The sequence below is a fragment of the Mixophyes fleayi genome, chromosome 5 (assembly GCF_038048845.1).
Source record: "Mixophyes fleayi isolate aMixFle1 chromosome 5, aMixFle1.hap1, whole genome shotgun sequence".
Classification (NCBI taxonomy): Eukaryota; Metazoa; Chordata; class Amphibia; order Anura; family Limnodynastidae; genus Mixophyes; species Mixophyes fleayi.
In genome coordinates this window covers 2,537,986-2,610,074 of record NC_134406.1, presented here as the reverse complement: position 1 = coordinate 2,610,074, position 72,089 = coordinate 2,537,986, and the positions used below count along the sequence as shown (strand labels likewise).

Below are 72,089 nucleotides of genomic sequence, written 5' to 3'. Positions count from 1 at the left end.
GTGCAGCTCATCGCTCCTCAGCATTACCTCTGCAGCTCATCACTTCTCAGCATTACCTCTGCAGCTCATCACTTCTCAGCATTACCTCTGCAGCTCATCACTTCTCAGCATTACCGGTGCAGCTCATCGCTTCTCAGCATTACCTCTGCGGCTCATCGCTTCTCAGTATTACCTGTGCAGCTCATCACTACTCAGCATTACCTGTGCAGCTCATCGCTTCTCAGCATTACCTCTGCAGCTCATCACTACTCAGCATTACCTGTGCAGCTCATCGCTTCTCAGCATTACCTCTGCAGCTCATCGCTTCTCAGCATAACCTGTGCAGTTCATCACTACTCAGCATTACCTGTGCGGCTCATCGCTTCTCAGCGTTACCTGTGCAGCTCATCACTTCTCAGCATTACCTCTGCAGCTCATCGCTTCTCAGCATAACCTGTGCAGCTCATCGCTTCTCAGCATTACCTCTGCAGCTCATCGCTTCTCAGCATAACCTGTGCAGCTCATCACTTCTCAGCATTACCTGTGCAGCTCATCGCTTCTCAGCATTACCTCTGCAGCTCATCGCTTCTCAGCATAACCTGTGCAGCTCATCACTTCTCAGCATTACCTGTGCAGCTCATCGCTTCTCAGCATTACCTCTGCGGCTCATCTCTTCTCAGCATTACCTGTGCAGCTCATCGCTTCTCAGCATTACCTCTGCGGCTCATCTCTTCTCAGCATTACCTGTGCAGTTCATCACTACTCAGCATTACCTGTGCAGCTCATCGCTTCTCATCATTACCTGTGCAGCTCATCGCTTCTCAGCATTACCTGTGCAGCTCATCGCTTCTCAGCATTACCTCTGCAGCTCATCGCTTCTCAGCATAACCTGTGCAGCTCATCACTTCTCAGCATTACCTGTGCAGCTCATCGCTTCTCAGCATTACCTCTGCGGCTCATCTCTTCTCAGCATTACCTGTGCAGCTCTCCGCTTCTCAGCATTACCGGTGCAGCTCATCGCTTCTCAGCATTACCTCTGCAGTTCATCACTACTCAGCATTACCTGTGCAGCTCATCGCTTCTCATCATTACCTGTGCAGCTCATCGCTTCTCAGCATTACCTGTGCAGCTCATCGCTTCTCAGCATTACCTGTGCGGCTCATCACTTCTCGGCATTACCTGTGCAGCTCATCACTTCTCAGCATTACCTGTGCAGCTCATCGCTTCTCAGCATTACCTGTGCGGCTCATCACTTCTCGGCATTACCTGTGCAGCTCATCACTTCTCAGCATTACCTGTGCAGCTCATCACTACTCAGCATTACCTGTGCAGCTCATCACTTATCAGCGTTACCTGTGCAGCTCATCGCTTCTCAGCAAACACCTGTGCAGCTCATCGCTTCTCAGCATTACCTGTGCAGCTCATCGCTTCTCAGCATTAGCTGTGCAGCTCATCGCTCCTCAGCGTTACCTGTGCAGCTCATCACTACTCAGCATTACCTCTGCAGCTCATCACTTATCAGCGTTACCTGTGCAGCTCATCGCTTCTCAGCATTACCTGTGCAGCTCATCGTTTCTCAGCGTTACCTGTGCAGCTCATCACTTCTCAGCATTACCTGTGCAGCTCATCGCTTCTCAGCATTACCTGTGCGGCTCATCGCTTCTCAGCATTACCTGTGCAGCTCACCGCTTCTCAGCATTACCTGTGCAGCTCACCGCTTCTCAGCATTACCTGTGCAGCTCATCACTACTCAGCATTACCTGTGCAGCTCATCACTTCTCAGCATAACCTGTGCAGCTCATCACTTCTCAGCATTACCTGTGCAGCTCATCGCTCCTCAGCATTACCTGTGCGGCTCATCACTACTCAGCATTACCTGTGCGGCTCATCGCTTCTCAGCATTACCTGTGCGGCTCATCACTTCTCAGCATTACCTGTGCAGCTCATCACTACTCAGCATTACCTGTGCAGCTCATCGCTTCTCAGCATAACCTGTGCAGCTCATCACTTCTCAGCGTTACCTGTGCAGCTCATCACTACTCAGCATTACCTGTGCAGCTCATCACTCCTCAGTATTACCTGTGCAACTCATCACTCCTTAGTATTACCTGTGCAGCTCATCGCTTCTCAGCATTAGCTGTGCAGCTCATCACTTCTCAGCATTACCTGTGCGGCTCATCACTTCTCAATATTACCTGTGCGACTCATCACTCCTCAGCATTACCTGTGCAGCTCATCGCTTCTCAACATTACCTGTGCAGCTCATCGCTTCTCAACATTACCTGTGCGGCTCATCACTTCTCAGCATTACCTGTGCAGCTCATCACTTCTCAGCATTACCTGTGCGGCTCATCGCTACTCAGCATTACCTGTGCAGCTCATCACTACTCAGCATTACCTGTGCAGCTCATCGCTTCTCAGCATTACCTGTGCAGCTCATCACTACTCAGCATTACACCTGCAGCTCATCTCTTCTCAGCATTACTTGTTCAGCTCATCACTTCTCAACATTACCTGTGCGGCTCATCACTTCTCAGCATTACCTGTGCAGCTCATCACTACTCAGCATTACCCCTGCAGCTCATCTCTTCTCAGCATTACCTGTTCAGCTCATCACTTCTCAACATTACCTGTGCAGCTCATCGCTTCTCAACATTACCTGTGCGGCTCATCACTTCTCAGCATTACCTGTGCAGCTCATCACTTCTCAGCATTACCTGTGCGGCTCATCGCTACTCAGCATTACCTGTGCGGCTCATCACTACTCAGCATTACCTGTGCAGCTCATCGCTTCTCAGCATTACCTGTGCAGCTCATCACTTCTCAGTATTACCTGTGCAGCTCATCACTCCTTAGTATTACCTGTGCAGCTCATCACTTCTCAGCATTACCTGTGCAGCTCATCACTACTCAGCATTACCTGTGCAGCTCATCTCTTCTCAGCATTACCTGTGCAGCTCATCACTTCTCAGCATAACCTGTGCGGCTCATCACTACTCAGCATTACCTGTGCAGCTCATCACTTCTCAGCATTACCTGTGCACCTCATCACTTCTCAGCATTACCTGTGCAGCTCATCGCTTCTCAGCATTACCTGTGCAGCTCATCACTCCTTAGTATTACCTGTGCAGCTCATCACTTCTCAGCATTACCTGTGCAGCTCATCACTACTCAGCATTACCTGTGCAGCTCATCTCTTCTCAACATTACCTGTGCAGCTCATCACTTCTCAGCATAACCTGTGCGGCTCATCACTACTCAGCATTACCTGTGCAGCTCATCACTTCTCAGCATTACCTGTGCACCTCATCACTTCTCAGCATTACCTCTGCAGCTCATCACTTCTCAGCATTACCTGTGCAGCTCATCACTTCTCAGCATTACCTGTGCGGCTCATCACTACTCAGCATTACCTCTGCAGCTCATCACTTCTCAGCAATACCTGTGCGGCTCATCGCTTCTCAGCATTACCTGTGCGGCTCATCGCTTCTCAGCATTACCGGTGCAGCTCATCGCTTCTCAGCATTACCTCTGCGGCTCATCGCTTCTCAGCATTACCGGTGCAGCTCATCGCTTCTCAAGCATTACCTCTGCAGTTCATCACTACTCAGCATTACCTGTGCAGCTCATCGCTTCTCAGCATTACCTGTGCAGCTCATCGCTTCTCATCATTACCTGTGCAGCTCATCGCTTCTCAGCATTACCTGTGCAGCTCATCGCTTCTCAGCGTTACCTGTACAGCTCATCACTTCTCACCATTACCTGTGCAGCTCATCGCTTCTCAGCATTACCTGTGCGGCTCATCGCTTCTCAGCATTACCTGTGCAGCTCACCGCTTCTCAGCATTACCTGTGCAGCTCACCGCTTCTCAGCATTACCTGTGCAGCTCATCACTACTCAGCATTACCTGTGCAGCTCATCACTTCTCAGCATAACCTGTGCAGCTCATCACTTCTCAGCATTACCTGTGCAGCTCATCGCTCCTCAGCATTACCTGTGCGGCTCATCACTACTCAGCATTACCTGTGCGGCTCATCGCTTCTCAACATTACCTGTGCGGCTCATCACTACTCAGCATTACCTCTGCAGCTCATCACTTCTCAGCATTACCTGTGCAGCTCATTACTTCTCAGCATTACCTGTGCAGCTCATCACTTCTCAGCATTACCTGTGCAGCTCATCGCTTCTCAGCATTACCTGTGCAGCTCATCACTACTCAGCATTACCTCTGCGGCTCATCACTTCTCAGCATTACCTCTGCAGCTCATCACTTCTCAGCATTACCTGTGCAGCTCATCACTTCTCAGCATTACCTGTGCAGCTCATCACTTCTCAGCATTACCTGTGCAGCTCATCACTTCTCAGCATTACCTGTGCGGCTCATCACTTCTCAGCATTACCTGTGCGGCTCATCACTTCTCAGCATTACCTGTGCGGCTCATCACTTCTCAGCATTACCTGTGCGGCTCATCACTTCTCAGCATTACCTGTGCGGCTCATCACTTCTCAGCATTACCTGTGCAGCTCATCACTCCTTAGTATTACCTGTGCAGCTCATCACTTCTCAGCATTACCTGTGCAGCTCATCTCTTCTCAGCATTACCTGTGCAGCTCATCACTTCTCAGCATTACCTGTGCAGCTCATCACTCCTTAGTATTACCTGTGCAGCTCATCACTTCTCAGCATTACCTGTGCAGCTCATCTCTTCTCAGCATTACCTGTGCGGCTCATCACTTCTCAGCATTACCTGTGCGGCTCATCACTTCTCAGCATTACCTGTGCAGCTCATCACTCCTTAGTATTACCTGTGCAGCTCATCACTTCTCAGCATTACCTGTGCAGCTCATCACTTCTCAGCATTACCTGTGCAGCTCATCTCTTCTCAGCATTACCTGTGCAGCTCATCACTTCTCAGCATTACCTGTGCGGCTCATCACTTCTCAGCATTACCTGTGCGGCTCATCACTTCTCAGCATTACCTGTGCAGCTCATCACTCCTTAGTATTACCTGTGCAGCTCATCACTTCTCAGCATTACCTGTGCAGCTCATCTCTTCTCAGCATTACCTGTGCAGCTCATCACTTCTCAGCATAACCTGTGCAGCTCATCACTTCTCAGCATTACCTGTGCGGCTCATCGCTTCTCAGCATTACCTCTGCGGCTCATCACTACTCAGCATTACCTCTGCAGCTCATCACTTCTCAGCATTACCTGTGCAGCTCATTACTTCTCAGCATTACCTGTGCAGCTCATCACTTCTCAGCATTACCTGTGCAGCTCATCGCTTCTCAGCATTACCTGTGCAGCTCATCACTACTCAGCATTACCTCTGCGGCTCATCACTTCTCAGCATTACCTGTGCAGCTCATCACTTCTCAGCATTACCTGTGCAGCTCATTACTTCTCAGCATTACCTGTGCAGCTCATCACTTCTCAGCATTACCTGTGCAGCTCATCGCTTCTCAGCATTACCTGTGCAGCTCATCACTACTCAGCATTACCTCTGCGGCTCATCACTTCTCAGCATTACCTGTGCAGCTCATCGCTTCTCAGCATTACCTGTGCAGCTCATCACTACTCATCATTACCTCTGCGGCTCATCACTTCTCAGCATTACCTCTGCAGCTCATCACTTCTCAGCATTACCTGTGCAGCTCATCACTTCTCAGCATTACCTGTGCAGCTCATCACTTCTCAGCATTACCTGTGCAGCTCATCACTTCTCAGCATTACCTGTGCGGCTCATCACTTCTCAGTATTACCTGTGCGGCTCATCACTTCTCAGCATTACCTGTGCAGCTCATCACTTCTCAGCATTACCTGTGCGGCTCATCACTTCTCAGTATTACCTGTGCAGCTCATCACTTCTCAGCATTACCTGTGCAGCTCATCACTCCTTAGTATTACCTGTGCAGCTCATCACTTCTCAGCATTACCTGTGCAGCTCATCACTACTCAGCATTACCTGTGCAGCTCATCACTTCTCAGCATTACCTGTGCAGCTCATTGCTTCTCAGCATTACCTGTGCAGCTCATCACTTCTCAGCATTACCTGGTCAGCTTACCTCACAGTCGTCAAGACCTGTGGCCTCACTGCAGAGCATCGCTCATCATCGGTCTTGTTCCAGAGTTATAAACACCTGTGTGGATCTCAGCGCTCCTGCTCAACTTTTCACTGTTTCGCCCATTCTGCCCTACAGCTACTTGGTGGTTCTACGCATTATCTGCTTTGCACCCCCTAGAGGACCGTGACCTTCGGTTTAGAGCAGCTAAGGCCATATTCCCACGCGGGAATCCCTGGTGAACACCTCTCCTCCGATAGACTCCGCACCTCTCCGGGGGTAGCTGTCACTAGAGCAGAGATCAAGACCATTCCCATTATCTGGCTTTCGTGACATAAGCTTTATTAACCTAAGGCAGAGGAGTTAACATGAGGACAGTATTCAATCCACAAAGTTAATAATACAAAGACAGAAAAAACAATAATAGTAACGTATTCAAAGGAAAAAAAATATATAAATAAATACAAAGTTCATGAAGTTCATCAGTGTCCCTCAATTCTGAAATGTGGACAAATCTTCAGTAAAATTGCAAATCCTTTATAATCTTCTCATATACGTGTAGAGGAAAAAGCAGAAAGACAAAAAAACATAGTGCAACCTGCAGATAGAATAAGATGCTATAGAATATCCTTTAGCGCCCGTGCACTAATAATGATAACATAGACACCACGTGATGTGCAGAGTGTAATTAACCCCTCAAGGGTATGCACTCACCAGATGGCATATGAAATCAAGCATCTATATCAAACAAACTGGTCCCGTAGATTCGATCCTCCAAAGCGAGATTCCACTCAAGCAAGGTTAATCCCAAAAAAGAAAGAAGGTGCTCGGGTTTGATCTGGCGGTGTCATTTCGGTTCTATGTTAGGAAGTTTTTGATACCTTTTTAATAAAGTGTTTTATGTTTTTACACTATCGAGCACCTTCTTTCTTTTTTGGGATTAACCTTGCTTGAGTGGAATCTCGTTTTGGAGGATCGAATCTACGGGACCAGTTTGTTTGATATAGATGCTTGATTTCATATGCCATCTGGTGAGTGCATATCCTTGAGGGGTTAATTACACTCTGCACATCACGTGGTGTCTATGTTATCATTATTAGTGCACGGGCGCTAAAGGATATTCTATAGCATCTTATCCTATCTGCAGGTTGCACTATGTTTTTTTGTCTTTCTGCTTTTTCCTCTACATGTATATGAGAAGATTATAAAGGATTTGCAATTTTACTGAAGATTTGTCCACATTTCAGAATTGAGGGACACTGATGAACTTCATGAACTTTGTATTTATTTATATATTTTTTTTCCTTTGAATACATTACTATTATTGTTTTTTCTGTCTTTGTATTATTCACTTTGTGGATTGAATACTGTCCTTGTGTTCAGTACATTTTTGATAGTGTAGTGTGGCTTGATTGGCGCCTGTCAGCAAATTACTTTTTGTTGCTTTATCTCTTTGTCTTATAGGTTTTGGTGTTACCTATTTTTATTTGCTACATGCTGCCTTTCTTTGATTGTTTTTGCTCCTGTTTGACTGAGTGTCTTTTTGCTTATATTAGAGGCGTTAACATGTCCCTTTTTTTAAAAAAAAGATCCTTAAAGTATACTTTAAAAGGCTATGAAATAAAAATTAATGGCATTTTGATTGCCTGTATGAGTTTTTAATGTTTAATTAACATTTTCTCTTCAAAAACGAAAAGCAATTAATTATAAATTTGCACACCAAGGGGTAAATGTATCAAGTTGAGAGTTTTCCAGTAGGTTTGAAATACCAATCAGATTCTAGCTATTATTTATTTAGTACATTCTACAAAATGACAGATAGAATCTGATTGGTTGCTATAGACAACATCTCCACTTTTCAAACCCGCCAGAAAACTCTCAGCTTGATACATTTACCCCCCTGGTGTTTCCCTTTTAGAATTTTACACACCACCATTAAATCCCTCATACAAATTACCCCAATTAGGTCCACTTAACCCTCTTGACTGTTTTCCTGTAATTTATGAAACAATAGTAGCTCTCAGCATTCTCAAAAGGTGATGTCACTCAAGGCAGGTTGGGGAATGTTTCACTGCACTCTGGAACTCATTCTGTATGTGTTTGTACAATTCATAAGAATGTAAGTCTTATGCTTTATGCCTGTCATATAGAAGAGACCTACCAGGACCTAATTACCTATTTAGTCTGGTCAAAAGAGAAGAGACCCTGCATGCTACAACACTGCTCTGTGTCATTGTAGTGAAAAATTAAAAAGCATTGTTCTTGAGATATTTGAAGACTGTGACGTGAAGATGAAGTTTCTTACAGTCAGTGGGTGTCTACTGACAGAGCAGAGATGGTGAGATGCACTGCAACATTTGATGAATATTCAGAAACTTTGATCAATAAAATAGAAAAATTTGTCCCTCATTCATTTATAACTAAGGCAAAATCAAAGTTTCTATAAGAAATGGAGGCCAACCTTGAACTTGACACAACTATTGTTTTCCTGGACTTTAGTGAAAACTATTCTTATATGATTCAGGATGAAGTTCAAGGGTATTATTGGGCGAACAATGGTTGTAACTCCACCCAGCTGTAATCTATGCTCATGTATCCCAGTCTGATGACTTGTTCATCACAAGTTTATGTGTCTTGTCTGATATTTTGGAGCATGATGTAGCATTTGTGTACGAAACACAGAAATTAATTATTCATTAAATCAAGATAAATATTCCTGCTGTCAAAAAGGTCCGTTACTTCAGTGATGGGTGAGCTGGGCAGTATAAGAATTGCAAAAACGTTCTCAACTTATGCTGCCATGATCAAGACTTTGCTTTGAAAGCATCATGGGCATTTTCATGGTCCCCTTCTTATGAGTGCAATGAATGAGGTCTTCTTTCCACACATTCCCTAGAAAGATGTGGGCCGATTCCACCCCCCTCCATACCCTCTGATAAAAGCACTTGTGGGGGTTTAGGAGGCTTATAAGGCAGAATGGTGGTGATAATATAAGAAAACACTTTGAGTGTATAACTTTAACTTTGAGTTGTGCAACCTTAACAGACAAATCAGTTGATGGGCTGAGAAACAGCTGTGGCCTTGCTAGTATCAGTGTGAAAATGGAATTTGGTAGTTTCCCCCACAACATCGCAAGCTAGGAGCTGAAGAATAGACAATGAAGCGGAACTAGTGATTATTCATGTGGGAAAGGAAACTGTTGATATCCAAATAAGAACTGGGGGCGTTGTTGAATATGTTATGCTGTAGCTAGCAGCAACGTATCTGCTATCCTTAAAAAGGCTTGGGAGGAATAATTAATGTAGTGTCGCAATAAGCTCTATAAAAAAGGTTATGCAAAATAAATGAGCTCAGCTCAGAATCTTAAAGGATATACTTGTGTGTGTCTTGATTACTGGCCTCCCAGTTAACTGGTTTATAATAAATCACAGACAAGCTGAAGGATGGTGATAATTGAAAGAAGAAGTACCTTAACACACTCTAGCCCTTCCCTGACCGGTGTGTGTGTTTGCGATTAATATTAACAATACAACTTTAAATCCACGGTAATATAAATTATATAAATGCTAATGCGAATAATTAGGTAACAGCAATTCTGCACAATACACTCCAGATTGTGTTTTAAAATTTCTAAACACCTCCCACTATTCCGTAAAATGAATTTATCTTTAAGTAAGAAATTGTTCGTAATCTGAGTTAAGAACTTCTTAAGTTCCGTAGTTGTTCTTATCTCCATGTTGCGTATTTTTATCTGTTGCAGAAGTCACTTAAGAGGGATTCATCTTCGTTCGTATCTTGACTTCCGTTCCTTGTTGAATCGCTATTTACTAATCTCCCCGTTTGTTCTTAAAATACTCTTCGCAACTTCCGCACAAGATAAGAACGGTAATGAATCAGTCCCATGGAGAATACCTTCCAGAGTTGGTCAGTCATTTTCTGAAATGATTTGAAGATTTTAGCCTTACTTGGTGAATATCAACAACTTTAGTAAGATATCGGAGTAACGACTACTTGAGACATATAGGGCAGGTGATAGGGAACATTTAGGGTGTAGGGCTGATGATCAGAACACATAATTGCCAGATGGAGAGCTCAGAACGGCATTGTGTGGTACCCCCATGTGGATGAGGTGTTCAGTGTATAATGGGGCGAGATGGTTCCTTGTGTAGTGTGGCTACGGCAGAGAGGCCCGACCCCCAAGATAGAGATTATAATAGATAAGTTACACAAAGGTTAGAGGCTGAATCCTTTCTGGTTTTATTAACTCTGTTCATAGCTGTAAATACGGAATAAATTCAAAATAAAACACTTACATATAAAGATAGAAATAACTCTAAAGAGTGAAAACAATCATCTATATGGCAGAAGAATAAAGACAGACTGCTGAACACAGTATTTAAACTTGGTTTGCCAGTAACTCACTGAGAATGTATTACCCAGGCAGTAATGCTGAGCGTCCAAACAGAAACAAATACAGCGCTCTAAAAGCTCTTCATATTATTCATATTATTCATATGATTTTAAAAGAAGTATATTATCAAAAAAATATATATCCTACAAGTACATAAAATTCAGTGCATAAAATACACCAAAATCAAATACACATAAAATGTATAATAATATGCAAAAGACTCAAATATAGCATAGGAGACCCACATCTGATAATTATGGGGCCTGGGACCAGCACCAATAGGACGGAATCTCCATAAAAAATCGTATCAGTAATGCAGACTCTCAATAATGACTTTCAGTGATCTCTCAGTCCACAAGTCTCTCAATCCAGCCCGTGAAAAGGATCCTCTTACCCAGTACTTGGGAAATATATTCGGATGAGACAAAGTCACCAAATCAACAAGTATGAAGCACATAAAAAAGATACTTAGGCTCCGTACTTATGAAATATTTAAGTCCCGCAGTACAAATAAAACGATCTTACCCAACTTCTGGGAGTTGCGATAGAATAGGACTAATCACATGATTCAGCAGACTGGAGAAGTAGGGAGACTAATTGGGTGGCCGCCCACAACGTACTAAATCTTATTTCGATCTCCAGAGACCACTTTTAAGTAGGTCGCATTTTCCAAGATCTTGAATAAAAGTATAATATTGATGGGAGCGTTGGTATGTCAGACAATCTTTAATAACTAATGTAATAATAACACATGACATATATGCATAAAATAAATAAACACATATATAGTAAAAAATACATTAGAGATAAATAAAAAAATAAAAAATCAAGACCGCAATAGTGCAGAACCAGAGTATGGCTACCTGCTATTATTAGTATTCTGATGTAGAACTTATTATTCAGGTATCAATTGTTTCAAAGGAAAGGTAAATTCCTACCTAGGAATAATATATATGGCAAATTTCAATTTACACAATAATGATATGAAAGTCCTGGGTGGACAATATATACAGGAACAATGTCTGTTTAGTTATCCTATACATAGAATGGAGTCCACTTTCAATAATAGTCCTGAATTTGCTTTAATTTGTGGATGTATTAGGGAAAAAAGACTGATATCAGTCCTGTTAGGTCCTGGTGTCCTGTCCACCGTTAAGCAAAAGCCTGTAGAGACGTCTATACCACAAAGTATATCTGATAGTGGGATATCCAAAGCAACATAGACCTGCCACAGCTGACGCGTTTCGTTCAAAGATGAACTTTTTCAAAGTAATGCTGAGCCTCACAAGGGATTTAGTTAGAGTTCCTGTTGCAATGTTACACACAAATTTATTGCTGAATATATATATATATATAACCCGGATTATCTTAACTGTTTAATGTGCACGTTGAGGCCCTTGATGTCTGAGAAGTATAGGATAGGAATTGTTAATCTCTTCCACTTACTTTACACAGATATAGATGTTACAGTGCTGTAAGTAAAGATGCCTATGGTGCACACATGAGACCTGCTTTATAGAGTGTCCTTACTTGTTCTCTGGTCTGTCTGTAACATGTAGATTAGGGGATGGTCACAGTTGAGGTGAAGTGCAAATATGTGAATAAAAAAGATAAACAGGTGTTTTACTTCTCACCCCTGCAGACTGTGCTGGGAGCAGTAGATCTTCCCCTCTTAGTCATTAATCACACTGGCCTGGTAGTAACTCTACTAAAGTGACTTGTTGCTCTCTTGTCTGTCTCTAGCACTTGTTAGACTGTCTCCTGTCAGCATACAGCGGTTCCCTTGCAGTCTTTCTTTCTCCTGTACTTTTCTCACACACTCCCTCAATGATCTCTCCTCTCTCTTCTCCAACTGTTTTTCTCACAGTGAATTCTGGGGAATCTTGTGCATTTTGGGAAATTTTGTTACTATAAAGTATCATCCAAAATGGCCGGCAGTTCTACAAATGAGCTACCTAAAGATGGCCGTCCACCAAGAAATGGACATTCTGAATGATAGGTGTGAGGATCTGCATCAGCCAGGTATCACAATTGTGGGGGCGGGGTTCTAGGCAAGAACCAGAGAATGCAGAGAAGATATGGTACTCGCCCAGACCCTAAACCCAGAGATAAGTATTGGAATTCTTAGTGACTGCAGGTACTCATGCAGTTTGCCCACACATTTAGGTCTGTGGTCATCCAAAAATGTCTCTTCAAGGTGGATAAACAATTGTTAACTTGCTGTCCAGCCATTGAAACAAGCGTTGGTGAGTGTTCCAGTGCTGGTGGAGCCAAACTGCAAAGAAATACTATATTGTATGAAACTAATGCATCACTGTATGATGCAGGAGCACCTTGCTGTTTATTCGAGCAGGAAACTATTGAACTGGGAGATGGGGTGAGACACTACTGAGAAAGAGTGTTTGGCTACATTGTGGGCTATGAAGAAACTTCAGTTCTATTTGCTTGACTGTAACTTCACCGTGGGGATTGATCACAATCCACAAGTAGAGATGCTCACTGACCCCCGTGAAGTGGTTTTGGCTTTGGTTTCGGATCTGGATTAGCTTTGTGTTTTGGTTTTGGCAAAACCGCCCTTGTGTGTTTTGGTTTTGGTTTTGTATCTGTATTTTTGAGAAAAATTGCTAAAATCAAATAATTTTGCTCTTTATTTGAACTTACATTATTATTAACCTCAATAACACTAATTTCAAGTCATTTGCAGTCAATTTTGACCACCTCACAGGTCACAATATTATTTTCATACACTTTCAGACAAATACTGCAGCGACCTGGCTGGATGCTATGCGACAAAGCAGTGACTCCAACACACGGCAGTTCCTAGCACATCTAGGACACAACATTGGCACACAGTAGTGGCAGAAAAGAAAAGTTGTGCAAGATGGAATTGTTCATGGGCGCTACCACCCACCCTTATGTTAAAAAGGACATGTACACTTTAACAAACCAAGCACTCCAGTGACAAACAGTGCCACTCCTTGTGGCTGAAGTGCTTCGTTTGTTTGGGCCCCCACAAAACAAGGTAACAATGGCCTTAAGGCACCTAAGTTAACAGTGCTGTTAATGAACTCTACTGTGGCAAGATGTTGTTGTCATCATAGTCAGCCTCATCCTCACCCTCATCAGTGTGTACATCATCCTCACACATTATTAATTCATCACCGTTGGAATCCACCTTTTCAGAAGTCTTAGCATTTCGATGTAATTGGCGGGAGAGGCCGTCTTCGTGGAACTTGAAGTTCATTTTTATGAACATCATCTTTTTCACATTTTGAGGAAGTAGCCTCCTACACTGATCACTGACAAGATTCCCGGCTGTGCTGAAAACTCTTTCCGAGTACACACTGGAGGGTGGGCAGCTTAGGCAGTGCAAAGCGAGTTGGTACATGGGTCTCCAAATTCCCTTTTTTTCCTTCCAGTATGTAAAGGGACTGTCTGAAGTGTCTATTTCTATGCTGTCGTGAAAATAATCATCCACCATCCTTTGGATGCTGATAGTAGGATCAGTTGGAGTTACGGCAAAGGTGTCACGTTTTTTGGTCAATTCTTTTAGGCCAGCCCAGATGTCAAAATTTGGTGCTGAGTCATCTGCATCCTCCCTGGGTCTCTTGGGAAAGCTAAGTTTTTTCCTAGCAGCAGTTGAGTGAGAAACTGAAGGAGGAGACGCCGTCCTGGCACGTAACACTTGAGCTGTCATCTTTGCTCACCAGGATCTCCTTGCATCTCTTCAGATCTGGGTCAGTTGGAAACAAAGAGAAGACATAGCTCCTAAACCGAGGATCAAGCACAGTCGCCAAAATGTAGTGATCCGATTTCAAGATTTTGATAACTCTTAGATCCTGGTGAAGCGAATAAAGTACTTGATCTACAAGTCCGACATACTTAGCGTAATTGCTTTGTTTAATCTCCTCCTATAGTTTCTCAAGCTGCTTTTCCAAAAGTCTATTAAGGGAATCACTTGACTCAAGCTAGCAGTGTCTGAACTAACTTCACAGGTGACTACTTTGAATAGTTTCAGCACCTTACACAACACGGAAAGCATTCTCTAATGCGCTTGACTAAAATACATCCCCCTCAATGTCATGGCTTGTGGAGTAAGCGTTGATGGCTGTTCGCTGTTCCTCCATCCGCAGAAGCATATACAGGGTGGAATTCCACCTTGTCACCACCTCTTGCTTCAGTTGGTGTCTGGGCAAATTAAATTGCTCTTGCAGCTGCTTTAATCTCCTACACACTGTTGCGGAATGCAGGCAATGTCCAGATATTTTACGGGCCACAGACAGCATCTCCTGCACGTCCCTGTCATTTTTTAAAAAGCTCTGCACCACCTCTGTGTGGTGGTGTCCTCTGTCCTGCTGAGTCCAGTGGTGCTGTCCGGTGCTCTGTCCTGCTCAGTCCAGTGGTGGTGTCCTGTGCTCTGTCCTACTCAGTCCAGTGGTGCTGTGTCCTGTGCTCTGTCCTGCTCAGTCCAGTGGTGCTGTCCTGCTCAGTCCAGTGGTGCTGTCCTGCTCAGTCCAGTGGTGCTGTCCTGTGCTCTGTCCTGCTGAGTCCAGTGGTGCTGTCCTGAGCTCTGTCCTGCTCAGTCCAGTGGTGCTGTCCTGCTCAGTCCAGTGGTGCTGTCCTGTGCTCTGTCCTGCTGAGTACAGTGGTGCTGTGTCCTGTGCTCTGTCCTGCTCAGTCCAGTGGTGCTGTCCTGCTCAGTCCAGTGGTGCTGTCCTGTGCTCTGTCCTGCTGAGTACAGTGGTGCTGTCCTGTGCTCTGTCCTGCTCAGTCCAGTGGTGCTGTCCTGCTCAGTCCAGTGGTGCTGTCCTGTGCTCTGTCCTGCTGAGTCCAGTGGTGCTGTACTGAGCTCTGTCCTGCTCAGTCCAGTGGTGCTGTGTCCTGTGCTCTGTCCTGCTCAGTCCAGTGGTGCTGTCCTGCTCAGTCCAGTGGTGCTGTCCTGCTCAATCCAGTGGTGCTGTCCTGTGCTCTGTCCTGCTGAGTACAGTGGTGCTGTGTCCTGTGCTCTGTCCTTCTCAGTCCAGTGGTGCTGTCCTGCTCAGTCCAGTGGTGCTGTCCTGCTCAGTCCAGTGGTGCTGTCCTGTGCTCTGTCCTGCTGAGTCCAGTGGTGCTGTCCTGAGCTCTGTCCTGCTCAGTCCAGTGGTGCTGTCCTGCTCAGTCCAGTGGTGCTGTCCTGCTCAGTCCAGTGGTGGTGTCCTGTGCTCTGTCCTGCTGAGTACAGTGGTGCTGTCCTGTGCTCTGTCCTGCTCAGTCCAGTGGTGCTGTCCTGCTCAGTCCAGTGGTGCTGTCCTGTGCTCTGTCCTGCTGAGTACAGTGGTGCTGTGTCCTGTGCTCTGTCCTGCTCAGTCCAGTGGTGCTGTCCTGCTCAGTCCAGTGGTGCTGTCCTGTGCTCTGTCCTGCTGAGTACAGTGGTGCTGTCCTTCTCAGTCCAGTGGTGCTGTCCTGCTCAGTCCAGTGGTGCTGTCCTGTGCTCTGTCCTGCTCAGTCCAGTGGTGGTGCTGCCATAATTCCAGTGGTGCTGTCATGTGCTGTCCTGTGCTGCAAAAGTCCAGTGGTGGTGTCCTGTACTGCATAAGTCCAGTGGTTCTGTCCTGTGCTGCTTAAGTCTAGTCCAGTGGTACTGCCGTATAAGTTCAGTGGTACTGCCTTATAAGTCCAGTGGTACTGCCGTATAAGTCCACTGATCCTGCCATATAAGTCCAGTGGTACTGACATATAAGTCCACTGATCCTGCCATATAAGTCCAGTGGTACTGCCATATAAGTCCACTGATCCTGCCTTATAAGTCCAGTGGTACTGCCGTATAAGTCCACTGATCCTGCCATATAAGTCCAGTGGTACTGACATATAAGTCCACTGATCCTGCCATATAAGTCCAGTGGTACTGCTGTATAAGTCCACTGATCCTGCCGTATAAGTCCAGTGGTACTGCCATATAAGTCCACTGATCCTGCCTTATAAGTCCAGTGGTACTGCCGTATAAGTCCACTGATCCTGCCATATAAGTCCAGTGGTACTGACATATAAGTCCACTGATCCTGCCATATAAGTCCAGTGGTACTGCTGTATAAGTCCACTGATCCTGCCGTATAAGTCCAGTGGTACAGCCGTATAACTCCAGTCCAGTGGTACTCTCCTGTGCCGCATATAATTTTTAAAGGCTTTGCCGAGTGTGTGTGGTTTAGGGGTACGCTCTCTTGTGCTGCATATAATGGAGAACAAAAATTTGGAGGATAAAGAAGGGAAAGATCAAGAACCACTTCCTCATAATGCTGAAGCTGCTGCCACTAGTCATGACATAGACGATGAAATGCCATCAACGTCGTCTGCCAAGGCCGATGCCCAATGTCATAGTAGAGGGCATGTAAAATCCAAAAAGCCAAAGGTCACTAAAATGATCAAAAAAAATAAATTAAAATCATCTGAGGAGAAACATAAACTTGCCAATATGCTATTTACGACACGGAGTGGCAAGGAACGGCTTAGGCCCTGGCCCGTATTCATGACTAGTGGTTCAGCTTCACACAATGATCTAAGCCCTCCTCCCCCCCCCTCTAGAAAATTTAAGAGAGTTAAGCTGTCATCAAAAACACAGCAAACAACTCTGCCTTCTAAAGACATGGCATCACAAATCCCCAGGGAGAGTCCAAGGGTGTTGGTGGTTGCGATGCCTGACCTTCCCATTACTGTACGGGAAGAAGTGGCTTCTTCCACCATTTGCAGCACGCCCTCTGCATATGCTGGAAGGATCACCCACAGTGCAGTTCCAGATTTTGATAATGAAGGTGTCAATGTTGTACACCAGGAGGAGGATATTGATGTAGCTCGCGCTGAGGAGGAAGTTGACGAGGAGGATGCTGATGTGGTTTTCTTAAATGAGGCACCAGGGGGGGAAACAGTTGTTGTCCATGGGATGAAAAAGCCCATCGTCATGCCTGGGCAGAAGACCAATAAATCCACCTCTTCGGTCTGGAATTATTTCTATCCCAATCCGGACAAAAAATGTATTGCCATATGTAGCTTATGTAAAGCTGCAATAAGCAGGGGTAAGGATCTTGGCCACCTAGGGACATCCTCCCTTATACGTCACCTGAAGACCCTTCATAATTCTGTGTTTAGTTCAGGAACTGTGGCTAGGACCGTCAGCAGTCCAGGGACACCTAAATCCCTTGTTGCCATTGTATCCACACCAGCAACACCCTCCTCGTCAATTTCCTCCTCGATCTGGATCGGAGATAGTCCTGCAGGCCATGTCACCGGCATGACTGAGTCCTCTTCAATCAGGGATTCTTCCAGAGGATCCTGCAGCGCTACGCCTACTACTGCCGCTGCTGCAATTGCTGCTGGGAGTCGGTCATCTTCCCAGAGGGGAAGTCGTAAGACCGCTACGTCTTTCACTAAGTAATTGACCGTACAACAGTCGTTTGCCATGAGCACGAAGTACGACAGCAGTCATCCTATGGTAAAGCGGATAACTGCGGCCTTGACAGCTATGTTGGTGTTAGACGTGTGTCCGGTGTCCATCAGTGGAGTGGGATTTAGACGGTTGATGGAGGTATTGTGTCCCCGGTACCAAATCCCATCTAGATTCCACTTCACTAGGCAGGCGATAACAGGGATGTACAGAGAAGTACGAAAAAGTGTCCTCAGTGCTCTGAAAAATGCGGTTGTACCCACTGTCCACTTAACCACGGACATGTGGACAAGTGGTTCAGGGCAAACTAAGGACTATATGACTGTGACAGCCCACTGGGTAGATGCATCGCCTTCCGCAGCAACAGCAGCATCAGTAGCAGCATCTCCGAAACGCCTGCTCGTTCCAAGGCAGGCAACGTTGTGTATCACCGGTTTCAATAAGAGGCACAACGCCGACAACCTCTTAGAGAAACTGAGGGAAATCATCTCGCAGTGGCTTACCCCACTTAAACTCTCCTGGGGATTTGTGGTGTCGGACAACGCCAGTAACATTGTGCGGGCATTACATATGGACAATTTCCAGCACGTGCCATGTTTTGCCCACACAATAAATTTGGTGGTGCAGCATTATCTTAAAAGTGACAGGGGTGTGCAGGATATGCTTGCGGTGGCCCGCAAAATTGCGGGACACTTTCGCCATTCTGCTACTGCCTACCGAAGACTGGAGCACCATCAAAAAAGCCTGAACCTGCCCTGCCATCACTTCAAACAAGAGGTTGTGGCGCGCTGGAACTCCACCCTCTATATGCTGCAGAGGATGGAGGAGCAGCAAAAGGCCATTCAAGCCTACACAGCCACCTTTGATATAGGAAAAGGAGTGGGGATGCGCCTGAGACAAGCTCACTGGAGACTGATTTCCGTGTTGTGCAAGGTTCTGCAGCCGTTTGAACTTGCGACAAGAGAAGTCAGTTCCGACACTGCCAGCTTGAGTCAGGTGATTCCCCTGATCAGGCTGATGCAGAAGCAGCTGGAGAAAGTGAGGGTGGAGCTGGTAAAGTATTGCGATTTCACAAAGCATGTAGCTCTTGTGGATGAAGCCCTTCATACGCTTTGCCAGGATCCGAGGGTGGTCAGTCTTTTAAAGTCAGAGGAATACATTATGGCCACCGTGCTCGATCCTCGGTTTAAAGCGTATGTTGTGTCGCTGTTTCCGGTGGACACAAGTCTACAGCGGTGCAAAGACCTGCTGATCAGGAGATTGTCATCTGAAGAGGACCGTGACATGGCAACAGCTCCTCCTTCATTTTCTTCCACACCTGTGGCTGCGAGGAAACAGCTGAGATTTTCTAAACGACCCACTGGTGGGAATGCAGAGCAGGCAGGAGCTAATTTGAACATCTGGTCCAGACTGAAGGACCTGCCAACGATTGCTGACATGTCTACTGTCGCTGCATTGGATGCTGTCACCATTGAAAAAATGGTGGAGGATTACTTTGGTGACAGATCCAAGTAGACATGTCAGACAGTCCTTACTTGTACTGGCAGGAAAAAAAGGCATTTTGGAAGCCCCTGTACAAACTGGCTCTATTTTACCTGAGTTGTCCCCCCTCCAGTGTGTACTCCGAAAGAGTTTTTAGTGCAGCGGGGAACCTAGTCAGTGAGCGGCGAAGGAGGTTGCTTCCGCAAAATGTGGAGAAGATGATGTTCATCAAAATTAATTATCAATTCTTCAATGAAGACCAGCAATGCCCTCCAGAGACTACAGAGGGACCTGTGATTGTGGAGTCCAGCGGGGACGAATTGATAATGTGTGAGGATGAGGAAGTACACAGTGAAGGGGGCGAGGAATCAGAGGATGAGGATGAGGACGACATCTTGCCTCAGTAGAGCCAGTTTACTTTGTACAGGGAGAGATGAATTGCTTTTTTTGTGTGGGGGCCAAAACAAACCAATCATTTCAGCCACAGTAGTTTGGTAGGCCCTGTCGCTGAAATGATTGGTTTGTTAAAGTGTGCATGTCCTTTTTCCGCAACATAAGGGTGGGTGGTGAGGGCCCAAGGACAATTCCATCTTGCACCTCTTTTTTTTCTTTGCCAGCTCGTTTTGTGGGGGTCCAAATGAACTAATCATTTCAGCCACAGTTTTGTAGGCCCTGTCGCTGAAATGATTGGTTTGTTAAAGTGCGCATGTCCTATTTCCCCAGCATAAGGGTGGGTGGGAGAGCCCAAGGACAATTCCATCTTGCACCTCTTTTTTTGCCATTATGTGCTCTTTGGGGCCTAGTTTTTCAAACTGCCATCCTGTCTGCCACTGCAGTGCCACTCCTAGATGGGCCACGTGTTTGTGCCGCCCACTTGTGTCGCTTAGCTTAGTCATCCAGCTACCTCGGTGCAACCTTTTGGCCTAAAAACAATATTGTGAGGTGTGAGCAGGGCCGCCGAGAGGGGGGGGAGCGGGTACTAATTACCCGGGCCCGGGCATGTCAGGGGGCCCGGCCCTTGCGCTGCTGCTTTTTTTTTTTCTTTTTTTTTTGCAAGGGGGGGGCTCGGTCGTTGGTGGGGGGAGCAGGCTAGTTTAAAAAAAAAAAAAAACATACTCACCTGATCGCGGAGCCGGCATCCCTCCTCTCTGCTACTCTGTGCTCCATTCAGACTGTCTGAATGCCGGGTGTATTGTCATCATGTCATGCCCAGCATTCAGTCAGTCTGGAGCAATGGAGCACAGAGCAGCAGAGAAGACCAAGAAAGGAGAAAAGGTAAGTGCAGGGAGGAAAACGAGGGGGGCACGGAGGAGTTAAAAAACGGGGAGGCAGCATGACAGGGGTTAAAAAACGAGGGGGGCATAGAGGGGTTAAAAACAGGGGGGGGCAGCATGACAGAGAAGTTAAAAAATGAGGGAGGGGGCAGCATGACAGGGGTTAAAAAATGAGGGGGGGATTGAGGGGTTAAAAACGGGGGGGGGGGGGGCAGCATGACAGAGAAGTTAAAAAATGAGGGAGGGGGCAGCATGACAGGGGTTAAAAAACAAGGTGGGCATAGAGGGGTTAAAAACGGGGAGAGTGGCAGCATGACAGAGAAGTTAAAAAATGAGGGGGGGGGCAGCATGACAGGGTTTAAAAAACGAGGGGGGCACAGAGGGGTTAAAAAACGGGGCAGCATGGCACAGTGGGGTTAAAAAACAGGGGTCAGCATGGCACAGTGGGGTTAAATAATGGTGGGCAGCATGGCACAGTGGGGTTAAAAAGGGGGGGAGGCATGGCACAGTGGGATTGAAAAAGAGGGGGGAGGAGCATAGTATAGTGTGATGAAGGGGAGCCAGATGAAGGGGGCAAAAGCAGCATGGAGGGCGCAGTGTGATCATAAGGCATGGCGATGATGATGGGGCACATTATTGTAATATTGGAGCTGGAGAAAAGCCTAATTATTAATCGTGGATGGTATTGATTTGACGCCAGGGTTGTTTGGAATTATCTAAATGTAGCTATTTTTTTCCCAAATAGGGCCCCCAGCATTCCAGGATCCAGACAAGCCGCAACTAAAGAAACATGCAACAACAGGTGGTGAAAGTGAGAAGAACAGGTAGGAGAGAGCAGGACAGTATGTGAAATGTTGTGATTCTAGTAGGGACAATGTCAATTTTTGGTGAGTGTTGTGCCCAATGTAAGGTGGAGGCCAAGACTGAACTCTTTGTGTACACACTGCATTTTTTCTATACTACACTTTGGTGCTAGATGTCCTGAAAGCCAGGAGTGCTTGGACATATGTGACGCTCGTGCGATTTGAGAGCCGAGTGATTTTGATGTGTTAGCCACGCCCCAATGGCGAATTTGCCACGCCCCCAAATGCACGACCAAAACCCCGGGAAAATATGCGCCGCCGTAAGGCGTCGCAATTTTTTTTACCATGCTCAGCTATGAGGGGGGGGGCCCATGAATTTGTTTGTTGTACCGGGGCCCTGAATTCCTCTTGGCAGCCCTGGGTGTGAGGTGTTCAGAATAGACTGGAAATGAGTGGAAATTAATGTTATTGAGGTTAATAATAGCGTAGGAGTGAAATAAAACCAAAAATCTGGATTTTAGCCGTTTTTATGCTTTTTAAAAAATAAATCAGAGCCCAAAACCCAAAACCTTGAGGGGGGTGTTTTGGCAAAACCGATTAGAACCCAAAACCTGAAGGTAATCAGAACCCAAAACCCAAAACGTGAAAAGTGGCCAGTGCACATCCCTAATTGAAATACAGAAAATATAATAGACTGAACTTTTTCTGGTGTATGGTGCCATATGTATTGACGTATGTCTTTTCTGTGTAGGGACAAACGCAGGATTTGCAGAGGGGGGTTTCCACACCATGCACCCAGTGGGTGTGACCAGCATGCATGGGGGTGTGGCTATACTATTAGACAGTACTTGGCTGCTGTCCAACTCTTCCTATCCCCATAATATACATGGGCAATGCTGCGTGCACTACTGTTAGGTGCATGCAGCTCTCTCTTTTCGAGCAGAGCCGTGTGAAGCGGGGGCAGGGTCCAGGCACCTCAATTATACAGTGTCCCAGGCTTGGAGGGGGGTTTCCAGGCACAAGAACCCCCCCCCCCCCCGGTATGCCTATGCTGTGTATATTAATTTGTTACTAGATCCAGTTACTTTTCCTATATTTCAGCATTCAGTATACTAATTAAGTATATGCACTTAGCATAAGAAGTGGGGGACAGCGTTACCACATTTTTTGTTAAGGCTACTAGGCTAAAAATATCAGGGGCTCGGCCTGTGTAAAGTTGGCTTCTGAGAGAAGTTATTTTATTAATAGGAACCCAAAAAATTCTGTAAATTTTTTCTAAAACACCATCTAAAGACATCCAGTTATTCCTTGTGTTCAGCGTTACACCATGGTATCAAAGTTTGATCGCTGTGTTGACAGCTTCCCTGCTCTGTCCTCATATTCTGTCCTCACGCCTGGCTGCAGGAGATATCACATGAGTCATCCCATTGGCCCAATCATTTCTAGTCCTGATTGTGTGGCTCATTGCAGCCTATCCCTTTACTTTTCTCCCATTGGCCCTAAGATTTATCCAGTCATTCAAGTGTCTATTTAAATTTAAGGCATGGATGGAAACCACTTTTGGCTCTAAATAAGAATTCAAGTGGTATGTAAGGACTTACATAATATTGTAAGCTCTGTCTTATTGTCTATTCTCATCTCATATTGATGTGTATCTTTTATGTCCTACACTAAGGGGTATATTTACTAAACTGCAGGTTTGAAAAAGTGGAGATGTTGCCTATAGCAATCAATCAGATTCTAGTTAACATTTACTTAGTACATTCTCCAAAATGACAGCTAGAATCTGATTGGTTGCTATATCTTCATCAGTATCATCATCATCACCTTTTTATATAGCGCCACTGATTCCGCAGCGCTGTACAGAGAACTCACTCACATCAGTCCCTGCCCCATTGGAGCTTACAGTCTAAATTCCCTAATATACACACACACATAGGCAACATCTCCACTTTTTCAAACCCACAGTTTAGTTAATATACCCTTAAGTCTTATAGTTGCCTAGTATTTATGTTATTTAGTTAGTCCAGTATTTTGTTTATTGGTCAACTGTTTAGCTATGTTTTAAGTATAATGCATAATTAACCTACTGTAGTGTGATGTGGATATTGTGGTGTCCTATAAATAAACTGCAACAGAAATAATAATCGCAGCCCTTGTGGGTTATACTGAGCAATCGTTGCTAAGATCCCGCCCTACTCCTATGACCAACAGATTAGTGGTAGCAGACGACAAGCGATTTCTAGGGCATATTGGATGTAGTTATTCTTAACATGCTTCATTTTAGAGTACCCTCTATTGTATTCTTCTGAATCCATTACTTTTATTTATAGCCTTTAGGAGTTATAGGGGGCAAGAATTTTTGTCTTTTTATGTTTTGTTTTTTTTACTATTTTTTTTTCTAAAGATAAGAACTTTGCAGAATCAAAAATGTCTGCCTCATCTCAATCCAATCCTAACACTCAGAGTTGTAATACATAACACTGAGACCTGCAACATTTTAAATACTGTGGAAGCTGGATTTGGAAGTGCTCAATGTGAAATTCTGAAAAAACAATTTAATTCCTGGCTTATTATAACCCAACCGCACTACAGAGCACAGTGACACGATGGTTATCCCACCTCTATTTCTAGACTGTAAGATATTGCAACATGCAAATTTACAAATATATTGCAGAAAGTCATTCTAGGAAATGGTGAAGCAAAAACTATGTTTGTGTATCAGCTGCCACTTTGCTGATTTATAGAACCGTCTATTTTGGGCTCCAGCAGAATCGCACTTGGAGTTCCAGCTAAAAATAAAAGGTGAGCCTCACTGATTTTATGTCGGGTCTCCAGCCTCACCAGGGACACTCACTATATCTCTCGGTGTCCTGAGAGTACTGCTTTCATTTGTTTTGTCTTACCTCTATCCTGTCTCACTTTGAATGTTCTGCACAGAAAGGGAATCATGTACAGTTGGATAGACATCTGTTTTTTATAGTGTAAGTTATGCATTTCGTCCTGCACATGCATATTATAAAGACGTATGCTTACATCTGTATCTAGATTTTAGTGCATCTTACACTTATGTTTCATTAAACCTGGATAGGTAGAACAGGGCAGAGAAGGGAGGGGGGTTCGTGTAGGGGAGTGTTGACCTAATTGCGGATCAGGTTTAACTGGACGTAGACACAGATACTCCTGTGGGTACTGGAGGGCTGCACAAAGATATTGATGATACCTATAAACAGCAGTAGATAGCTGCCTCAGATTAACTGAATGAGCCATCTATTCACGTTACTTAACTGACACACAACACTTGTTTGTATTAAATTTGTATGTAATTACATTTTATATTGAAAATGCAAATTCAGCATTTATTAATAGCTGTCCAGACAGTATTCTCTCTTATGTATATAACACTTATATTATTAGATTGTGTACAAATAGGATGCGTAGCATTTACTACTAACACTGACAAGCCGCGGCTCTACGCTCCTGAGGTGTGAGTGTGCATTACATACACCTGGTGCAAATTCTACTGTTGCACAGCCTGACCATATGCATGTAAATAGACATTGTCTTGCATGTATGTTTTCCTATGTACTTTAAAGTAGGGGTGGGCACCTGGCACTTTTAGTGTTTTGGGTTTTGGGTTTTGGGTTCTGATTAGCTTGAGGTTTTGGGTTCTGATTTGTTTTGCCAAAACACCTGACGAAAGGTTTTGGTTCTGATTTAGGGTTTTGGGTTCTGATTTATTTTTAAAAAAGCATAAAAAGCGCTAAAATACATTATTTTGGGTTTTTTACACTCCTACGCTATTATTAACCTCAATAACATTCAATAACAATCATTTCCACTAATTTCCAGTCTATTCTGAACACCTCACACCTCACAATATTCTTTTTAGTCCAAAACGTTGCAACGCGGTAGCTTTCTGGACTGCGTAGTGGAGTGGCCCCGGTACCCAATTTGGTACCGGGGCCACAATACCTCCTCCAACTGGTCTCAATTCCACTGCACATATGGCTGCTCCTCCATCCTCAGCAGCATATAGAGGGTGGAGTTCTAGCGTGTCAATACCTCTTGTTTTCGATCATGACAGTGCATTTTAATTATTTTTGGATTTGCCCCCAACACTGAATGTAGTTAAATATCTGATACGCATCTATCTGGACTGCATAGTGGAGTGGCCCCGGTACCCAATTTGGTACCGGGGCCCCAATATATCAGCCTCAACAGGTCTGAATTCCACTGCACAGATGGCCGACCCCGGATGGACGTCTAAAACCAACATAGATGTTAAGACCGCAGTTCCTCTTTTTTGGGGCTGCACAAACAATTAACGTAGTAATATAAATGGAAGTTACTATTTTTTTGAACTACAGAAAGAAAGAACGTAGTAATAAAAATGGCAGTTACTCTTTTTTGGAACTACAGAAAGAAAGAACGTAGTCATAAAAATGGAAGTTACTATTTTTTGGAACTACTGAAATAAAGAAAGTATTAATAGAATCGGCAGTTACTCCTTTTTTGAACTACAGAAAGAAAGAACGTAGTAAATGTAATATAGATTGCAGTACCTATTCTTTAGAACTGCTTAAATATTTTTTTTATTATTAATTTTGTATAATTTTTAAAATAAATTGTTTTTTGTAATTTTGAAGAGATTTTAATAATTATAAATTTTTTATGGACTTAGCACAACTAAGCACAGGACTAAAGCACCACTGGACTCAGCAGGACAGAGCACAGGACTAAAGCACCACTGGACTCAGCAGGATAGAGCACAGGACAAAAGCACCACTGGACTCAGCAAGGACAGAGCACAGGACAAAAGCACCACTGGACTCAGCAAGGACAGAGCACTGGACACAGGTATAAAGCACCACTGGACTAAGCAAGGACAGAGCACTGATCACGCAGGAGCACCACTACCCTACACACCCTCCCTCTTCCCTGATGTCAGGCGAAATGAAGATGGCGGCCTCAAGGTGAGTATTTATGACATCCGAGTCTCGCGAGATCCGACGCGAGACTTGGATGTCATAGCCTCGGTTTGGCTTCGTTTGGCGCCCGGAAGTTCCCGAACAGTGCTCGGATCCCGTCAGATCCGCACTGTTTGGGTGGGCTTGGATTAGCGGAATCCGAGCCCGCTCATCCTTACTTTAAAGTCGCAAATGCAGCCAACTTTTCTTGAGTCCTCAATGCCTTTATCCACTATTGTAGTGCCTGTGGACTTCATCCCACCCCAATAATGGTCACTAACATTGCGATCCTCACAGACAGTTAGTTGTGTCTATTCAAGTTAACGGGATTTGTATTCATTCACTGAATTAATATAATCAGGACAGGACAGAAGCTATAGAAAATATAAGGGATTTCACAGATGTGAGGGATTTTACAGCATCCATTGCCCGTGATTCTAGTCCATAAATTCACAACATAAAGGTGCGAGGTCAGAGACTGTGATATCACTTTATTTTTTTTATGTCATCAATTTCACAAATAAGTTAACCAATAATATTTTAGACACTAATTCACCAGTTATTGTATTATTTTAAATAGCTTTACATGAAATATCTATTTAATGAAGAGATTAGTGGTAGACACAGAACAGAAAGTACAAAAGAAGTGTTATGTGTCTTCCTCTAGCATAATGGAGATTACACATACTATATGTTTGTAATATGATATATTAGGGTTCTTTAAAGGTGGGATAAATGTTTCCTTTACATAAGAGAATAGTTTCATTTAGTTTTTTTTATCTCAGTTTAATTATCCTTCCTGGGACATAATTAGTATTGTACTATAATACTTATTTTACGAGCAGGGTTTCTCCACAGCCCTATAAACCTCAACCTCACAGAGAGTCAGTTGCTCGTAGCGATTTGTGGCCACCACGTTGACATATTGACCTATCATCCCGTTACAGCAGAAAGGTACGGTGATACTAGAGATATTTGTGACTGTGCCGCACCTGGAGGGGAAACATAACAGAGAAAAATTATTATTAAGAAGTCATTCTGTGGATAAAAATTTCCATTGTAAGTTCCAATGGGCACTCAAATGCCCATCAGGCAACCCCACAAATCCATCAGACCTCCCCCACAAGCACCTCAGCAGCTTCCAGAATGCCTTCCACCACCCCCACTTGCCACAAAATGCACCTGCATGCATTCTGAACCCCACAAGCCCCAGATACCACACATATACTACAAAACTCCCCCTCATCAATCACACCTCCCCACCTGCCTTTACATGCCAACCAGACCTTCTCTACACACAACGCTCATACCTCTCCACATGCCTCTCATACTTCCCCACCTGCCCACCAGATCTCCCACCACATGCCCACCATACCTCCCCACATGCCCATGAGACTTTCCCACATGCCTCTCACACCTCCCCACATGCCCACCAGACCTCTCTACATGCTTCTCACACCTCCCCACATGCCCACCAGACCTCTCTACATGCCTCTCACACCTCCCCAAAGGCCAATCAGGCCTCCCCACCTGCCCTTTACATGCCAACCAGACCTCCTCTACACACAGCGTTCTTACCTCTCCACATGCCTCTCACACCTCCCTACATGCCCACCAGACCTCTCTACATGCTTTTCACACCTCCCCACATGCCCACCAGACCTCTCTACATGCCTTTCACACCTCCCCACATGCCAATCAGACCTCCCCACATGCCCACATGCAGCTGTAGGCTGCAGAGGAAGAAGTGAGAGCACACTGCAAGTCCTCTTACTTTATGATTTGTTGCATGACCCCCCTGCATTGTGCAAAGGAGGTCATGCAATGACATATATTCTAAAAAAGGATAAGGACCTGTAGGATTGTGAAACTACCATCCCATTAGCAGTCAAAATATAGACCTATAAATTATATCCAAGATATTCACTTCTATGTAACACCCCTTAGTGGTGTTTTAGTAAACCACGCACCCCAGTGATTACAGGAAGAGTCACCTAGTTAGGTGTTTGTGGAAAGAGCAGTGACTCAGGCTGGTTGCTATGGAGACTGAAAAGAAGAAGGAGGCACTGTAAAAAGGTGGGGGAACAAAAAAAGGAGATGAAAGTAGGGAACAGAGGGAGAGGAGAGACAAAGTGGAGATAGAAACAGAGAGACAAAAAGCAGAGGTGATGTGACAGCCTCGGACCTTGGACAGTGGGGTGGAGGTCCCAGGCTCCCCTGGTATTGACTCAAGGGCGGGTGAGTGGTGGTTGCTACATGAAGACAAACACTAATGTCTCCTAAATAAGTGTGGGGGAGCCACATAAGGGGGAGGACCCCCAAAAAAGGAATGGGGTTTGCTGCATGCAGCAGTGTGACTGTATATACAGAGTGGAGGAGACCCCAATCCCAGAGCGGGTAGAACCCCATATCACTTAAGTGAATCCCATGAGAGAAAGGGGGATATTTTGAATGGAAGAGACCCTACAGAGAGAGTTGCTGCAAGAGGCATTGTAGCTGAAGTGTCAGAGCCACTGGCTTAGAGTATACAGAGAGAGGTGTCAGAGCCAGGGGCTGAGAGTACACAGAGAGAGGTGTCAGAGCCAGGGGCTGAGAGTACACAGAGAGAGGTGTCAGAGCCAGGGGCTGAGAGTACACAGAGAGAAGTGTCAGATTCAGGGGCTGAGAGTACACAGAGAGAGGTGTCAGAGCCAGGGGCTGAGAGTACACAGAGAGAAGTGTCAGAGCCCCTGGGCTCAAATTATCCCTACAGAGGATTGGTGAGCTGCAGTTGAGAGTTGCACAGTGGATGTCAGAATTGCATTGAGAAGCTGCCTGCTTGTCAGCATCCGTGTGAATGCCCCTGCAGACAAGGGGTGTACTGCAGTGAAGTATGGAGAACTGGAGCATGGGAGACATGTGAACTATGTAATATAACATCTAGATAACTTTAAGAACTGTGACCAGGAGAACCTGGTATATACTGTGTCAACAACAGTGTAAGATGTGTGCAGGAGGAGTAAGGAGATGTACCTGCAACCAAATTCATATTGCTTACTAAGACCTGTGCTGCCGAGAGTAAGGAGCTGTATATACATTTCTGCATTGCTGCAGCCATTATGCTTATCGTGCTGGATGAAGAGGAGTGTGAATAATAGTTCAGTTTATGATAGAGATGGTCTGGCGCCCCACTACCTACAAAGATACTTTGTTGTAAAGAAACACCTGCATGTGCAGGGACCTCCTGGTCTTCTACACCCATGCCCATCAGCTAGCCAAGACTGGAGAGGGAGGTGCACTGTGTACCCTGTGCACCTCACACTGCACACAGTGACAGGGGGCTACATCTAGATTAAGTGAAATTTTACAAGATTTATTGCAGTGATGAAGAAGGTTTTGCTAAGAATAAAAATTATTCACACAGCAAAGGTATCTAAACAACAGCTGTCTGTTATGTCATTGGACATTCATAAGGTTTGTGATACAGTGCATTGAGTTTTTCTTTTTGCGTCTCTACAGCTAGTGGGGATATCAAATGACTTTTTAAATTATTAAATCTTAAATGTCTTTCTCATAATCCTTTTGCATTTTGAGGATAATGAATGATAATCATAATCAAGAAAGATTCAATCAAATACAGATTTGAGTTAGATAGGGCGCCCTTTATCCACATTGTTTTTTGCTATAGTGATGCAAATCCTGGTGGAAGTTATTAGTAATGATAATACACTTCGAGGGCCCTGATTCATCAAGTTACGTATCTGCCGATTTTGTTTGTATCGTATGCACAATCACTCAGCTCATTGCCAGAACCGGGTCATACGCCGGTGAACGCAGCAATGTTCACTGCATTTATATATGCAAAGGACACTTAGTACAGCCTACGGTTTCTGAGAGTGAGCGGGGTGGAGACGGGGCGTTCACCCATAATCAGTATACATTAGGGGTGTGCCAAACTCGAGCACACACAGCCACGTCCGAATCAACCTTGAGTTTCTTGTTTTTCTGCCGTATCTCTTGATCTAGCTACAGGGTTAGTCTCTCCTGAGTACTGGTGATGACAGTCTTGTATGCATGCTATAACATGTGTTTGCAATCAGGGGCAACTGTAAAAATGTATTTTATGTTCAGTAGACATTAATTACAGCCTAGTAAATGTATTTGATGGGATAAAATATATTTCTATTGTTTGTAACTTGTTTGTCATTAATTCTGATATTATTAACAGTTAACATTAATTCAATAGATTTTTTTTTCTTTTTGCAAATGTATATTGCACATAGGCATTGCACGTATCCTGCAGTGTATTGTGTAGAGCACAGCAGACCTACACCCGCATTCATCGCCACACGTATCTTTAGGTCCCTTCCTTGTTGAGTTTGGGAGTGCGCAGAGCCGATTTATGCATACAATGCGTGTCTTGATGAATCATGCCCTAAGTATTTTATTGGTATTGAGTGTAAGTTATACTTATTTGCAGATCACGTTTGTTGACTGTAATGACCTGTCATCTCGATCCTGAATCTTCATCAAGAATGACATAAAAATAATCTCTACACTCTGGACTGAAAACAAATGAAAGTCTATAGCTTCGGATGTGAACTCATCTACAATTGTTAAAAAAGTCATTAATAATCAATTTCGCTTTACTTGGCAACTAAAAGGCAAAGTATTTAGGGATAAATATTGCATGTGATTTAAATTTTCTATATGGGATAAATTATCCAATGTTATACTCTCATCTGAGGGAATTACTTGCAATATGTGTCTCTAAAAAAAAATCACATGTTTCGGTCGTAGCTACTTTATCAGAGAGAATAATAATAGAGAGAGAATAATAATAATACATTATTTATTTATATAGTCCCTTCCTCCCAATAGAACTCAATGCCCTCTACATTGTAGCAGAGGCAGAGGCAGGGTACGCTCAGCTGCAATTCTATGGAATAATTTATATCAGTCCCTGACTCATTTCAAGCTTACAGTCTAAATTCCTTATCACACGCACATGGACTCCACCAGTTTGTTTTTGGACTGTGTGAGAGAAAGCCCACATAGAAAGGACATTGGTGGAATCAACCCAATGTGCCACCTCGCTGCCCCAAGCAGTTTATATGTGTGTTGGGAGTGTAATATCCCTGACTCCCAGGAGCAGGGCCGTCTTTCCCATTGGGCATAATGGGCAGGTGCCCAGGGGCCCTGCAGCCCAGGGGGGCCCGTCGGAGGCAGCAAAAAAAAACAAAACCTGAAAAAAAAGAAGAAAATATTTACCTTGCGGTCAGCTGGCGATCCGGCTCCATCCATGGTCTCCTCCTCTGTGCGGCGCTCGCAGTGCATGTCGGTCGTGACGTCATCACGCCCGCCCGACATCCATTGCGGAGCGCGACGGAGGCGGAGTCCATGGAGGGAGCCGGATCGCCAGCTGACCGCAAGGTAAGTATTTTCTTCTTTTTTTTCAGGTTTTTTTTATTTTTGCTGCCTCCGACGGGCCCCCCTGGGCTGCAGGGCCCATATATATAATCATTTTTCTTTTTTGCATATATAGGGGCCCCGGTGCACTGCCGTGCCCGGGGGCCCAAGATGTTGTTAAGAGGGCCCTGCCCAGGAGAATGGGGCAAGCTCCCGCATCCAGGCCCGGCGCTCCCATTAGGCAAGGTTAGGCAGTTGCCTAGGGCGCCGTGCTCTGGAGGGCGTCTGGAGGCGCCACAGAATGAAAATTACTTTAAAACTGTGCAGCGACCGCTGACCATACCTGTCACGGCCGCCGCACAGCGTTCAGATAAATACACGGGGAGGGGGGAACAGGCTATTGCTCACCACCGCCGCCTCTCTGCTCCGTCTCCTCCCCTCCACTCACTAACTGTCGGGCGTGACATCATCATCACAGCCCAACAGTGTCAATGAGTGGAGGGGAGGAGACGGAGCAGAGAGGAGCAGCTTTATGCAGGCAAGGTAAGGAAAGACGTGGGAGGGGGGGAGGAGTGACAGTGTGCCGGGTGCTGATTTTCAAAGTGCTCCTGCGGCGGGGGGGGGGGGGGTAGGGCGCCGATTTTGACAAAGTGCCTAGGGCGCCAAGGACCCTAGCACCGGCCCTGCCCGCATCTGCCTACTTCCTAGTGAAGTTGGCAGCATTAGAGCCGCCATGACGTGATTCCCTGAGAATAGCATCATTTTGGTCCCTCCCTCCATTGTAAAATGATGCATCATTACATTGCAGGGGCAGGGTCAAAATGATGCAATTTGTCAAGCCCCGCCCCCTTCCGCCCATACCACTCACCTCCCCTAACGGACAGCAACAGCGAAAGGTTGGCAAGTAAGATCTACATGATGGGAACTTTATAACTCCACAATGTCATAAGTAAATGGCTTTTTGCTACAACCTCTGCAATTGGACTGGACAATATTGATTTATATTGAGAAAGGAATTCAACAATATGTTTGTGTGTAATGTAAATGTGTGTTGTAAGTGTGTAATGTATCAGTGTGTGCAGGTTGGTGTGGACAGCGTAGGAGAAGCTGTGATTGGTGTATGTTGTTTAGTGGGAGGGTTATATCTGTGCGAATATCTACAACACCAGAATAATCTCTTCTCGCGGTCACTACACATTAATATATAGATCTGAGAAAGATGAGTAATAATACTCAGGTACTCACAATGGATTTTTTCTGTTGGGTAAGTCCCCGATCAAGATATCCACATTCAGTAGCCGTCCCTTATAATTGTCAGATCTTCCTGTGACTACAACCTTCGCTATTTTGTAGCTCTGTTTCAGGTCCAGTTGCCACCAGGCATTGTAACTGCTGTTGGTGTGACTGCAGGAGTAGTGAAAATAATCTGAATCGATGTTGCCATCTATGGATTTATTAGCCCAGTTGGTGAGGTAGGTAGTAATTTGGGACGCTTCACCATTTATTGCTATATTTGTGGCTGAGAAAAGAAAAAGAATACAAGTCTCTTAAGTATCTGCCATCCACGCTATTTCCTACCATACAAAAGGTTTGACCCACAGATATTTGGACTTTGCTTATTTATAATTATTATATGTTGTATTATTTGGCCATAGTTGTGCCTTTATAGTAAGGCTGCCTCTAAAAAAAACGGCGCTTTCCGCCATATTCATTTTGCGTATTTGAAGATCTCAAAAAGCGTCAGCTGAAATTTGGCATGTCAAGAACATCTGTAGAGGCTGCATGACAAATTTCAGAACAAAAAAATACAAAAATGTAAAATTTGGAATAGTTTACATTTGAAAATCTTGCTGTATTTTTCTACTTCCTGTTTTTTTAAAATTATGCCCTTTTTTACGTTTTATTGGGGAAGCATAACTCAGTCTATAGAACGTCCTAAAACCAGGTTTTTTTATTTTATATAATGCTATAACTTTTAATCTGTTTATGCAGTGCCAGAGGCAAGTGTTACAGAATCCATTTTAAAATATGCCACCTTCTATGTAATGTCACTTAATTTATTCCCTGTACTGAGCTGAGAGCGAGGCATTTAAATGTGCTCTGTGACATGTCTGCACATCAGATTTACATTGTACTAACAACCCTCAGACAGGGAGCACTGATAATCAGAGACTCAGTGGGCCTGAGTCATTAAGGAGAGTAAAGCATAAAAAAGGAGTAACATTTGCACCTGGGCAAAACCATGTTGTATTGGAGGGGGAGGTAAATTTAAAATGTGAGGCAGATTTATAGTTTGGGTAGGGCATGTCCTAGATCATCTTTATATTTCAATGTAATAATAAAGCTAGCAAGTATTTGTGTGGTAGATGAAAAACAGCCAGTATTTAACTTATGTACAAAATAATAAACTGATTTGCACCCCTTGCATTGTAACATGGTTTGTCCCAGAGAACATTTACTCCTTTGCTTGCCTTAATGACTCAGGCCCAGTGACTCCACAGAGGACTAATCCTACTGACTGCCATCACTGGCTCTGCCAGGTTCATACACCCTACAACAGACACCACTGCATCACACAGCTTTACAACACCTGTACAGGAATGAGACCAAAGATGACCTAGGCTACCGATCCCAGCTCAGCTGTTCAATGGGGTCGTGAGGAAGAACAGGATGCCTGTCACCAGCAGTGCTTCTCCAGCTGGTGGGCAGGGGGTGGAATGTGACTTACAGATCCAACAATCAGAGACCTGTCCTCTCTGTTGCCCCAAGGACTCCCTCAGCTAGGTCGCACAGCCTAGATTCTTGCCCGGCCAGCGCCTACATAGTAGCATGTTGCTTCATCTCACAATGAGCACCCACAATATGTTTGAGGGGAACTGGCAGCAGAGAGCTCCTGACCAGATCGATGAGGGACTGAGCCTCCCAGAAGGGACCCCAGGGCCTCAGGGTCAGGATGAGAACAGACCCTGGAGGATAGAAATCACTGACTTCTTTACTAAGTAAGGAGCTCTCTTCCTCCCTGCTTTCTGGTTACCTGCTTGGGCCTGAAATTGATGGAGCCTTCTGCACCTGGACCTCCACTGTAAAGCCAGGCTCGTTTCTGTCACACAGAGCTGGACTATTCTGATAGATATCTGCTATTGCTGCTGGGTCTGTCTTGCCTTATCTAGTGTTTATGGCCTCTGTTTGGTGACACTAGCCTGACAGGCCTCCTTACAACTCCGACTAAGACAACAGAAGGCAATATTTTGATACACGATCAAAGAAGAAATAAGTCCGCACTCGGTTAAACCCATCTTATAAATGGTACCAACTGCTTGGCAACATAGATGCCTTATACTGTATCTATAGAAAACGAAAAGTCAGTTGTTGTCAGCTCTTGCCCATAACAATGAATATGTGTGTATCTAACAAAATATAGGTCAGTGTAGGACTTGCATACAATGAGGTGCCCTTGACGCCGGGATGCAGGCTTAAATGATTTGATAAAAATATTTTATTATTATTATTATTTTTTATTTATAGGGCGCCACTAGGTGTCCGTGGCGCCGTACAGGGACAAACAAAATTACAATACAAGGTGAGACAGCACGATACAGTAAACAATAATCATAGTAACTCAATGAGCTCAACGCTAGGGTAGGGGGAGGGGAGAGTCCGCATATGACGGAGCCCAGAAGGGAGGGTACGGGTGACAGGGAAACTCCAAGAGGGAGAGGAGGGAGCGAGAGGGGATGGGGGGGGGGGGGGGGAGAGGGTCCTTGAGGAGGAGGGCTGATAGCTGGAGAGCAGAGTTAAAAGTGGTGGAGACAGGAGGAGAGATGACCCTGCTCAAAGGAGCGTACAATCTAAAATATGAACTAATACCTCATGTTTTCATTTTACTAGATACACACAGATATGCAGGGTGAAGGATAAGTGCTGACAACAACTGTATTTTGGTTTTGTAAACATATAGGGCATATGGTACTATATATAATATGGGATATCCTGAACGCAGGCTTATTCTTTGCTGGCTTTGTTTCAAAATATTGCCTTATGTTGTCAAAGCAGCTGTCCATCACATTTGGGTGTGGCTCACAAGCCAGCCCTTACTAGATGTAAGCAACTATACCTGAAAGGTGAGTGCATCTGAATTTTACTGCATTTTAACGGTGTTTAAAGCATATAGGTCAGTATAGGACCTGCATAAAATGAGGTGCCCTTGATGCTGGGATGCAGACTTACCTGTTTTGATAAAAATATAAACCAATTCCTCATGTTTTCATTTTGCTTTCTTCTGTCTCATGTCTGTCTACCTCGTATGTTCCTTGTCATGTCTGATGCTGAATTTTTCTGTATGTCATGTGATTTGTTCTGTTATTGCATTCATGTATTTATTATTCTGCTCAATCGTACCAATGTACCTGTTGTTATGCTTACTGCTTTAATATGTGACATTTATATCAATTATGTCAGGCGAGACAGAATCTAAAAATGTGCAAGTCGCATGCAATCAGGGCCGGATTATCTGTCCTAGAGAAAAAGGCGTTAGAGAATCTTTTCCACATATTATTTCTTTTCTCTTTCTGAGAAAGACATACATTATTAGTTTTAGAGAAGCATACTGTGACTGGATCACATATAAGTAACTTATGGTATAAATTTATTTAAAGAATATAGCGCAGGGCGCTTATTTATATGATAGCAAATGCACTTATTTTTGATATTGTGTATATTTTGGAAAAGGAAATCTTTATTTCTGAGACCAGGGAAAAAGCTCATTTGTTTTTACTTTGTTAGCGGAAAGGCATGATTTCTGAGATATATATCTGATACAATAAGCCTTTGTGGAGGAAGTATTTTGTGTATCATCATGTGGGGAAATGACTTGTTTGGAGTATTGTGACTTTCTTTGGGAATGTGTATTCTGCAGCTGTGTGAAGAAAGGACCCATGTTAATCTCATGTTAATTAGACATTTTGATGTGTGAGGGTCCAGCACCTGAAGGCACAAGAAGGTTTAATTAGATGTGCTACTAGATTTCCTGTGTCCAAAACAAGATGCAGGAAATCACAGCAAGTTTTAGGATATCACAGATAAGTGTAAATATTGTTTGCTTTGCATTGCATGTAAATCCATGTTTTGGTAAACAAATTGCATCCTGATTCTAAAAATAGCTCAGACCTCAGGGGGCTGGCTTACCATTAGAGGCTGTGTCCAAATCTGTATAAAAAGCACTGTCTTGTATTGAAAATTGTTCTTCTTATTCCATCTGACCTGATCACTGGTACCTTCAATCAGTGTGACTTCAAATAAACATCACTTTCTTCAAAGACCTGCTTGATAACGTCTTCCATGCTGAAAATCCTGTGACCTACAGATTAGACCTAAAATCGAATCCGTTCCCGGCAGTTTCTGAGGTTTGGACCCAGCATTCAGTGCCACCGCTCTGCCCCCTACCCAGCAGCTCTGGCCAGTGTGATAGGCCAGGGGTGATCCATCCACAGCAACCCTGATCCATAGGAAGAGGTCAGAAGTACCAGCCCAGGTACACCAGAAACAGGGTACACGCGCAGCATCAGTTACCCAGAAGAAACCCAGTATTGGATGCCGGTAAGGAGTCCAGTGGTGGCGGCATTTGTAAGCCCCTCCTATTGCGGTGAGAGGGCGCGTTTGGGATACCGAAAGGGAATGGTGGCAAAGTAAGCCCAGCCGGTACCCAGCAGCAACAGACAGGGTGACATGGGCGGTCCATCCTGTCACACTCACTATATAAATATAACTTTTTTCTATAGGTGCAAAGGAGGTTTTTTCAAAAAAATTAATATAGGAAGGTGAATAAATAAAGGTTCTCAGTTCAGGAGTAATTTCAATTATCTCATTAGTTCATTATTGTCAGAAATCATATGTCCATAGGAATAAGTATTTTGTGTTGTAATTGGGTGTATTCAGTGATCACACTGCCATGTAGCGTCCTTTTTGTATAGACCTAGGTAGAGCTCTGTGAGTGGTTGACTGCACTTTTCCCCTGGTTTATACAGTGTCTATGGGCAATGCAATGAGCTGGGTATCAATAAAATACATGTATAGTGTCAGGGCAGAGTGTGGTCCGTATAATGTGCTAGGTATCATGGACTGTAAATATATAAGCCTGGCATAGTATCAGGTTAGTGTGTGGTCTGTATAATGTGCTGAGTATCAGGTATTGTATGTCACGATTGTCTGTTTTTGGTGATCCATATCGGGACCCTTGGGTCTAGTTGGGGCAGGAGTATAGTTGAAACTGGGACCTTGAATAAACCTCTGAGCATCAAGGAAATGCTGAGGTATATTCCGTAATATGCCAGAATCCGGAGTAGCACTCGCAGAGAGGAAGGAGTCCTAGGACCGCGTCTGTGCTGAATACAGAATTGGAATCCACAGCTGTAGAAATCTGGAACCGTTCGTGGAGAACTCAACCCCGGAACCTATTTCCAGGCCACAGAGCTGGACCCCGCTACTGGGATCTCAGAAGGATTCAGCCCATAGAAACTCAGGACAGATTTAAGCTAAAACTGGAAACCAGGGGGTAAATGTATGAAGCTCCGGGTTCTTCAACACCCGCGAGTTCGGCGTCTTCAGCGCTTAAATTTAAAGCGGCGCTGCCTTGTAAAGGGAAACTTCCCTTTACAAGGCAGCGCCGCTTTAAATTTAAGCGCTGAAGACGCCGAACTCCCGGGTGTTGAAGAACCCGGAGCTTCATACATTTACCCCCAGAACTCAGAACTGAAACCAGCTAGAAAATTGAAGATTTTGCAAATTTCTCAGGAATGTCGAAGGCAGCCTGGAGGGACCCAGATGGTCGCGAGATGACACCAGCAGATGTGATAAGTGTGACTAAAACCCTGATGTGTGACACTGTACATATATGAGTCTGGCATAGTATCAGGGTAGTATGTGGTCTGTGTAACATGGTGAGTAGCAGTGACTGTACATATTTAAGGCTGGCATAGAGTCAGGGCAGAATGTTGTCTGTTTAATATGCTGATAATCAGTAACTGTACATAGATGAGTCTGGCATAGGGTCAGAGCAGTGTTGTGATGGTGTTTATATTTATAAATGAGATATATGTAAATGAAAGAGAATCTGGTGGGCATGGGAGTAGCATGTGAGAGAAAGCTGGTGGGCAGGGTTTGCCTCTGAAAGAAAAGCTGGTGGTCAGTGGGGAATTTGTGAAGCATGTGAGAAAAAGCTGATGGGATGGCATGTAATAAAAGAGCTAGTTGACAGGGAGTGGCACGTGATAAATAAACAGGTGAGCAGAGGTAGAGTGTGAGAAAAATCTGGTGAGCAGAGGTGACATGTAATAGAAAAGCCGGTGGTCAAGGGTTGGAATCTGTCATAACAGCTGGTGGTCAGGGGGTGGTATGTGAGAATGAAGCAGATGGGCAGCAGGGCACGTGATAGATAATCTGATGGGCAGTGTCGTGCATGTCAATTTCTATGTTTTTACATTTTTAATCTTGCATTCTTTAACATTACAAAATGCATTGCAATTCCATAGGCATAAATGACCTTACAGTTTAAATTAATATTATTGAGTGAGATTGCTGTCACTCATAGAATGACGGAGCTGCTAATTCATGGATCTGTGAGATCACTGGAATACACTTGTGCAGTCAATGCAACGGAAGGTGTGAGCAGATATATAGCACAACTGGTACTCCCCACATCCACCCCACTCAGTGATTAATTTACTCTCACAAAGAAGTAGCTCATTTGTAAACTGTACAGTAGTGTACATTAAATGCACGGAGAGTGCTAGAACTATGCAGCATGGGGTATATATAAAAAATTCCAATATGTTCCCACATTAAATGTAAAATAAAAGTCTTGCTCTAATATAATAAAGCACATATTAGACAATGTATTAGTATAGTAAAACCTTCATGCAAAGTGATTTCCAACAGTAATACAAAGAAGTATGTTAAACTAGTGCAATGAGTGCTCAAATCACCATATTCAGATAGACCAAATTAACGAATGAGAGTCCTGATGTGTTGAGTTAAGAACTATCAAATACTAATTTCTTAATATGGGGTTTTGTTCAGCCAAATCTCAGTTCATTCACTCAGTTTATTCATTCCAGGGAACACATAAATCTGTGAATTAGCAGCTCCACTATTTTGTGAGTGACAGTAATCTCTCTCCATGATAGTGCTGAATCTGCAGCTAACCACAGGATGTGATGACATACCATGTCTGTATTGTGTGAGTGACAGCAATCTGACTACATGATAGTGCTGAATCTGCAGCTAACCACAGGATGTGATGACATACCATGTCTGTATTGTGTGAGTGACAGCAATCTCACTCCATGATAGTGCTGAATCTGCAGCTAACCACAGGATGTGATGACACCATGTCTGTATTGTGTGACTGACAGCAATCTGACTCCATGATAGTGCTGAATCTGCAGCTAACCACAGGATGTGATGACATACCATGTCTGTATTGTGTGAGTGACAGCAATCTCACTCCATGATAGTGCTGAATCTGCAGCTAACCACAGGATGTGATGACACCATGTCTGTATTGTGGGAGTGACAGCAATCTCACTCCATGATAGTGCTGAATCTGCAGCTAACCACAGGATGTGATGACATACCATGTCTGTATTGTGTGAGTGACATCAATCTAACTCTGATAGTGCTGAATCTGCAGCTAACCACAGGATGTGATGACACCATGTCTGTATTGTGTGACTGACAGCAATCTGACTACATGATAGTGCTGAATCTGCAGCTAACCACAGGATGTGATGACATACCATGTCTGTATTGTGTGAGTGACAGCAATCTCACTCCATGATAGTGCTGAATCTGCAGCTAACCACAGGATGTGATGACACCATGTCTGTATTGTGTGACTGACAGCAATCTGACTCCATGATAGTGCTGAATCTGCAGCTAACCACAGGATGTGATGACACCATGTCTGTATTGTGTGAGTGACAGCAATCTAACTCTGATAGTGCTGAATCTGCAGCTAACCACAGGATGTGATGACACCATGTCTGTATTGTGTGACAGCAATCTGACTCTATGATAGTGCTGAATCTGCAGCTAACCGCAGGATGTGATGACACCATGTCTGTATTGTGTGAGTGACAGCAATCTGACTCCATGATAGTGCTGAATCTGCAGCTAACCACAGGATGTGATGACACCATGTCTGTATTGTGTGAGTGACAGCAATCTGACTCCATGATAGTGCTGAATCTGCAGCTAACCACAGGATGTGATGACACCATGTCTGTATTGTGTGACAGCAATCTGACTCCATGATAGTGCTGAATCTGCAGCTAACCACAGGATGTGATGACACCATGTCTGTATTGTGTGAGTGACAGCAATCTGACTCCATGATAGTGCTGAATCTGCAGCTAACCGCAGGATGTGATGACATACCATGTCTGTATTGTGTGACAGCAATCTGACTCCATGATAGTACTGAATCTGCAGCTAGCCACAGGATGTGATGACATACCATGTCTGTATTGTGTGAGTGACAGCAATCTGACTCCATGATAGTACTGAATCTGCAGCTAGCCACAGGATGTGATGACATACCATGTCTGTATTGTGTGAATGACAGCAATCTGACTCCATGATAGTGCTGAATCTGCAGCTAACCACAGGATGTGATGGCACCATGTCTGTATTGTGTGAATGACAGCAATCTGACCCCATGATAGTGCTGAATCTGCAGCTAACCACAGGATGTGATGACACCATGTCTGTATTGTGTGAGTGACAGCAATCTGACTCCATGATAGTGCTGAATCTGCAGCTAACCACAGGATGTGATGACACCATGTCTGTATTGTGTGACTGACAGCAATCTGACTCCATGATAGTGCTGAATCTGCAGCTAACCACAGGATGTGATGACATACCATGTCTGTATTGTGTGAGTGACAGCAATCTGACTCCATGATAGTACTGAATCTGCAGCTAGCCACAGGATGTGATGACATACCATGTCTGTATTGTGTGACTGACAGCAATCTGACTCCATGATAGTACTGAATCTGCAGCTAGCCACAGGATGTGATGACATACCATGTCTGTATTGTGTGAGTGACAGTAACCTGACCCCATGATAGTGCTGAATCTGCAGCTAACCACAGGATGTGAGGACATACCATGTCTGTATTGTGTGAATGACAGCAATCTGACTCCATGATAGTGCTGAATCTGCAGCTAACCACAGGATGTGATGGCACCATGTCTGTATTGTGTGAATGACAGCAATCTGACCCCATGATAGTGCTGAATCTGCAGCTAGCCGCAGGATGTGATGACACCATGTCTGTATTGTGTGACAGCAATCTGACTCCATGATAGTGCTGAATCTGCAGCTAACCACAGGATGTCATGACACCATGTCTGTATTGTGTGAGTGACAGCAATCTGACTCCATGATAGTGCTGAATCTGCAGCTAACCACAGGATGTCATGACACCATGTCTGTATTGTGTGAGTGACAGCAATCTGACTCCATGATAGTGCTGAATCTGCAGCTAACCACAGGATGTGATGACACCATGTCTGTATTGTGTGAGTGACAGCAATCTGACTCCATGATAGTGCTGAATCTGCAGCTAACCACAGGATGTGATGACACCATGTCTGTATTGTGTGAGTGACAGCAATCTCACTCCATGATAGTGCTGAATCTGCAGCTAACCGCAGGATGTGATGACATACCATGTCTGTATTGTGTGAGTGACAGCAATCTCACTACATGATAGTGCTGAATCTGCAGCTAACCACAGGATGTGATGACACCATGTCTGTATTGTGTGAGTGACAGCAATCTGACTCCATGATAGTGCTGAATCTGCAGCTAACCACAGGATGTGATGACACCATGTCTGTATTGTGTGAATGACAGCAATCTCACTCCATGATAGTGCTGAATCTGCAGCTAACCACAGGATGTGATGACATACCATGTCTGTATTGTGTGAGTGACATCAATCTCACTCCATGATAGTGCTGAATCTGCAGCTAACCACAGGATGTGATGACATACCATGTCTGTATTGTGTGAGTGACAGCAATCTGACTCCATGATAGTGCTGAATCTGCAGCTAACCACAGGATGTGAGGACATACCATGTCTGTATTGTGTGACTGACAGCAATCTCACTCCATGATAGTGCTGAATCTGCAGCTAACCACAGGATGTGATGACATACCATGTCTGTATTGTGTGAGTGACAGCAATCTGACTCCATGATAGTGCTGAATCTGCAGCTAACCACAGGATGTGAGGACATACCATGTCTGTATTGTGTGAGTGACAGCAATCTGACTCCATGATAGTGCTGAATCTGCAGCTAACCGCAGGATGTGATGACACCATGTCTGTATTGTGTGAGTGACAGCAATCTCACTCCATGATAGTGCTGAATCTGCAGCTAGCCACAGGATGTGATGTCAGCACTGCGCAAGAAACACGTCCACTAAGGTTTCCTCCTTAATTGCTGTCATTTCATTGCTTTTTGGAATTTCAGTGGTAGGGTTTCAAGATTTTTCTTACATTTTAAGTTGTGCGTAAGTCTAAGAAGCCTTAATCGAAAATGTTAAACCATAAGGTTTTTTGTCTATGGAATTTGCATATATTTCTATACTAAATTTTAATTCACTCTCAATACATTTGTTTCATATGGCTCCAGTAACAGGCGAGTGCTAGCTAATATTGTAAAGTGTAATAGAATATGTTGCTGTTTTGTTTCTTGAATTTATAAATAAATGGTGATGATGATGATGATGATATACTAACGGGGGGATCGTACAAGAGCTGATGATCACCAATGGGCCTCACCTTGGACTGCAATGGGGGAGATAGAATTACAATAAACAGTAAAGAGGGTCTGTGCAATGTATTGTTTGTTCAATGGCTTCTCTATACGTAGATGGTAACGTAATAGCACTATATAAACAAACAAGAATAATAACATGTGTCATATGGCAGACAATGGGGATCTACAATGAGCTGCTGGTCCAGCATTTTTAATGTAGTGGCACAATTATGATTTCTAGCCAGGGCCCCATGTTGTACAAAACAAGCCCTGGTGGAAACATGCTGATCTCTCCTTATCTCTGATCAATAACTTCCTATCTGAATTAAAAATGATGCGTATGAACAGGTTATTCTCACCATCAGCCTCTGGGTTACAGCTCTGAGCCAGACCAAGGAATCCGAGCAGAGCCACAGCCACCAGCTGATCCATTCTGGAGGAAATAAATAATACAGACAATCAAGATATGATATGTGTAAGCCTAGCTCAATGTTTTACAAGAGTCAAAGTAGTATCACTGTGGTAGCAGATCCTGAGCGGTCAGTGGAGAGAATCACAAGGAAGCGTCGGTAAACAACAGAAGTCACGGTCAGCTGATAAACACAAGCAGTTAGAGAAGAGCGAGAGATGACCGGGAGGATTATGTGCATTATGGCTGAAAAGGAGCCATTGCCTGTGCATCAGTAGCAACTGGATCCTGATCTGTGCGGAAATGGGAAGAGAACTGAGAGACCGTAGAGGGAGGGATAATAATATATAATAATAATAATAGAGGAGATTATTGACCTGAAGGGAGAATTGTATTGGTATATAAGTGGTTTGCTAGGAAAGACGAGAGATTGAGCACAAGTCTATGGGACTAAAGGCCTGAGTCATTAAGGCAAGCAATGCAAAAAAAGGAGTAACTTTGCACCTTGGCAAATCCATGTTGCATTGGAGGGGGAGGTAAATTTAAAATGTGGGGACAGATTTATAGTTGGGGTAGGACATGTCCTAGATCAACTTTACATTTCACTGTAAAAATAAAGCTATCAAGTATTTGTGTGCTACATGAAAAGAAAGCCAGTATTTAACGTATGTGCAAAATAAAACACTAAATTGCACCCCTTGCATTGTAACATGGTTTGTCCAGGAGCAAATGTACAACTTTATTTTGCTTTACTTGCCTTAATGAATCAGGCCCTAAGTATCCAAGCAGAAAGCAAGTGACATTGAGACAAATAAGAGAGAAATCAAACAGACATCAGGGAGATATACAATGTAGAACCTTGAAGTGAAAGTTATCTATATTAAAAAAACAAAGACATATATTTAAGAGAGACAGTGGACAATGAAAGGAGCCATAGTCTAAGAAGTGACAATTTAGCAAAATAAATTGCTAAGGATATTTAGTCAGCAAAGGACATTATATATATATATATATATATATATATATATATATATACATACACGAAACCCACAGAAAAAGTATAGATAACAGTAAAGACCCCAACCAAGTGACTGTAACTACTTTTGGCCCTCATCTCAAGATGGCATTAACATAACAGGTATCGCGGCGATACAAGTACTTCCACGAAACTTGATGAATAGGTTCCCCAATGCAAAAGCATGGGAGAAACGGTAAAAACTGATGAGTCAGCTGTTTCATCAGAGAAAATGGTAACTACCAGCAGCAGGACCAGACCCCTCCCTCATAGGGGCTGCATGCTTTACAAATGGAGACTTTGAAGGGTTTTTATTAAGACACCTTGGGTACATCTGTTACACAGACCAGTTACTCCACTACAGGAGATGCCTTGACGCTAGCAGGTGAGCTTAACCCCAATATAGCTATATTGTGCACAGAAATCTACTACTTATGTATATGCTGACACATAGTAATTTATACATTGATTGTTTTAGAGCACAGGATTATTTTTTGTTTCAGACTGAAAACCGAAAACTGCAGTATGTGGAATGCTAGGTAAATAAAGCTAAGGTCTAGCCAAAGGAACCTCACGGATCCCCCTTCAAATAATTGTGCCAGTTTTACATCAAATGAAGCCTCCTCTGGTCCCTGCTGCATTACCTCAATAAGTGAGCAGAAAGCCAGGTGTCACTAGATGCCAATGTCATTGCAAACTGCAAAACCACAGACCCAGTGGTAACAGTCTTATTAACAGCGGGTTCCAAAGTTGCTGCAGAATCCTCAGTTATGGAAGGTGACCTGTGTGCTGGATAGAAAGACGGAAAGCTGCAAAATACATGGCAAACACATCGCTCTACTGTACTAACTGATAACAAATGCCCGACTGCATATTTTTTTTAACTGAGTAGTTTTTATTGACTTTAAAAAAAAATGGGGATATAGAAATATAAAAAGTGGGGATGCGGGGAGGCAATACAAAAAAGGAAAAGATATAAAAATGATGATTATAACAAATAGGCTGTTACAAGGAGACTCACCTGGGTATGATGATGGATATTGAAACATAGAATTGTATATACAGTATGTCTATCAGCCAAAGAATTTACCTTCTGGAAGTATTGGCTTTCCATGAAATGGATGTTTATTTATTAGGGTTAGGAAGCAAAATATATAACAATAATAAATGTAATATTCAGAACCAAAAGGCTAATGGTCTTACTCTGTTTCCTATACTGGATAGTATGTGCTGTGTACTATATACATGCCATTCCTGTCATTCTAACAAAGGGGATGAAGCTGATGTAATAACTATATTAAAGTGTATTTAAGCCCCATTTTTTCCATATTGAAACTATATTATGTTTTGGTTGGAATTTTAGCTGTAAACAGTGATGTAAGATTCTTTCACTTGTGGTCTATTTCTGCTCTTGAGAATATATCCAGCTACATATTTATCATATGAAGGGATTGATATAGTAAATTTGTGTACAAGAGCTGTAGCAGGAGAAATCAAGGGGTATATTTGCTAAACTGCGGGTTTGAAAAAGTGGAGATGTTGCCTATAGCAACCAATCAGATTCTAGTTATCATTTATTTAGTACATTCTACAAAATAACAGCTAGAATTTGATTGGTTGGAAAGATGGACTCACTCCAGAAACTATATATTTATGTGTTTATTATCTTAGTTATTGAGTTAAAAGATTATTATAATGTAACTGCTTCTGCTTGAAGTAAAATCTGTTTTCTTAATCTAGTTCTTTACTTTACAGAAAGGGAAATTACTGTAGTTCAGTGATATAAACATCTGTAGGCAAATTACACACACTGTTTACTACTTTGCTGTTGGTAGATACAATAATCTCTTACAACTGACATATTCCCAGCACACAGATTCTCATCCTTGTGGTCTGAGTTTTCCCTATAACTTATCCTCCCTTTGTATTGATGGCTATTTTCTTAGTTGGTCACAATACTCTAATTTCATATACTTTATTTTTAAATTGTCCTCAATGTTCCTCTTCCTTGCCTCTCACATGTCCTCCTCCTTCTCTCTTGTTCTCCTCCACTCAACTGTTTCAACTGTCTCCCCTCGCATGCTCCCTGTCACCTGCCCTTATCTTTTCTTTATTCTGATCATACTACTTCCTGTATTTTATCTCAACACATTCATCATACGCACTAATTTCTAATGTCAACACTGCTTTCCTATATTAGTGTTAACATTATTTAAGCAATTTCAGTAACACTGGTAACATAAATAAACATTATCATTAACACAGATTACACTACTGTTATAAAATCCTATTTTATCTGACATGTGAATTATTAAAGAACACAATGACACAAGATTGCAAAAATCTATTTGTCGGTTTCCTTCATCAAAATACATTAACCCCTGCTTTGCTGACACACAGTAATTTGCTTGAATGCATTATAACTAGGGTGACCTCAACATATTATTTTCAGAATTAACCTGATTAGGCTATAATCATGACAGGGGGTAAAATCTCCCATTGACTACAAGCAGGGTACCTACTTTCTTCACTATAGTGCCCTCTGTACCACAATTGCATGACTGCCCATAAGATGCAGTAAGGGGGTACTCCTGTCTCCCTATTGCCTGTCACCATGCATATGGGGAAGTGATACAAACACACTCAGCCCCATTCACATGTTACATCTCTATTCGCCGACATATACAATAATCTGAATGATTTTGATTAAATTATTTTCATGTACTGAGCTCACAAAAGAACGAGGGCAGAAATCAATGTTAATAATGCAGTCAGTGATTACGATCCCGACAAAGAAAACTTAAAGCTAGTAAGACAGAAGAGCCATATATATGTATATATACTGTATATTAGAGGAGAAAGTGACAGGGGGTTAATCTAGGAAGGAAACAGTTCCACCAGAAGATACAGTTAGGTGGTTCCCAAACTGTGCGCCGTGGCTCCCTAGGGTGCCACGGCAATCTCACAGGGGTGCCGCGGCCAGTGGTAAGCAAGGAGGGGGACTACATGGTAATTATTTTAGCTTAGGGGTGCCTTGAAAAAATGATGGAGATCCTAAGGGTGCCTTGAACTGAGAACTGAGAAAGTTTGGGATCTACTGATATAGGGTAATGCTCCAACCCTCCTTCGTATATGTGTTTATGGAATATGATAACTTACCAGGAAGGTGTCCCTGGAACTCTGACTGATAATAATAATCTCCTGCACCTATATATACACATTATACTCACACATCCCCACCCCTTTCCTATAACGTGATAAGCTGTATTTACTTTTGCCAGGCTATAACCTAGGTTTTGCATACTCAAAATATTATTTTAATTATTATTCCCTGTTGACTTCAAAGTGACATATTACATAAATATTTTCCAAATTTATATTCTCTGGCAGGGTTCTGAAATCTCATTTTAGATTAAATGTGTTTTTACTCCTCAATGTGAACCCTGGGAAGAGCCAGTGATACCCAGGGAGATATAACATCTGGGGGTAAATGTATCAAGCTGAGAGTTTCAGATGGGTTTTAAAAGCAGTGATGTTGCATTTGGCAACCAATCAGATTCTAGCTGTCATTTTGTAGAATGTACTAAATAAATGATAACTAGGGGCCTGATTCATTAAGGATCTTAACTTGAGAAACTTCTTATTTCAGTCTCCTGGACAAAACCATGTTACAATGCAAGAGCTGAAAATTAGTATTCTGTTTTGCACATAAGTTAAATAGTGACTGTTTTTTCATGTAGCACACAGATATAAACTTTAAATTTCAGTGTACAAATAAGCTATCAAGTAATTGTGTGTTACATGAAAAAACAGTCAGTATTTAACTTATGTGCAAAACAAAATACTAATTTGCACCCCTTGCATTGTAACATGGTTTTGTCCAGGAGACTGAAATAAGAAGTTTCTTAAGTTAAGATCCTTAATGAATCAGGTACTAGAATCTGATTGGTTGCTATAGACAACATTTCCAGAAACTTTCTGGTTGGTACATTTACCACCAGATGTTCTATTGGAGTCTCACATAAATTAGACTCCAATAAGCAGAATTTAGGAATAAAGTGGAAAATATGTCATGAATTAAGGGGAAGATCCAAAAATGCGAGAGTGCAATGCTATCTGTGGTCTTGCAACATCCAACTTTGCATGTGTGTGGTGGTCAAACTGGCACAATTGCAAAAAAATGATCGATTGTGTGTCCACATATTCTATTGTAAGTATATAACCATTAATGTTGTATTTTTAGGTCTTTTTAAAGGTCAGTAATAAGGTTATTTTGGAGTCCTATCTTGCGGTAAGAAACCTGACCCTTATGGTCTCTGTACACTCTTTCGGGCCCTCCTGTTACACTTCTCTAGGAGGTAACCCAATACTTCCGCAGTTACGGTAATCCCAGATCTCACTGTGGACCTCCTATCAAATCAAAACTCTTCCAGTTTACAGTAAATGATTACAGGCAGCATCATTAAGAGTAAACGGAGGTGAGAGTGGGTGGGTGACAGTGTACAAGAACTTCAGTAAGAATTACAACATATATATGATGGGTCTTTCAAATGAGCCAAATTGTCCCAAATGTGTTGAACCTTGCGCTAATTTGTTATATTGCTTCTGTGACTGTCCCAATATAAGGACCTTCTGGATCCGGGTGTGGAGATTTGCAGCAGCAGAATTGGTGAATTATATGCCTCTCACACCTGAGTGGGCAATACTGGGCATCTTACTGCAGAACACGAGAATTTCCAAGGAAGGGAATATAAATGATATTGGCAATACCAGCGGCGGCGGCTAGAGAATGAATTCTCCACATGTGGATCCAGCACTTATCCCCCACATTACATCTGTTTAAGGAAAAACTGTCCTTTATCAAGAGGATGGATTGGTTGGGGTCATTTCTTCATAAAGATAAATATACCCTGAAATCTTTGAACCCTGAGAAATTTATATCACAACGTTATCTGTTCCATTAACAGAACAAACATGATAGCTTTATTTTTACACTGAATTTTAAAGTTGTTCTAGAACAAACCCTCTCCCAAATATAAATTTACCTCCACTTCAATACAACATGGTTATACAAAGGTGACAAGTTACTCCTTTATTTTTCTTTACTTTCCTTAATGACTCAGACCCTAAGACACAGTACAGGGCACTACAATAGAAAATGTCAGAAAAATGATTAACCAATGATAATAAAAATAATACCAGAAGCACTTCCACAATATAATAATAATAATAATAATAATAATAATAATAATAATTATTATTATTATTAATTTGTATTATTATTATTTAGTAGTGCAAGTCAGTGCAGGTGTACAAGAAAACAGAACACAAGAAGCACATCTTCTAAATCTGCAAATACAAAACTCTCAGCTGTTATAAGAAATGAAGGAGCCCAGTGGGAGTAAACATCAATAAGCAGAGTAACGGCTGTTATTAACGAGTCTGTGTAACACGCACCGATCTGAATGGATGCTCTCATCTTGCAATAAAAAAATTTACTTATATGTAAATGTATACTGTGCTCCCATTTACATTACACCATATTTTCATTTGGATATAAGAGCTGACAGCTGGGTGCTTCGTACATTCTGTTTTCTTGTAAACCTGTATTGCTTTGCAGCTGCTAAAATAATAATAATAAAAATAATAATATTGTAGAAGCACCTATGGGTTTATCTTGTTATTATCATTGGTTTACATTTATTCTGATATTTTATATTTAGCTTTATTTGAACAGTGTGATAAAGGTTTTAGGTTTGTAATTGTTTCTTTTTATATTTCACTTTACAAGAGGATATGTGTAAGACCGTTTGAGATATATGTTACAAGATATGACATACTCTTACAATTAGATATTTAAATATTATTCTAGATCATTAATTATAATGTATTTATAAATGTATTATTGTTATTATTATTATTATTATTATTATTATTATGACCTCCTGTAGCAGTGGTATTGTGTAGCATATTCTTCTCCTTTTTATCTGCATTTTAACTCTGGAATAACTCAGATTAAGCTTTAAAAATTCTAGTACACTTGTAACTAAACACTTAGAACTAAACACACACTTGCTAATGCAGCCACACTCACCATCCTGTGCCCGGGAGAGTGCAGCAACACCTGAAACATTTTAAGAGGTGTTTTAAGAATTCAGTGGTCAAAATAAATCATATAAAAGTCACAGTGAGTCCAACATACCCTTTTGCATAACAAGAGAGATACCATGCTAAAGTCTCCCAGATGTAGGATCTGCCAAAATGCAGAGACCCATGTAAAAGATAAAAATTTAGATATGAAACAACTTCTCATGACTTCTTACACATAAATGAGACTCCAAGAAGTAGGATTTAGGAATAAAATGTAAAATGTGTCATGAATTAAGGGGAAGATCCAAAAATGCGAGAGTGCAATGCTATTTGTGGTCATGAAGCATCCAACTTTGCATGTGTGTGGTGGTCAAACTGGCACAATTGCAAAAAAATGATAGATTGTGTGTCCACATATTCTATTGTAAGTAAATAGCCATTATTGTTGTATTTTTTGGTCTATTTAAAGGTCAGTAATAAGCTTGTTTTGGAGTTCTATTCTGTGGTAAGAAACCTGACCCTTATGGTCTCTGTACACTCTTCCAGGCCCTCCTGTTACACTTCTCTAGGAGGTAACCCAATACTTCCGCAGTTACGGTAATCCCAGATCTCACTGTGGACCTCCTATCAAATCAAAACTCTTCCAGTTTACTGTACATTAGTACAGGCAGCATCATTAAGAGTAAACGGAGGTGAGAGTGGGTGGGTGACAGTGTACAAGAACTTCAGTAAGAATTACAACATATATATGATGGGTCTTTCAAATGAGCCAAATTGTCCCAAATGTGTTGAACCTTCCGCTAATTTGTTATATTGCTTCTGTGACTGTCCCAATATAAGGACCTTCTGGATCTGGGTGTGGAGATTTGCTGCAGCAGAATTGGTGAATTATATGCCTCTCACACCTGAGTGGGCAATACTGGGCATCTTACTGCAGAACACGAGACTTTCCAAGGAAGGAAATATAAATGATATTGGCAATACCAGCGGCGGCTAGAGAATGAATTCTCCACATGTGGATCCAGCACTTATCCCCCACATTACATCTGTTTAAGAAAAAACTGTCCTTTATCAAGAGGATGGATTGGTTGGGGTCATTTCTTCATAAAGATAAATATACCCTGAAATCTTTGAACTCTGGGAAAGTTATATCACAACGTTATCTGTTCCATTAGCAGAACAAACATGAAGATGCTTCCATGAAACCACTTAATATGAAACTCGTATAGATCTACAGGATCGTCTGATCTACATGTGATCCTGCCCTCTCCTTGTGCACCCAGATATAACATACCATCATTACATTAATGGTACTTATTGTACAGAGAAGAACAAACTGCAAATGGCCTTTGCATCCCTCTATTATCCGCTTACATAACTGACAATATCTTTATATCACTTGCCACAATAACAATGATGTATCTGATATATGTACTGTGTGATGATACGTGGTTCACAAATCACTCAGACACAGTATTAGAGGAAAAATAGAAGGATGATTTATTCTGCAGAACAGGAATAAAAACCGCACGACCCCCGCAACAATAGCAGGTCCAACAAGTGAGGAAATCAGTTCCAATAAAACCAGTGAGATATATTCCATAACAAATCTCTGGCGGAGCATCACCTCTTCTCCAAAATCAGTCACTCTCATCCCCAGCTCCCAGGGTAGCCTCTTTTATCACCTCCTAATCCCACCTTGGGATCTGCCTGTCCAGGGGAGTTGGAAAAGGTCTCGATTGGTGGGCTGCTTACACTATCCAGCCCCCTCCGCTACCTACCCAGGTGTCTTCCATCAGGTGACCCCTGCTGGGTCAGGCTCCTGGCTGTCTGTAGAGCTCACTAGTGGACAATAAGGAGCAAACAGTAATAACAATGTTACCTTAATTCACTCAACTCCTGAGTGTTCCCTGTGGAGGTGGAATTTAACCCCTGAAGTGCCTTCCAAGGAAATGTTACATTTACATCACTGGTACTTCCTGAGAACAACAGGGTTAAAAAGTGCAGTCCGGGTATGGATTAGGGTAAGAGGTTGTAACACTGGCTCCATACACCATGCCCGTTTCTTTACGTACTGTTGTATATCTTCTTGTCTCCTGCCTTTATTCCTTGAGTCTGACTTCTAGGATGAGTTAGTATTGTAGTGCAGCTCCAAGAACCATGGTTGTGTATATACTCTGTTCCATTCTCATTTTTAAGGGGTTACATTAATAGTGGACATTTCCAAACTATTGTAGGAGTCCTGGGAAGAGGTGCTGAAGTTACTGCTTCATCATTTCAGCAAGGGACAGGATGACACAATTAAGGTGCCTGTATAGGATCTATTTTCCATCTAATCTGGACTTGCCGGCTTTTAGTGACTGTTGGAAACAGGTAGTTGTTGTTGGTAGTTGCTGAGATTACACATACTGCTGTAATATTAGGACCAGCTGATGATATTATAACCAGGGCTGAGGGATCTGTTGATCCATTCTGCCAGTCCCAGCATTGGTTCCCTTTCTATGACAGAACCCTAGATAAAAATACTTCCATTAACATACAACAAAAATCCGCACCCCTGCTTCAATATAAACTAACTTCAATGAAGCAAAGTGAGACAGCTATATTCAAAGGGATTTGGCCTTTATATAGAAAAAAACAAAACAAAAGTATTAACGTTCAAACCAGGGGAAATACTGTAATCACCCAGTGGTGAATGTGGCCAGAGAATATAAATTGGAAACAGTATCTCATGCAAACCATTTTTTATTGCAAATTAATATATTGATTAATAATCATATAAAAAAAATATTCAATAAAATATTGTATAATAATAATAATAATAATACATTCATAAATACATTATCATTAATTATGTAAAATAATAATTGTAAGAGTATGTCATATCTTGTAACATATATCTCAAACGGTCTGACACATATCCTCTTGTAAAGTGAAATATAAAAAGAAACAATTACAAACCTAAAACCTTTATCACGCTGTTCAAATAAATATATAATATCAAAATAAATGTAAACCAATGATAATAACAAGATAAAACCATAGGTGCTTCTACAATATTATTATTAATTATTATTATTATTATTATTATATATATTATTATTATTATTATTATTAGCGCTGTCTGCTCTGAGGCTTCTCACAGCGCTGTCTGCTCTGAGGCTTCTCACAGCGCTGTCTGCCCCGAGGTTTCTCTCAGTGCTGTCCCTGCCAAACCTGCCGCCCAGTCCGGGCCTGCTGCCAAACCTGCCGCCCAGTCCGGGCCTGCTGCCAAGCCTGCCGCACAGTCCGGGCCTGCTGCCAAGTCCGAACCATCTGTTACCGAGGGTGCCAAGTCTGAACCATCACCTTTCTTTGAGGGGCATGCTTCCCAATTTAATGCCCTTCTGAGGTTTTTTGCTTCACAGATCCCCTCCGTACCAAGCCTTGTTAGTAGCCCTAAGAGACAGGTACTATTCCTAATATCCCATTTTAGGGGAGAGGCTTTGGAATGGGCAAACCCATTTATTGAGACGGGTCATCCCATCTTATCGGACTTACAATCCTTTTCTGAGGCAGTAATCAGCAAGTTTGTAACTCCTCCCGCTATGCCATCTTGCAAAGCCTCTGCATTATCAGCAGTACCACCCACCTCACCTGGTCAAGAGATACCTTTGTGCTCCACCCAGTTGGCACAGGTCCCAACTCTAAGGAAGTCCCGTAAAAGGGGAGGATGTAAAAAGAAAGGAGGTTCAGCAGTGCTTCAACTTCCATCTGGCATGGTCTCCTTTGCCTCTCTGCCCATTGACGAGGACTTTTCTGCCGGACCCCCTATTCTGGACTATGATTCCGATGAATTCAGACCTTTTTGGTAATTTGGGCGTCTGGAATCCGCCCTTAAGGGAGGGGGTACTGTCACGATCTGCCTGCAGCATACTGCTTTGCCTGGCAGCTCCTGCCTCCTGGACTATCAGACTTTATCATTGTGTTCATTTTATGTGTTAGCAGCAGTACCTCTGATCACCAGAGGTGCTGCTATTGTGCCTGTTGTGCTCCTAGTTCCTTAAGAGTTAACACTGCTTCACTCATTATTTCATGCACCTGGGTGTGTTCCATTTATACCTGTCTCTCCCAGCAGTCATTGCTGGTTATTGTTGTCCCATCCTGTTGTTCCTTTCCTCTGCTGTGCTTTTCGTTCCATGCTGCCTGGATCTCTCCATATTACCACTTGCCTTCATCAGCCATCTACCCGGTATTTATTTCTGCATATTCCTGTATATTCAGTATTCAGCAATAAACTTTGTGTGTTTCCACCTCATTCCTGGCTCCTGAGCTGCACTTGTATTTGAACCATGACAGATACAATTTATTAACCTACCAATGATTCATATTTCACTGTTTACGGGAGGCCAGGGAGGAGGCCAGGAAGGAGGCCATGGAGGAACGCCTTGTCAACCCGTAGAGCCCCTGCAGGAATCCTGAGAGGGACCTCTAGTGATAGTAGAGGATTCCATGGAGGAAAGTCAGGTGTCCAACTAGGAGGAGGCACCCTGAAGAAGAATGCAAGTATCTTGATTTAATAATCTAGTAGTATATTTTAGTGTTTTTTGTCAACATTTAAGTCTAGGCCTCAGATATCATTTGTTTGCTAAATCTGTATTTGCCTAGGCAAAGATTGCTATTATACAGGTGTCTGATTAATGGGCCTAATAAGTGTTTGTCCTAAGGTAAAGCAATCCCCACAATATATCTGCATTTGCCTCCAAAAGGCAGTCCTCTGGCTAGTACTGTGTTCACACTAAGATGAATCTTTCAGAGAATTTCTCTTAAAGTAGCACCTCTGAATTCTGCAGAGCTAGCAAAATGTGGGTCCAATTTACACCCATAGAGAAGGAAATGTTACTAATATGTAATAATATTTTGCTGTTAAAATGTAGTCTTTAGCTTTTATTTTTATTTTTTTTCAGGTGCAGAAGAAATCTCCCACATGCACATTCTAACAGAAAAGATAGAAAGAAAAACAAACATTTTTTATAAATATGTTGAATTAATCAAAATATTATATATATAATTTTGTAGCTAAATTATTCTTTTTTGCTCTTTGTTGACAAAAATGTTTGCTGTTTTAAAAAATCTTTGTGTGCGTTTCTTTTACAAGCAAATGTGTAATAATGAGACATATTTGCTGGTAAAGTATGTAATAAAGAACTTATTATTACCTTGGAATAGGGCAGGTTAATGAGGTATTGCAGTCAAAGGGTTAATATGATGTAATTGTCATGAGACATGAGTGTTTAGGAATAATAAGGTGAATGATGGGAATTAGGAGTAAAGACGGATGTAGTGCAAAAAGGTGCAATTTTTCCAAAATTAAGTAGAAGAGCAAATAAAAATGCAATGACTCGTGCATTTAATTTTACATGTAACTCAATTCAGTATTCATATCCGAACATATTTCTCTGTTACGCTTTTATTTGAATACGGGAGTACGTATGCTCAAGGTACGGGCATGATTTTTAAAAGCAAGTTGTGTTCAGGTTACGTCCAAAGATGACTGAGGGCCAGAATGTGACAGACTTCTCTGGAGTTCCACGTGGTATACAGAAAAACATTTCTATTGTTCCTGGATTTCTCCCTTATTATAACCCAACCACAGAGCACAATTAATTGACACAGCTGTAATCCACGCTCAATTGTTAGATCATAAAATTCAGAACAATGTAAATTTACAAATACATCACAGAATGACTTTCTACTAATCGGCGAAGCAAAAATTCTAAGATTGTGTCGCTGAAACTTCGCACCTCTACAACTTTGTCTATTTATAGAGCCGCCTACTTGAGGGCTCCTGAAAATTGGCACATTGAGTTTGTGTCTGGTCTCCAGTCTCACCTGTGAAGCCCCCTATGTCCTTTAGTGTCCCGAGAGAGCCACCGTCATCTGCTTCTACCCTGTTTCACTATGAATTTCTGCACACACAGGGGCGTATGTAGAGTCGTACTGTGCAAGAGACACATTTCTGTCCTGTGCAGAAATGAAGTTGTAGCCATCTATTTACACTACTTTATTAACATTTCCATTTGGATTTTTAGAGTGGAAAGCAACAAATGTTTGTATTTGATCTGTGGTCAGCATGGTGGCTCAGTGGTTAGCACTTCTGCTTTACAGTACAGGGATCATGAGTTTGATTTCTGACCATGTCCTTATCTGTGTGGAGTTTGTGTGGGTTTCCTCGGGGTGCTCCGGTTTCCTCCCACACACCAAAAACATACTGGTAGGTTAATTGGCTGCTATCAAAAATTGACCCTAGTGTGTGTTATGGAATTTAGACTGTAAGCTCCAATGGGACTGATGTGAATGGCAAATATCCACTGTACAGCACTACGGAAATAGTGGCGCTATATAGATGATGATGATCTAATTTAGTTTACATTACTTTCTTTTTCTGTTTGCATGTGATTACATTTTATATTTAAAATTTGATTTTAGCGTTTATCGATAGCTGCCCAGATGCAATTCTCTCTTATGTATATGACACTTCATTACATTATTATATTGTGTATTGTCTTAGCATTTACTACTACACTGACAAGCCTCATCATTGTGCTATCCTGCGGTGTAAGTATACATACTTATTACCTTACACACCCCTGGTGCAGATACTACTGTTGTACGACCAGACTGACCACATGCAGGTAAGTACGCTTTCTCTAGCACGTGTCTTTCCTACCTACAGTAGGTGCCCAAATGCTTCCAAATATTCATGAGCCCTTTAATGTCTTTATCCACTATTGTCCCACCCAACAATGATCACTAACGTGAGGATTGTCATAGGCAGATTGTTGTGTCTCTCCAGGGTGGGGAGATTTGCAACCATTCAATGAATTCATTTAACGTATATGACAGGAGGAGATTCCTGGGTATTTCTGTACAAATGATGGAACAAATCATGTATTTATTCACAGTGTAAGAGACTTCACAGCTTCAAACTCCACAGCCAGTGATTTTGACCCACAATTCCACAAAATAAAGGTCCGTAGTCGGATTTAGCGATAACATTTTTTTTTCATTGTAATCGGTAACATTCTAAACACTATTGTCTTATTTGAAATTGTGTTACTTGAACTCTCTGTGTAATGTAGAACTCACTATTACATACAGAACAGAAAGTACCAAAGAAGTGTGATGTGCACTCTTCCATTTAGAATGTAAGCTCTCCGATGAGTCCTTCATACCCTTTGTTTTCGTGTCTGTATTTATTTTGTCTACCTTGTATGTCCCTGTTTTATGTATGTCCTGTTTTCCCTACTGTACAGCGCTACGGAGCACTGTGGCACCTTACATATCTACAATAATAATAATAATAAGTGTGATGTGTCTTCCTGCAGCAGAATGGAAACTGCACACCCTGGGCCTGAGTCATTAAGGCAAGCAAAGGAGTAAATGTTCTCTGGGACAAACCATGTTACAATGTAAGGGGTGCAAATCAGTTTATTATTTTGTACATAAGTTAAATACTGGCTGTTTTTTCATCTAGCACACAAATACTTGCTAGCTTTATTATTACATTGAAATATAAAGTTGGTCTAGGACATGCCCTACCCCAACTATAAATCTGCCTCACATTTTAAATTTACCTCCCCCTCCAATACAACATGGTTTTGCCCAGGTGCAAATGTTACTCCTTTTTTATGATTTACTCTCCTTAATGACTCAGGCCCACTGTATGTATGAAATATGATCTGATACAGTTCTCTCCAGGTTTAAGGCTTTTGATTTACATAAATTAATGGTGGATTTAGTTTCTTTCTGTTTATTAATCTCTCCTAATAGATAATTACTGTTATATTATTATCATCCTTTAACCTGACATCTACTAGCAGAGTCAATTCTACAAAACGCTGTAAACCTCAACCTCACACAGAGTCAGGTACTCATAACGAGCTGGGATCACCACGCTGACATAACGACCTCCTGTCCCGTTACAGCAGAAGGTTATGGTGGGATTAGTAACATCCAGGACCACTCCGCACCTGTCGGGGAAACACAGCAGAGAAACGTGATGACAAAGCTGTGATAAGTATGTTCCTATCAGGTGAGTTAGTTCAGGGGCAATTTCATCAATTTCCCATCATATACATTAAACACCCTGTGAAAGTTACACAAATAATAAAACACACTGGGGGTCCAATATTGACATTAACTAACTAGTAGCAGAGACAAAATGGCAAAATTGTAAACAATATTTAAATGGCTTAGAACAGTGTCGGCAGCCCCCGGCATGTGTGCTGGAGTGGCACACGGACCACTCATGCCGGAGCTCCGCAACTGTCTAACTAAAGAAGCTGAAGATGGCCGAAACGGAGCTACTGCGCGTGATTTAATTTAGTAAATGATAACATAGTTATTTATTCATTATATATTTTACATTTGTACTTGTAATGTAGAGCAGTGTTTCCCAAACTCAGTCCTCAGGGACCCCTAACAGTGCAGGTTTTCCATATCTCCTTGCTGGAGCACAGGTGTATTCATTACTGACTGACACATTGTAATTACACCACCTGTGGATCTGTTACATTGTGTCAGTCAGTAATGATTACACCTGTGCTCAGCAACGAGACATGGACAACCTGCCCTGTTAGAGGACTGAGTTTGGGAAACACTGATGTAGTGTGTAAAAAAAGTTATTGAATTCTGCAAATAAAGTCATTTATTCATTTACTTTAAGGTGGTTAGCGCCAGGTTTGTCTAGTCTACTATTAAATGTATAACTGAATAACTTCAGTTGTCTTGTGCAATCAACAACACCCGATTAATATCTTCCTGCTGTCACTATGTTTTATTATGTAGATTTGAGTAACATGAGTATTAATCCCCGGGTACTCACACTGGATTGTTGTTGTCAGGTGAATTCCCGATTCGGACCTCAGCACACAGCAGCCGTTGTGACATGTCATCAAATCTGTTTGAGAGGACGACCTTTGCTATATTGTAGCTCTGAATCAGGTCCAGTTTCCACCAGGGCTGGTAATTCTGGTCGGTGTGACTGCAGGAACCATGGAAAAGATTTGTATCTTTGTTACCATCGTTGGCTCTTGTAGCTGCATAAATAGCGAAATTAGAACTTTGGGATGACAAACCCTTTATTGCTATGTCTGTGCCTGAAAAAAAAAACCAATACACATCTCTTAATGACATGTAGCTCATCAATGTAGGCCAGCGCTTGTTCATGTGATATGGAAGGGCAACACATTTGTGGAAGGAACCACTGGGCTATTGGCTTGGCATGTCCTCTGATTAGCAGGGAGTTTACATAGCAGTGTGATGTTTCCCAAAAGACTAATCACAACAGGTTAGATAATGGGGTGATCCTGCCAAAAATACATAATGTGTTCAAGTCAGTCCCAGTTCACAATGCCCCCCCCTAGGTGTACGGACATGCGTCATTCCTCTGACCCTGCACACCAGTGCCAGTGTTAAGTCAAATGGGACAATCACTTTGGACTGTGTTTTGGCTCCTAATGTGTCAGCTTTAGAGCTAGTCTGAGGCTCATATCCATTTTGTAGTGTTCTAGGTGTCAGTTTTACAAATAAATGTTGTTAAATCTATTTTCTAATCTGGTATTCATTCAATTACTTGATATTTGTAATACACATTAATACAATTATAATATCTGCAAATGATATTATCCATTTTGTCTTTGTTTTTAATTATAATTTATAGATTTAATTGTTAATTATTTATAATTATTAATTGTTTTATTTACTTATATTTATATATACAATTTTTATCCACTGTACATACCGTTGTATAGAACAGATCCAGTACCTGATTAGCGCTGCTTAAGAATAGCAGATTGATTCTTAGTTTTGGTGTACAGACCACCTGGTGCAGCTGCTGGTTTCTATAACCGTTCAATTTAACACCATATAAATAGATTTTTTTTCTTGAATTTCTTTTGTCCTAGAAGTGAACCCAGACTGATTACTGGGACATATGTTGGCAGTTCCAGTGCAGGGAACATATAGGAGACAGGACAAATAGGCCTGCAGGAGTGTAAGTGATAGTGGATGGTACGTCCCAGGGAGACAGCTTTGGCAGTGGCAAAACTATAATCGGTGCAGCAGGTGTCATGCATCGGGGCCCATGGAGATAATGGGGCCCATTGCATGGTGGATGCAGAGGGTCGGGGGCCCAGTTTCTCTCCTCCCACCTCCCTGCAACGGGGCCCATAGCTCACTAATTCCACCTCTGGGCTTTGGCATATGTTATATACCGCTTACCAAGCTTATAATCCAGCTGCCAACCACCACAATGAGACCCAAAGGCCAGTATTTTCAGCATCACCAGAACTCCATCGTCATCCAAGTACCACCCAGTTGTCCCCATTACCCTACCCCTCCGTCAATCGTCCCTTAATACAATGCAAGATGTGTTAATCTGGGAAGGGCATTGCTGGTGTTTGTCTTTTCCACAAGCTTCCAACTCCATAGCAGATGGCAACCAAGAAAGCAGCACCATGGCAAAGAGAAGGACTAACACGGCAGTGAGACCAAATAGCAGCAAATTGGGCAAGTTAAGTCATGGAAAATGGGCTTGTGAATAGTGACGGGGGCTGTATCAGCTGCAATGAGAGCGCAAATGTGGAATCTTCAGCGATAGCTCATAGAGATGTTTAAAAAAAAAACAACTAAATATGCAATCAATAGGAAAGCAGGGACAAGCGCACACAGTGCCCATGCCAGCAGGCATGGATTCTGAATGTGTGAGGAGACAGCAGCATTAAAGAGGGGCTTACACAAGCAATTGATAAGGCAGAACATAGATGGGGGGCCAAAGAAGAGTATATCATATTGCAGCACTGCTACTAAAGAACCAGACCAGGGGAGGTGGGCCGAGCTCCATCTACCGGTAAGGTAAGGGATCTTGCTTGGTGGTAAACCCTGCTGGCAGCCATGGACAGTGGGCCTATGGTAGGAAAGACGTCACTTCATCTTGTCAAAATAGCGTATCAGTCTCTTTATGTCAGGGTGGACATTTGTAGGCAAAGACCAGTTGGAGGGGCATCAGCCCATGAGCAGTTGAAGCAAGGCAGGATTTATAAGGCACCGGGGGATCCAACATGTTTGATCGGTAGCAAGAGCAGCTGATCTCCAATGTGCCTCAGCTCGGACTTACTGCATCCCCTCATCTCTGCTCAGTAACTTCCTCTCTAAGTTTCCCATAAGCATGATGAGTATTAAAGAGGTTATTCTCACCTGCTTCCTGAGGGTTACAGCTTTGGGCCAGGCCGTGGAATCCGAGCAGAGTCAAAACCACCAGCAGATCCATTCTGGATGAAACAGAGTAATGGAGAGAAGGAAGATTGTCATTAATTCTATCCAAATGTGCAGCAGTGAAAGATATGACTGGGGTTACACTGGTCAGGCAGCATTTCCAGTATGTGTTGTGTAATGTAACCAGTAGACACTAGAGACCTGATTCATTAAGGAATGGAAAGCAAAAAAAGGAGTAACTTTGGACCTTGGCAAAACCATGTTGCATTGGAGGGGGAGATCAATTTAAAATGTGGGCACAGATTTATAATTGGGGTAGGGCATGTCCTAGATCAATTTTAAATTTCAGTGTAATAATAAAGCTATCAAGTATTTGTGTTCTACATGAAAAAGCAGCCAGTATTTATCTTATGTGCAGATGTGTGTATTGTACAGAAGGAAATTTATTCCTGTCTTTTGCTTTGAAATCATAGGTCTTTGTGCTTGAAGATTAATTGTCTACTGGCATAGAGTCCGTTTCTTAGCACTTTTACGCCAATTACAGCATGTATCAACATTTACATTCATTAATGAATCAGGTCCAATATGCTTATTGGAAACTCACATACTCAAAAAAAACAAACATGCAAAATAAATAAAAAAAACAAAAATATTCTGTTCGTTTAATTATTCAGATGACCAATGTGCTCTGGTATCTGTAAGTTACACAAGTAAATTTCCCTAACAAGAATATCATCGCTTTACCAGTGGCCTCTGCTTATGCACCTTTGAAGTGATAGCCACATTCACTAGATAACCCCCACTCTGTTTATAGATTGTCGGTCAGAAAGACTCTGAGGAAAAGGTATAAAAATGAGGATAAAAGAACAATGTAAGGAAGCTGTAGATAAAGTGATTAAATACATAGAAGGCTGCTTCTTAAGATACAAAATAATAAATGATGAATGTATAATTTACCATGTCGGGGCTGCTCTGGGACCCCCAGATAAAGTCCCCACGGATGTTACCTTGATGCTTTGCTTTATGCAGCTTGATAAATTGGAGAACTTTGCAGTCCCTTAACTAATATATGGGGTCTGTGTTAAGCAACATTAAATGGGTTATAGTAAGAGAAATCTATGAAATCTCCTTCATTGAACCCTTCACAAATTATGCAATGGCCATTTTATGGAGAAAACTGTTTCCTCTGTTTTTATGGCTGATTGCACCTTAGATAGACCCCATAGTGTAGGAAAATGGTAGAAAGGTATGAAAGTGGATGGATTTTCCAGGGAGCATTGTTGGCTCAATCATCAAAGACGCTGAATCTGAACTCCACAAAACATTGCTTAGAAAAGGCCATAATTCAGTGGCATATCTTGTGTAAAATTGCTCTGCACATACATCAGAACTAGACTTACGCTACAGAACGCTACTGCATGCAATTCATGGTCACACGAGAAATGACACTTTCCACAGCCTATGATTTAAAAGGCCGAATGGGGGAGAGAAGGAGCAGGACTAATGTAGGCAATGTGCAGTGACGGCGTACCAAGGGAGAGCGCATGCTCCGCCAAGGGGGCAGTAAATGACTCTTTTACAGAGATGATAAAGATAGAAGAGATGGATGGAGTTGACCTCAAAGGAGGGGAACGTTAGGGAAGGCGTGGGAGGACTCAGGGAAAGTTGACGAGAGGCAGCAACATTAGTAAACAGGATAAAGAGCAAACAGTTTTCAGAGAGAGAGGTATCAAAATAGAGTAAAGGGAAGAAATAAGGTATAGCAAACAGTAACTTACACTGTAACAGTGGGTATTATACCAGTGGTCAGGATGTAAATAGTCCATCAGGAAATAGGAAGAGGATGACCACAACCCAAAAATGGAGGGTTGGAAAGTGACCATGTGGTGAGAACAAGTTCATGGGGAAGTAATTTATGCGGTGAATTTGAGGGTGAATTTCAGGAGGTCCAGAGGGATTGTAATGCTAAACATAGTATTACAGTCAAGTGGAGCATACAGTAAATATACAGCTAGAAAGTAAAGCAATACATTTATTGTAATAAAAACAATCACTAGATTATTATATACACACAGTAAATAAATACCAGGTAGGTTTACCACATTATCTGTCCCTTACCCCACTAGCTTAAGGAGCTACAGTCATCTGGCTGTCTGGACTTGATGACCCGTGGATCTGCCGATGTATTTCACTGGTAGAGAACGGCAACTCTAAAACCAGCCACCCTGCAGCTTCCAGTCCCAGAATGAATATCACTTCCCCCCTGGAGTGGCTTCTTATATCTAGGGTCAAATTTCCACAGTGCTTTCCCCTCCATAGGCAAACCCCTGGCTCTCTTTAAACATTGGTGGGTCCAAGATCAGGGAGTTGGAGGGGGTAGTGGAGATGAGCTGTATTTCCACAGAAGCCCCCTGCTGGGATGCAGACAAAACGTCTGGACTGATCCTATGGAGAACAATGGATACTAATTGGCCTCCCCCACCTCCAAAGATAGGGTAGCAGTCAGCCACTCCTAAAATTAACAGCGTGCACTACTTTGTGATGGGTCCCCAGCTGTTCCATGCTTCCTATAGAGAAAGGAGGGGGAGAATGAATGCAGCTCCAGGCCCCTCACCTGTATCCTGGACACCACCTGATTTTTACCCAAAACCCACCTGGCTTCAATTTGAGAACAATGCATAATAGCATCACTGAAATAACAACCAACCCGATTTTACAATGGGTAACATGGAATGAAGAAGCCTCTTCAATGTCCATTTATTCACACTACAGTTGTGCTCTGTTCAGCTGGGAAACAAAAGCAAGGGCTATAAAAAGTACATGCTATAATCCGCATTTTGTGAGAAACGAGGGACAGGATGGTTAGGGTGATATTAATACATTGTTTCACCACACTCATAATTATACACAAAGCACTGCAACCTCTAACATTTAGTTTAGGAGATGACACAGAGCCTGATTCATTAAGGAAAGTTAAGCAAGAAATTGAGTAAGTTTTCTTACTTAAGTTTTCTGGACAAAACCATATTACAATGCAATGGGTGCATATTAGTTTATTATTTTGCACATAAGGAAAATACTGGCTGTTTTTTCATGTAGCGCACAAATACTTGATAGCTTATTTGTATACTGAAACTTGCTTCTCGAGAGAATTGCCTACACTCGCCTCACACACTTTCTTACAGCAAACAACCTATTGGATCCTCTTCAGTCAGGCTTTCGCTCTCAACACTCCACAGAGACTGCGCTGACCAAAGTTGTCAATGATTTGATCACAGCAAAAAATAATAACCAATACTCTCTTCTAATTCTCCTGGATCTCTCTGCTGCATTTGACACTGTTGACCACTCTCTCCTCATACAAACGCTACAATCCCTAGGTCTTGAAGACATTGTCCTATCCTGTTTCTCATCCTACCTATCTAATCGCTCTTTCAGTGTTAATTTCTCTGGATCCACCTCTGCTCCGCTTCCTTTATCATTTGGAGACCACAAGGCTCAGTCCTAGGTCCTCTGCTATTCTCTATCTACACCACTTCTCTTGGAAAACTAATAAGCTCCTTTGGATTTCAGTATCATCTCTATGCGGATGATACACAAATCTATCTATCCTCTCCTGATCTCTCACCATCTGTGTTGTCTCGCGTTACTGACTGTCTTTCTGTCATTTCACCTTGGATGTCTTCTCGCCAACTCAAACTCAATCTTTCAAAAACTGAATTAATAATATTCCCACCCAACAGAAACTTCCTGCCTGACATTTCGATTTCTGTTGATAACATAAATCCCACCCTGAAGCTCGCTGCCTAGGTGTTATCCTTTATTCATAACTGTCGTTTATTCCCCACATCAACTCTATATCTAAATCATGTTACATACACCTAAAAAACATTTCCAGAATACGCACATATCTGACACAAGACACCGCAAAAACATTAATTCATGTACTCATCCTCTCCCACATCGACTATTGCAATCCCCTGCTTACTGGTATTCCCAGACTTGAACCCCTACAATCTATTTTGCACACAGCGGCTAGATTGATTTTCCTTAGAAACCGTTATTCCTCTGCTGAGTCACTCTGTCAGTCTCTACATTGCTTGCCTGTATTTCAACGAATCCAATATAAAATTCTTCTACTAACATACAAGGCCATCAACAAAATTGCACCGACATACATTTCCTCACTTGTCTCAAAATATCTCCCTACTCGACACCTCCGTTCTGCACAAGATCTACGTCTCTCCTCCACTTTCATCACATCCTCCCATTCTCGGTTACAGGATATTTTCCGGGCTGCACCCACTTTGTGGAATTCCCTCCCACGCACAATAAGACTTTCCTCTTGTCTTCAAACCTTCAAGCGTTCACTGAAAACCCATCTCTTCAGACAAGGTTATGATATTCATCAACCACCATCTTAATTTCCCTAGATTACCATATTACCATCTTCTACACTGCTACCTCAAGACAACAACCCTCTGACCAACATTTCAACACACACCCCCCACTCAATACTTTTACCTTTGCATTGTAGCTGGTCCATTGTGCAATATGATGTAGCACATGCCCTTGTGTTTCTAACTCCCATTGTCCTATAGATTGTAAGCTTGCGAGCAGGGTTCTCTTACCTCTTTGTCTATATGTATTACACAGTATTGTCTTATCAATGTTTGTTCCCAATTGTAAAGCGCTACGGAATTTGCTGGTGCTATAAATAAATGTTGATGATGATGATGATGAAGTTGACCTAGGAAAAAAAGCCTGTATTTTCCATACGTGCAAATTGCAAAATAATAAACTAACATGCCCACCTTGCATTGTAAGATGGCTTTGTCCAGGAGAAAACTTAAGTAAAAAAAATAAGTACTTTCCTTAATGAACCAAGCCCACACTTATGCTTTTTTCAGTTACACCCTAACTGATCCAAAAAATGGAATCGCAACCTAATTTAATCAGAGATACCGTAAACCAAACAATTCCCTGCATAAATGTAGCATTAGTAAAACCAATCCTATCCTACTGACATGTGAATTCTTTAAGAGCACAAAGACATAAGGTCAATAACTGGGATTTGATATGACACAAAGTTGCGGAGCTTAATGAACAAAAATAATACCAACAAATACAGAAAGATAAATATAAAAAAAGTTCTTAAAAAAAACAGAAATAATATAACTACACTCACGTGCATTTTCACTAAATCTGACACCTGGAGAAAAGCTAGAAGATTTGCACAATTTCCAAAAGGAAGAATGATCCCCAATAATTGTCAATTTTCTAAGTGATTTCATATTTTTTTAAATCATTGTCTTTATTTCTCAACCATCAGACAATACTGTGTGCTGCTATGCTAATCTGTTTTACAACTGAGTTGCCCTTTGTATAAGAACAGATCTTCACTATTATGTATTAGGGGAATTATTTTGGTCAATTATATTTCCATTAAGGAGAATGTACTGAACTTGTATTGACTAAAATAATTTAGCTAATTTGCTTGGAACTCTTAACCACAATTGTTCGCGCAAAAGGCAGGAAAGGGGGTACTCCTATTTCCACTATAGTCTGCCACTATGAATATGGGGGTAATGATACCAACACACTTAGCAGTTAGAGAAAATTACCCAACTCTCCTCCTGATATCTGCTTATGGAATACGACCACTTACCTTGAAGGTGTTCCTGAAATAATCTCCTGCACATATATATATATATATATATATTTATCCTGATTAGGCTCTCATCATGATGGGGTGAAACCTCCCTTCTCATATATATCTCCCTTCCTGCACATATATATATATATATAACACATTATACCCACCCCATCACTATAACTGGGTGTGATCTCTAGGAGGGAACTATCGGCAGGCTGTAACCCAGGGTTTGCATAAACAAATTTCTTTTATAAATGAATGTTCCCAATTTGTTTCAAAGGTAAAAACTACAGAAATATTTCCATTTCTTATACTCTCTGGTAGGTGGTGAAACCTTACTATAGATCCAGAGTGTTTGTACTCTTCAAAGTGAATCCTGATACTGGGCAGAGCCAGTGATACCCAGAGAGCTCCGTATACCCCCTCCAGCATCCCCTATTATTTATATTAATATTAATGTTATTTATATGCATTAAAATATGTATTCTTCTATATTTTTTGAAAAATTGAAAAATGTGAATTAAAATAAAGAATAGAGTGTATGTGAAAGGATAAAAAAATGTGTTCTAACACAAAGCAAACTGTTTGCCATTCAATTATGTCTCTTTAATCAAATAGTCTCCCTTATAGTAAACTGTGTTATTCATGGTTTTATTTCCTTAATAGAATATTTAACCCAATCACAGCTGCTAAATACATTACTAGTTTATCTGTATTCCACACTGTGTCTCGTTCCTTTTTTTGCAAAACAAATGAATACACACCCAGATTAATTGTGCCCACTCACACTCATAACTTCACCTACATTATTTATTTTTAACATTATATCAGATTATTCATCTAACCCCTTGTAAAGGAGACAGTTTTCAGGAATTGTTCTGTTCTTTTGAGATAGTAACAAAAATTGTGTTCTTTATAGTCTTAGAATTTATCATTAGCTGTCTGTACCATCCAGGAATACTCAGTCATTTCCACACATGAATAGTAATTTCCTTCTCTGTACACATTTCTTATGTTTATTTTTATTTTTATTTTAAGTCACTAACTGTGACGAAACGCGTGTGAATGAAGGACATTTCAATGTGGATTTGAATATTAAACTTAATCCAAAAATTCCCTGTTTATCAAGACTCTTCTTATTATTTGCTTCAGTGGACTACAGTGAGGTCCCATCTGTGCTTGTGGCAATCAAAGTCAAAAAAGTATTCCAACAGACAGAAGAGGAGCTCAGCATATGAGGAGACGGTGAGAGGGAGCCTTCCCCATTTTCCAAAGACTGCTGTAGATTGGGTCAAAGAGAAGATCCAGAACATAAGGACCGTGGTCAAAAAGGAACTTAATAAGTTGGAGGCCCCAAAAAGATTAGGAGCAGGGGCGGAAGATGTGTATGCGCCAAGGTCCTGGTACTTTGACCTCCTGCGGTAGCCTCACAGGTCTCAGGTATGATCACACCCAGAGCTTGGGGTGAAATTGCTGTGCTGCATTTGAGATCAGCCTATGGCCAAGAATCGTAGGGTAGCAACCAGTCTCTGCTCTGCAGATATGGGTCTCCTTAAATGGGTGTCCTCCTTCTGGAAGAGGGGGTGACCAGCTGGAATGTGGCATCATTCATCCGCAGGAAATTCCTGAAGTCATCGGGGTTGTTGTCCCGTATCTCCTGTATCAGAGATTTGTGAAAAGGAGTCTCTCCTCTGGAGCCATGGCGAGAAGCAAAACAGTACAAACTTTTCGTTTATTTGAAGAGCCCATTATATTACCATAAACCATAACAAGTCTACAGTTGGGAACGGAGTTGCTGAAAGTACATTATACACAAAGCTGAACAATGGCGATGATGGTATCTCCGATTTCTGAAGGTTTAGTTGTGGATGTTGTGTGCGTTCAGCCCTTTATTTAAATTGATTTAGCATATTGCTGCTGGGGCAGCAAATATCTGTACAGTGTGTACAGTCACAATCTTTTGAGCAGATGGTTATTACAGACAAAAACCACAGATCGGACGGTAAATCATGTAAAACATCTATAGTGTGTACGCAAGAATCAGCATTCTGATTGGGACTTTTAGTCATTGGTAAAATTGTTAACGATATCGCATCGGGAGAAGTTTCCTGTAGTGTGTACCCAGCTTAACACTTAAGAGAGGTATTTACAACAGCTGATTATCCAATGAAGGATCGAGCAGCTGAACAATCAATTCCACCTCTCAGAGGGAGTTGCTCACAGAGGGTGAAAGAAGATCTCCCGGGTGCATATATTATCGTGAGGGGACGAGCGGTTTTCATCAAGCCACTGGTCTAAACGCCGAAGCAGTCCATTCTCGCTCAGTGAACAGCACATACGAGGAGTGAGCCTGTCACTTCAGCAGCAAGACAGGACAGTGGTACCTATACAAGCTGCTCATCTAACATAGGATTAGACAGCTGGCGATCAAACTTCCCACTTAATTACAGTAGATGAAGCAGAATTATACAGTCCTTATCATGGCGGGGGAACCAGTTATCTCTGCATAGCTATCGTCTTCACTTCTCTAGCGGGTTTTCTCATCCCGTTGCAGGGTGAGCTTTAAGAGGAGTGAGGTGAGCTGGCCACTCTACTCCTCTATATTTATACTGCATACAGTCTCGTGCATTGAAGATATAACAGACATAATTGACCCCTGCAGCTGTGAGTTATGTATAACATGTATAACATACAGGCTCAAACAGAGGAAAGAGAGTTACCCAGAGGAACGTGGTTCTGGATGGCGCTAAGGAGTCCAGTGGTGGCAGCAGCTTAAGCCCCTCCCACTATGGTTAGAGGGCGCATTTGGGAAAAAGAAAAGAGGATGGTGGCAAGCCATGCCCAATCGGTGCCTAGCAACACAACAGACAGGGTGGCATAGGCGGCCCATCCTGTCCCAATTTCCATACATTATTATTGAATAGATACAAATACATAAACAAATAAAGGAAAACAGGATGTTCACCGCTTCTAAATTTGTAATACAAAGCTGTCAGCTGTTCTAAATGAAGGAACATAGTGGGAGTATAGATTTACATACAAGTTACAGTTTTTATTACATTTATATTTATTACATTTGTATTATATATTATTACATTTATATTTATTACATTTTTTATTGCATTACTCTCCTGGGTTCATTGATGTATACTCTCGCTGTGTTCCTTCATTTGGATAGAACAGCTGACGACTTTGTATTGCAAATTTAGACGCAGTAAATCTATTTTGACAGCATCTACTAAAGTAGTAAAAAAATGTCTGAGCAATTACTAACCCTCTACGCAGTTCATGCAAAACTTACATTTATTCTCTTTCTGTACTCAAACAATCCTCTGACCCCCAAAGCAAAACTGCTGTGTGACTCAATCATACACCCCAGTGACTCAATCATACACCCCAGGGCAGATTAAGCATAGACATAGAATTAGTAGTACACCTCGATCAATATAAATGATTTTCTCCTAAACAGTGTTCGGTTTTACTGTGTGTGTGTCTACATATCAGAGAAGGAGATTATTGCTCAGGCATTCCTGGAGGACGTTGACCTGGGAAGATCACCTGGATCAGGTAAGACTGGTGTTAGGGAAGATTTGGTGGGTAGGTCTGAGAGTTAGAGCAGACAAGTGCCAGATGGGGATGTGAGAGGCGCAGCCCCCGGTGCATAATGTGGAAGAAAGTAGAGGCAATCCGAGACTGGCATCTGCCCACAATCCAGTGATGAGTACTTGCGGTCTCAGGAACTACAGACGATTTGTCCCTGACGTTAGTGCTGTAGCGAAGTCCCTGATGCACCTCACCCCTTTACCCGATCTAGGCTGATTCACACATCTAACATGTAAAAATCGGAGCTTGTGATATAAACAATGTAACAATAAAGATATTCCTGTCTAGACATGGATATTATACCAATATAAATAATGTAATCCTATGTATATGTGATAATCTCAATATAAACAAATCAATACCAATCTCCCAAAAAATATAAAATAACATTATGTGTCCATAATAGAAAGAGTCAAAACAGCCTGTCTTAAAAATTGTAAAA

The 72,089-nt window shown here is 42.3% G+C and overlaps 2 protein-coding genes across 2 annotated transcripts in view; both read right to left on the bottom strand.

Annotated features, from left to right (window-relative positions):
* Window positions 1–26,955: 26,955 nt before the first annotated feature.
* Window positions 26,956–44,088, bottom strand: LOC142158028 (fucolectin-6-like). Its single transcript, XM_075211606.1, has 3 exons — window positions 43,978–44,088; window positions 33,030–33,303; window positions 26,956–27,388 (listed from the first exon to the last, which is right to left on the bottom strand). The coding sequence occupies exons 1-3, from the start codon at window positions 44,048–44,050 to the stop codon at window positions 27,232–27,234; spliced, it is 504 nt and encodes a 167-aa protein (XP_075067707.1). The 5' UTR covers window positions 44,051–44,088; the 3' UTR covers window positions 26,956–27,231.
* Window positions 44,089–59,002: 14,914 nt separating this feature from the next.
* The window catches only part of LOC142157958 (uncharacterized), a 93,301-nt gene continuing 80,214 nt past the window's right edge, over window positions 59,003–72,089 (bottom strand). The window contains exons 8-11 of the mRNA XM_075211460.1: window positions 65,043–65,078; window positions 62,371–62,444; window positions 59,999–60,212; window positions 59,003–59,144 (exon numbers count right to left, since the gene is read on the bottom strand). Of these exons, the coding sequence (XP_075067561.1) occupies window positions 59,003–59,144; window positions 59,999–60,212; window positions 62,371–62,444; window positions 65,043–65,078 (466 nt within the window). The remainder of the gene's footprint in view (window positions 59,145–59,998; window positions 60,213–62,370; window positions 62,445–65,042; window positions 65,079–72,089) is intronic.

Coding starts and splice junctions, on each gene's coding strand:
- LOC142158028 (XM_075211606.1), bottom strand. CDS start 44,050: ATGGATCAGCTGGTGGCTGTGGCTCTGCTCGGATTCCTTGGTCTGGCT. Junction 33,304..43,977: donor CTGTAACCCAGAGGCTGATG/GTGAGAATAACC, acceptor TTCTTTTCTCAG/CCACAAATATAGCAATAAAT. Junction 27,389..33,029: donor CCCAACAGAAAAAATCCATT/GTGAGTACCTGA, acceptor TTTCCCCTCCAG/GTGCGGCACAGTCACAAATA.